At 37.9% G+C, this 72,089-nt stretch overlaps 2 protein-coding genes across 2 annotated transcripts; one reads left to right on the top strand and one right to left on the bottom strand.

The window, feature by feature from the left end:
- Window positions 1-32,447: 32,447 nt before the first annotated feature.
- On the top strand, window positions 32,448-34,641 carry LOC122403524 (caspase-8). Its single transcript, XM_043407079.1, has 6 exons — window positions 32,448-33,147; window positions 33,252-33,505; window positions 33,598-33,790; window positions 33,869-33,994; window positions 34,063-34,194; window positions 34,293-34,641. Exons 1-6 carry the CDS (start codon window positions 32,592-32,594, stop codon window positions 34,502-34,504), a joined length of 1,473 nt encoding a protein of 490 aa, XP_043263014.1. The 5' UTR covers window positions 32,448-32,591; the 3' UTR covers window positions 34,505-34,641.
- On the bottom strand, window positions 34,534-60,144 carry LOC122403526 (sodium channel protein Nach-like). Its single transcript, XM_043407082.1, has 10 exons — window positions 59,954-60,144; window positions 58,528-58,734; window positions 56,628-56,793; window positions 55,720-55,871; window positions 47,700-47,811; window positions 47,331-47,637; window positions 40,716-40,766; window positions 40,361-40,553; window positions 34,882-34,988; window positions 34,534-34,805 (listed from the first exon to the last, which is right to left on the bottom strand). Exons 1-10 carry the CDS (start codon window positions 60,142-60,144, stop codon window positions 34,672-34,674), a joined length of 1,620 nt encoding a protein of 539 aa, XP_043263017.1. The 3' UTR covers window positions 34,534-34,671.
- Window positions 60,145-72,089: the final 11,945 nt, after the last annotated feature.

Below are 72,089 nucleotides of genomic sequence, written 5' to 3'. Positions count from 1 at the left end.
CTTGTGTAATAGACAAATTCTCACAAGTCACCAAAAATACAGATCGAAACATCATACAATCCCTATTTCTTGAACTAACTAATGATTACCCAAACCACAAACAACTATTTACGGATGGGTCGAAGTCAAAAGAAGGGACAGGATGCGCAGTATGCACCCCAGAAGACAAACTCCTTTTCAAGTTACCGGATTCCTACTCAATCTTCTCGAGCGAGGCTTATGCTATCCTCCAAGCCCTGCTGTATGTTGAGAAATCAGCATACAATAAATTTATTATATTAACCGACTCCCTAAGTACTATATCCGCTTTACAAAATCTGGAAACCGACAATACAATAATACAAACATTATCGGAAAAAATGTTGCTCTTAATTAGCTCTGGGAAAAACCTCCTATTCTCCTGGATCCCATCACATGTAAGTAGGTATTAAAGGAAACGAAGCGGCAGATTCAGCGGCAAAAGAAGCGAGCACCTCCACATCTGAAACAAGTTCTATACCTGTTCCCTGTCAAGATCTCCAAAAAAATCTCACCAAAGCTGCAAAGGAACGATGGAACCAAGATTGGATAACCTCAAGACCTACTGCACTACACAAAATTCGCGACAATGTATATGATATTAGCCCGGCAGTTTACATGAACCGAAGAGATCAAGTGATTCTAGCCAGATTAAGAATAGGCCACACCAGAATAACCCATTCCTTCCTAATCACCAAATCAAGCCCAATGGTGTGTGAAGTATGCAACGAACAAATCTCCATCGAGCACATCCTAGTCCAATGCCCGAAATACTGTGCCAAAAGGATGCGATATAATATATCAAGCGTAACAAGCATGCTACAAAAGGCAGACTCATGCAGGAAAATCCTAGCCTTCCTGAAAGATATCGGAATCTATCACAAACTGTAAGCCTTGAAGATAATTATGAACCTACATAAGTACCTTACAGTTCCAAAGCAAACGTGGTCACTCATAACCTAAGAAGGTGCATGTGACCTTAAACATTCAATTAAAAGGTACGACTATCCGAAAATCGTTCACATTTTATCAATGAAAATGAAGCGGCCTTTCCATCAGAGTTAAATACAAAATTTTGTTATTTCTGTGAAAACAGAACTTTCATTATATGTAGGTGGTGCTTGAAATTGTTATGTTTTCACTGTTTTTACGAAAAGTACCATCCAGATTCATGTACTTCGTACATTGAAAATAACATATGTAGGATTAATATTGTAATTTAATCACTTAGTCAGAACTCGCGAATTAACAAAACATGGAACAAGGAACTTTATTAACACCAGAACAAACACCAAACAAATAATATTCACCAAATCGTTATAACCGTAATCACCGTTACGTACAATCGTTTCGTCGTCGAATCGACCGGCAAAAGACCTCGTTGCCTTCTCGACGCGTCCTTTTAACCCTTTCCCGTCCCGAACATCCGCCGGTTTCATATCCGGAGAAGTTTCCAGAACATTCCCGTCGTTTCGCAACAACGTTTCGTTACCATACTTCATACATTCATACATCCAATCATGCAATCGTTCAGGGTCGACACATTCACGCAATTCAATCCTTACCAGTTCCACATCCGGTAATCTTTCCCGAATGTTCTTAACATTACCAAACATTTCCAAACGTTTCATCACTATGGCCAACGCACTCATACATTTAATCATTCAATTAGAGTCGACACATTCAGATCACTCAGCCGTTCTTCACGATCGATGCGAAACGACGGAAAACACTCATCCCCTAAATTCGGCCGTCCTGAAGAGGCATATGGCCTCAGATGCCTTCTTCACTTCCTTCTCCGTCCTCTTCTCCATCTTCCTCCTCCGTATCGACAACACCTACGACCCAGGCTTTCATATGGTCCGCCGACGTCGAAGTCGTGCGCGGCCCCTCGTGTTCGCCGACCTTTGCAACCAGGTAGCGATCGTTTCGGAGCGCCCGCGTTATCTCGTATGGTCCCAAGAACTTCCCAGCCAGCTTCAATCCAAGCACGGCCTGCGTCCTCTGGATCGACACCAGGTCGCCCTCTCGGTAGACTTGAGCCTTTTTTCGCCTCTTGTTGTACTGCCTCCGATTTTCCTGCTGGACGTGCCGCAACCGCTCCCTCGCCCGCTGTCGCATCTCATCCCGCTCGCTCTGAAACATTTCCGCCCATTCGGCCTCGAGCAACTCCCTTACCTGCGGGTCGTCCTTCAACTGCATACGTGTTCCCACAAGCAGAGTAAAGGGAGACACCCCTGTGCTCCGGTGGGGGGTGGCGTTGAGGAACTGCTGAACTCTAGATAGGTGCTTGTACCATTCCGTGGGGTGCGGCGCAGCCAACTTTGTGAGCAACGGAATCAACGTGCGATTCACTCGCTCAACCTGCCCGTTTCCCCGCGGCACCCCCGTGACTATCAGAACGTGCTCGATTCTTTGGTCGGCGCAGTAATCTTCGAATACCTGGGCTGTAAACGCTGTGCCCCGATCCGAGATGATTCGTCACGAATTCCCGAAAATCTCCGCCTGTTTTCTCAACCGATACACAACCTCTACAGAATTCGTCGACTTCGTGGCGTACAACCATACATACTTAGAAAATGCATCCACCACAACCAGAATGTGACCGTATCGCTTCTTGGTGGACGCAAGAGGGCCAAGGTGGTCAACGTGATAGGTATCGAGGGGCCGATCCCCCTTCTCAATCGTGTGCAACAGCTCCTCCTGCCGCCCCCTCTTACGCTCAGCAAGAATGCAGTCCACGCAATTATCGACTTTTTTCCCCGCTTTTTCCCGCATCGCGGGCAACCAATAATCGCGACGCAATAATGCCTCCGTTTTGGCGACGGAAAAGTGTCCGTTTTCGTGCACTCTTCGCGTAATCTGCGTCTGCATGTCCTTGGGCACCACGATACGCCATTCGCCGTCTACCTCACGCAGAAGGAGCCCCCGCTTTGTCATGTACCCGTCGATTCCCCGCTCGCTAACAGTATCCATAATTTTCCGCAGGCCATCGTCGCGTTCCTGCGCTTTACAAATTCACGCTGTGATGCTGTCCCCACTCTCAATCGCGAGACAATTCGACGTCGGATTACGGCTTAGCGCGTCAACGTGTTTCATCGAGCTTCCCGGCCGGTGCTCAATCGCATATTCGAATTCCTCCAGCAAAAGTGCCCATCGCGCTACCCGAACGCAGAGGTCTTTCTTCCTCATGGTCAGCGCGAACGCCCGACAGTCCGTGATAATTTTGAATCGAATGCCCAACAAATAGACCCGAAACTTCTTTAGGGCCCTCACAATCGCCAGGACCTCGAGCTCGTAGCTCGGGTATCGTTGCTCTGCTGGTGTGGTTTTCCCACTTGCGTAGTATACCGGGTGAAACGCGCCGTCCTCGCTGTCGCGCTGTAGCAATATCGCCCCGTAGCCGTACATAGACGCGTCGGTGTGAAGCTCTGTTTCCTTTTCGGGCCGATATATTCGCAAAACCGGCTTTCGGCGCAGAGCTTCCTTGAGAGACTGAAACGCATTCTGCTCCTCCTCCCCAAATCGGAAAGGTGTATTGGCTTTTAACAGCTGTGTTAGCGGGCGTGCCATTGCCGCGTATTCCTGAATAAATTTCCGAAAATAACCAGATAGCCCAAGAAAACTCTGCACTTGCTTTATTGTTGTCGGAGTCGGGAATCGTGCCACCGCCTTCGTTTTGCTTTCGGACGGACATACCGTGCCCCCCTCCACTATATGCCCGAGGTACTCTACCCGCGTTTTAAGAAACTCGCATTTGGACCAATTAATGATCAGACCACATTCCGCTGCCCGCTTAAGTACGACCTTTAACCGTTCAGCAGCGCTTTCATAATTTTTCGCGGGCACAACTAGGTCGTCAATGTACGTTAAGACGATCTTATCTGCGATGAGGTCTCTAAAAGCGACGTTCACGAATCTCTGAAAAACGGCGGGAGAATTACATAAGCCGAAAGGCACTTTCAGAAATTCATATTGCCCATCAGGCACAACAAAGGAAGTATATTTCCTGCTCTCTGATTCGATCGACACGTGGAAAAAGGCGTTTCGTAAATCTAATGTACTGTAAACCATCGCATCGCGTAAACAATCCAGCTGATCTTCGATTAGTGAGAGGGGGTATCGGTCACGGACGATTTTCGCGTTCAAGAGGCGATAATCGACGCACAAACGCATACCACCGTCTTTCTTTTTAACGAGCACTACCGGACTCGCGTACTCCGAGAGAGAGGGTTGCACAATGCCATCGCGCATCCACTCGCTGATCTGACGATTAACCTCCTCCCTCTCGGAGGGAGATAGCCTCCTCGGACGCTGATACACCGGCTCCTCGCTCTTCACGACAATTTTCATCGTTACCCCGACATTGCGGCTTCCGACGGGTTTGTAATCGCGCACGGCCTCCTCTATTTCTTTCCGTGTCTTCGTATCTCGAACGTGCGATAGGTCGACCACGTCGCGCTCGTATTTCTGGTCCACGCATAGAATCTCGGGCACGATGCTTTGCACGCTCGCTTGTTTCATCAACCTCATTGTTCCGTCTCTTATTAACCACTCCGCGGTATTTATAAAATCCCGCCCTAGCAAAACACCATGCCCTAGCACCCGATCCTCTACGACGTGCAACGTGGTTCCGCGCATTTCCCCATCGATCTCAATCTCCGCGTTAAACTTTCCAAGCGTACAATATTCTCGCGGACCTATACCCCGTAGCCGGATTTCCCCTGCTATCAACCGCGGCGCCCCGATGTCAAGGTACACATTTTTCCGTATAGCTGCCCGTATCGAGGACAGCTTCCGCGACACACCCATTTACGCGTACATTTTTCCTAAACATCGATTCTGCAGCTTCTACGACAGCAAGGACGGTTTTCGCGGGTTGTTTTTTCGTCGGGCACTCGCGCGAAATGTGACCATAAAGATTACATTGAAAACACTTACGACCTCTGTCCTGCGTCGGGCACTTTGCTGTCGGATGCCCTCGCTCGCCGCAGCTGCCACACCTTCTCGCTATAGTCTCCGTCTTTGGGGCTCCATCGCAGCTTGACCTCGGTGCTGACTGAACTCCTGCCCCTGATGATGCGCCGGTCGCCCTCGACCTGAGTGTAATCCTGCCGAATGCCTCCAGCAAATCGGCGTTCGAGTTGAACCGTTGCAAACGCGCCTGATCCTTTAGAATGGGATCGGGTATTCCATCGATGACACAATCGATGAATTCCCCCTCGTCGATGGAAATATGATTCGCAAGGATTATCTTCTGGTGAAGGTAATCGGCGAACGTTTCCCCGCGTCGCCACATCCTCTCCTCGAACCGTCGTCTTGCTACCAGTCGATTAGGTCGTTGGTGAAACATCGCCTCCATGTGCCCCAGTAAAGTTTCAAACGGCATCGTCATAAATTCAGACTTTGAATGAAACCACTCAAGCACCTTCCCGCGGAGTCTGGTCACCATAAGCACACGGCACACATCGTCTTGTAATCCGTAAACACTGCGTAAAAGCCGAAGCTGCCTTGCCCACGTCTCAAATGTACCCTCTGAACCATTATAATGACCCAGTAGCTCCGCGATCGCCGTGATTCCCATACGGAGGGGTTCAACAGTCGTGCTCACCGTCTCCGTGCTCTTCGGCCACGGCACGTTGCTCGTCGGTGTTGCTCGAAAAATCTGCAGCTCCCGTCTTGCCAAATCTGCTTCTTGAATGGCCACTTCCTTCTCTCTTTCCACGAGCTCCAGTCGGAGCCTTAGCAGCTCTATCTCAACGGCCTGAGCCGGAGCGCGAGGAGTTCGAGGGCCTTCTAAGTCGCCCTTGTCCGTTACACTCTCGATGACGACCGCTGCCGCGCCGATGCCATGATCAAGTAATCTTGAAATTAATTCATTCTTTGTTCCACTCGTAGAGAGAGACTGTTCTCTGAGTATCTCCTTCAAACGTGCCGTGGTGAGATCTTGTAAATCCCTTTCTTCCACTTCGTAATATTCAGTCTTCAATTACTGCTCCTTAATTCGTACCGTTGCGAATTCTGATCGTTGTCTATCCCGGCTGAGCCCCCAATTGTAGGATTAAAATTGTAATTTAATCACTTAGTCAGAACTCGCGAATTAACAAAACATGGAACAAGGAACTTTATTAACACCAGAACAAACACCAAACAAATAATATTCACCAAATCGTTATAATCGTAATCACCGTCACGTACAATCGTTTCGTCGTCGAATCGACCGGCAAAAGACCTCGTTGCCTTCTCGACGCGTCCTTTTAACCCTTTCCCGTCCCGAACATCCGCCGGTTTCATATCCGGAGAAGTTTCCAGAACATTCCCGTCGTTTCGCAACAACGTTTCGTTACCATACTTCATACATTCATACATCCAATCATGCAATCGTTCAGGGTCGACACATTCACGCAATTCAATCCTTACCAGTTCCACATCCGGTAATCTTTCCCGAATGTTCTTAACATTTCCAACATTTCCAAACGTTTCATCACTATGGTCAACGCACTCATACATTTAATCATTCAATTAGAGTCGACACATTCAGATCACTCAGCCGTTCTTCACGATCGATGCGAAACGACGGAAAACACTCGTCCCCTACACATATGTTAAATGTAGTTGGTTACAATCAACTATAAAAAAAAAATATTCGAAGGTCAGACAAAAATATAATGTCACATTTAGTGTACGATTAAAATATGATTGAAAAAATAAAAAAAAAGGATTTGTTTTGGCAGGGTTTGAACCTGCAGAGCAGAAGAAGCTCGGAACTGCAAGCAAATACATTGTCATTCACGCTACGCTGGTTGTTGAATGTATTTCTATTTCTGAAGATAAGTATCTGTAATAACTTTAATAATATCTCAAAGTAAAATCTAACCCAAAATCGGGTACCATTCCAACTTTTCCTTGTTAGAACCGAGTTTTCAATTTGTCTTAGCGAAAATCGTAATCACATTTTGCACATTATTCTAAAACATTTGTGGTATTCGTTTTCAATGCGATTTAAGTAAGCATGTAATGTATAAGATTTCATTTAATTTTTTCTTTTCTAGAGAAGATAGAGAAAAAGTTTATATAATTTTTTTTATATGTAAGGCGTCGGGAAAAGGCGAGGCCCAAGCCGAGGCGCTGGCAAGGGACCGCGTCTGGCCTTCGTCCGTCAACACTCCCACCCCTACCGATGGGGGAGAAGGCTGACGACAAAGGCGAGGGTCTAGGCCCAGGACGGGCTCATTTGTTTTTCCGACGCTGAAAGAACGGGAATAACGCATGTATACGAATACCCTGCGTATTTCTTAATTCCTAATTCCATTCTACGCGTCTGTCTAACATATACAGGGTGTTCGGCTACCTATAGCAAAAATTTGAATGAGCGATAGTAGAGGCCAAAATATGACGAAAATCAAGAATACTAATTTGTTGATGGAGGCTTCGTTGCAAAGTTATTAACATTTAAAGTTCCGCCTGTAGAATGACAATCAGCTAAACAGCTGCGTTCGCGCGGACGGTTGCGGCAGGCGAGTGCTAGTGGTTCTCACGCAGCATGAAAAATTCTGCTTACCGACATTATCGACAGCCTTAGATTTTTGTCCACTTATGGGAATGCGAACACCTTACGTTGAATAAGATTCAACCTGTCTTATGAAAATCCAGAAGGGCATATCAAAACTCGCCCGACGAGATTTTCACAGAGAAAGGGTGAATGCCAGTTCCAATACACAATGTTGTGAACAAAAATCACCCACATGCGATTATACACGCCCCACGATTGTCCACAGTGTCCACAAGTATCCACAAATAATCCTTTCAGGCACTAACCACTATGCAATTAAATAAACACGTACCGCGATTATGTTATTCGTGAATGTCTACGTGTACGTGTATCACGATTCTTCCGAGTTACTTACGAATAAAACTGTTATTAATTTTTCAAATACACTTCAATTTAAAAATGTAAAAAGGAATCGCAGGATAAATGAAATTTTCGCATCGATTTACGTTCACGGCGAAGAATGTAACAATACTAGCAGCTGACTGTGCCATCGATCGACGAGGTTCAGAGAAACATATGCCGAACAGGCCCCGATTCTACGTCACTCGCCTCGCTTATCTCTCTCACACACAGCGGAGACAAAGGGCAGCATCGGCACGTGTTCGGCCAGCTAGTCAGTCGTAAAACAGTATCAGTCAAGCTAGTTCACGCGACACATTTCAGTTATGTATTAAGTAGCATGTAAGAAATACAGTGATATAAACAATCAGCGAATACTTATTAAATTCCTGTTTACATTTTTAAATTGAAGTGTATTTGAAAAATTAATAACAGTTTTATTCGTAAGTAACTCGGAAGAATCGTGATACACGTACACGTAGACATTCACGAATAACATAATCGCGGTACGTGTTTATTTAATTGCATAGTGGTTAGTGCCTGAAAGGATTATTTGTGGATACTTGTGGACACTGTGGACAATCGTGGGGCGTGTATAATCGCATGTGGGTGATTTTTGTTCACAACATTGTGTATTGGAACTGGCATTCACCCTTTCTCTGTGAAAATCTCGTCGGGCGAGTTTTGATATGCCCTTCTGGATTTTCATAAGACAGGTTGAATCTTATTCAACGTAAGGTGTTCGCATTCCCATAAGTGGACAAAAATCTAAGGCTGTCGATAATGTCGGTAAGCAGAATTTTTCATGCTGCGTGAGAACCACTAGCACTCGCCTGCCGCAACCGTCCGCGCGAACGCAGCTGTTTAGCGGATTGTCATTCTACAGGCGGAACTTTAAATGTTAATAACTTTGCAACGAAGCCTCCATCAACAAATTAGTATTCTTGATTTTCGTCTTATTTTGGCCTCTACTATCGCTCATTAAAATTTTTGCTATAGGTAGCCGAACACCCTGTTGTTGTATGACTAACTCATAAGCCAACATAGATACCGCACTAGAATCATCCTTACACAAACATCCCAGTCATAGGTTCCAAACTCCAGCCTTTCTAGCCTCCTGTACCCGCTTACTCATCCTGTACCCGGTTACTCATTCCGTACGCCACCATTGTCACCCTCAAATATATAAACGACGCACATTTTTGGACTCAGGTCAGATCTCTGTAGTTTGTACTAACGTGCGGAACTTGCCGTAACGATCGAATAAAACCACCAGTCTCTCTAGTAAAGTGTTGTTCTTAATCCCGCAACCCGGGATCCAACACTGTATAAAATTTAATTCGTCCTAAGATTTATATGAAACATTTAAAAGATTTTTTATACATTATGCCTATACATATATCGGAACAACTATGAAACAAGAGGTATAATCATTATTATCCATGGACTGATTATAGTCAAAGTCTAACAGGACTTTGAAATGAGAAGATAAAACTTAAATGTAAAGTTTCATTTTAATTCATTTAGCTATTAATACTCAATCGTATTAATAATATACATATGTGTGCTCATACATGGGAATAAAAAAAAATTTCTTTTTTTTCAATAATTAAAATATGATCAGGAGGTCTTAAAACGTGTATTTCCGTAAAATAAATTTTACAAAATTTTTTTTTCATTATGGGTACTTTGCTTATGTGCGCCTACATAGGTCGGAAAGTAAAAATGCCTGGGCAGTCGAGAATCTCGGCTCGAGAATCCAAATCGTATGCCGTTGACTGGAGGTCGGATTTCAGTTGTTAAGAGCGAGAAGGCAAATGTGAGCCTTTCTCTCTCGACTCCCACGAAGCGGTCCGAAATTACTTCGGGCAGCTTCGGAGAATCGAGAAAGAGGGCATGCGTCAGTTTGCCTTTGTCGTCTTTCCGAAACTCCATGAGCTCACGTAAGTAGTGCGCGTATCTAGCATGCGTGAGTGTGCACCCGACGCACAGTGGTTCAGATTAGAGAATCGTGTGCCTTTTTTGTATAACTTTTAAACCGTATGTGATATTAGCATGCAACTTGAACCAGATAAGGTTGAAATGAAAAGCTATGGATAGGTTAAAGAAAAATTGTATCACAATTGTTGTTTTTATTGTTATCAATCTTTATCAATCTATATACAGGGTGTTCGGCTACTAATAGTAAAAATTTTAATGAGCGATAGTAGAGGCCAAAATAAGACGAAAATCAAGAATACCAATTGCCCAACTGAGGCTTCGTTAAAAAGTTATTAACGTTTAAAGTTCCACTCGTACTGAATTTTTTTCTCGAAAATGCGCAAGATTTCGGGAATATGTCTATTCACCAAAAATTATTGTAATTGACCCCCGCAACCGAAAATAATTTTTCCAAAACGATTTGAAATTTTTTTTTTCCGTCAAAAAATTTCACACCTCGAATTTTTTTCTAGAAAGTGGGTAGGATTCCGGGGGTATGTCTATTCACCAAAAATGTTTGTAATTGACCCTCGCAACCGAACATAATTTTTTCAGAACGATTTGAAATTTTTTTTTCGTCGAAAAATTTAGGCACCTAATTAAATTTTCGGTAAGGCATTTTTTTCTCGAAAGTGCGTAGGATTTCGGGGGTACTTCAAATTTAACATGCAAATACGTAATTATTATCTTATCACTAAACCGTTGCAATGGTGTAAATACGCCTAAATATCGGTATGGGTGTCGTTATGAAGGTTTTTTGGGACGTTAATTACGAAAATGGTATCAATTTTGAAATCTAAGATGGCGACATGACATAAAATTAAAACTCTATAGAGGTGAATAAAAGGTTTTATGGAGAAACAATATCTATTTCTGAGGGAACTAAACGGTTTCATGTGCAAGCGAAGCCACGGGCAAAAGCTAGTTGGTACTATTATTGTTATTAATTTGTCACTTTTTATTTTAAATATTTATTAATTGTAAAGCTTCTACTTCCAATGGCCTAACTTTTTTTCGGTATGATTTCATCCTAATACTCGATATATATGGATCAGATGTTAGAAGTAGTCGATTTAATATATCTTCGTTTGTGCATACTCTTGAATTTTTCCGCGTGTTATTACATCTGATGCGTTTAAAATCTTTGTGACGCGTCTCCTGGGCCTCCTCCGAAAGTTGCCCTATTGGCAACAACGCATGCTGTATGATTTCTGCCCCATGTATTAATAATTTATGGACTTACGCTGGCATGTAATACCAGCCATAATTTTGTATATAATGTTCTGCCGTATCTTGTGCATATTTTTTAAATTTTATGGTGTCTATTTTATAGAGCGATGAAATGAGCTATAATAAAAAAAATGCATATATATATATAACATCGATCTCAAAGACTAGTAAAAATTTTATGCCATATTTTGTACATACTATTAAAAATTTCCAAATATGTTGAAAAGGAATTACCTGAAGAATAATGTGGAATCTTTTAATTAATTTTACATCAATTCCCGTGATTTCGGCACATATTTCAGTGTTGGAAAAAAACTTTCGGGCTGTATTGCCATCGTTCGATGAGCCCCAACTTTGCTTCACATAGTCACATACAACCCCATTTTTCTTTTGAATTGTTCTTGTATCTCTATTTTTCTTTCTTCTCATTGCTTTTTTAAATCTGCAGTATTTGCAGCCCACTTTTTAAAAGGCAGACTGTATGATATGTGTATTAGGCATTCGAAACAACGAATCCACGCATGCAGGGACGAAATTCCAAACGTGTAATTTTGACTATTGCAAGCATTGGATGTAATTCGGTTCAAATCGTTCATTTCAGTTGGTTTTGCTTGACAAATATAACATCTCACTGCAGAGGATGTATTTGTCATAGCATTGCAAACTTTATTGTCGACCATGGTGAGCATCATAATATATTCTATTTTAACGATGTCTATATTGTATGGTACCAAATTATCAATTTCTGTATTAACACTGTTAATTTCTTCTTTAATAACATCTTTATTTTCTTTTACATACCGGAATCGTATTGGTCGGCAGAACCACGGTGAAGAAGGTGTTGAATTTTGCCATATTGTTTCGGAGTTCAATTTGTTTTGTATTCTTAATGGTACTAAACTAGAAATAAAAATCGCTTCGTCGTCTATATCACGGCATTCACTTTGAATTTGTTTGTATCGTGGTAAACCTGCTGCACCATCGCATCCCCATTTGCATGTAAGTGTCAATTCTGTATTTTCTATTACTGTGTCTAAACTTTTTATTATTCTTGTAACTGTGTGATTTAATAAACTTTGTAAATCTACTTCGGCGTGTTTTTTTGATATTTTTATTTTATTTTTTGGTGGATAACAATTATTTTTTTCTGCAAGTAGTTTATGATATGATGGCCAGGGGTTAGTGCTATATTTTATACCTTCGTTTCGCATAGTGATATATTGAAATTTGGACAAGTTTGCCATTGTAAACATGCTCAACGCCTGTTGTGTTGTAAACTGTTTTTGTTTCGCAGTATATATTTTTCTGGTATTTTCATTACCTTCTAACCGACGAAGAGCCTCTGCTTTTTGATGCATACCATGTTTCCTAAGACTCATTCTTGCAGCATATAACAATTCATTTAGTGAAAAATTGTCGACTAGGGACCTAGCCCTTCTTACTTTTTCGCTTCTGCTACAGTCAGAGAATAGTTTTCTTCCCTTATAAATACATATGGTGGACATTGGTTTACTTGTGGTACTTCTTGAAGGCATTTTTTGCGAGAATGTGTCGGGGTACATAAAATTGTTTTCCAACCAATTATTATTCCTCTTAAGGAACCTGCTCTCTGTGTATCTAGCATCAACCCACTTTTTCTTTAATTTGAAAGTAAATTTTTTTAAATTACTTTGAAGTTCATTCAAATTTTGAGGTGCGATATGAATGTTTTCACGTATTTTATCATATAGAAATGAATAATCATTCATATTTTTGTTCGCACTTCGTAATACAAAGAATAAATCTTGATTTGTACGAAAACCTTCCATTTGTATTAAATGAATAATGCTTGAATAGCAAAGAAAGAAATGCTACATACAGAAAGTAATCCACGGTATGAATGTTGAAGCTTTTCCATACTTACCAAATAGAAGTGTAATGAGATGTTATGTATATCGATGCAAAACAAAACAAAACTTAAACTTTAACTATATAGAAAAAGATATAAATAAATACATAAATAACAAGAAACACAAATTATAAGAAACAAAACTTAAAACAAAACTGAACGCAGTAACTTTTGAATATGCAGAAAAAACTTCGAATGCTCGCTATGAATGCTCAGACGGTTCTGATACATTTGTTGGGTTGGTAACTAAGTGATTGCGGATTTTGTCAATTGTTTTGTCAATTGTATTGTTAGCACATTCTTTTGTTTTGTCAACGTGTTCAAAACACCTAACCTATATTGTTTTCCTGTTTTCTCTCCACGTACAATTTCATTAATTGATGCGATACAGCGTCCAACGTTAATAGCTTTAAGCATTAATAATTTGAGCAGTGGGACGAGGGGGGAATCAACTCTTTCATGATTATTTAGAGGAAGGTGTGCCGAGAATATTCCAATTTGTTAAAACGCGGGATTCTTTGGGACTTAAAAGATAATCTCTGTCAATTGTGTAGAAATAGAGTGGAAGAGGGTAAAATAATGATCAATTTATTAGCTTTTAAATATAATGTTTTTCCCAGCTCGGTCACCAAGACACTGTTTTTTCTTTTGTCCACGCACAATTCATCTTTTCGACATTCACATTCCTTCATCCTGCTTTTTACACTCGTGTTCTCTTTCTCTCATTCACTCTCTCCTTCTTACTCGCATACATTCATCTTGCTTCATTCACACCTGTCTCGGAAGGCCATGACCGTTTCCCGAATCTCGTTTATGTCATGGCTTCCGCACACCGCGATATCGATCCGTTTCGATCGTTCCCTTCCCACACTCGGCCGTCCTGACCAGTGCACCTGTCCTCAGATGCCACTGGTTGAATCTTTTCTAATCAGAGTCAATATCGCTTATCTCCGCACAGTCTTCTATCCATGGTTTCATGTGATCTGCCGCCGTTGAGGTTTCGAGAGGACCCCCATGATTGCCGACTCTTTTTACCAAATAACGATCATTCCGTAGCACTTTCGTTATCGTATACGGCCCCACATATTTCTGTGTAAGTTTCTGCCCTGGACCCCCCTGTGTCTTCTTTATAGCCACCAGCTCATCTTTCTTATACACTTGTACCTTTTTCCTCTTCCTGTCGTAGGTTTTCCTATTTTCTGCTTGCATCTTTATGATCTGTTCCCTCGCGTTACACCGCAACTCATTTCGGTTCTCTTGAAATTTGTCGATCCACTCCTTCTGTATTAGCTCGGTGAGATATAAATCTTCATTCGTCCTCATACGCGTTCCAAATAAAAGATCGAATGGGGTGGTGCCGATGCCGCGATTATATGTGGAATTCAGACATCTCTGCAATGCGTCGAGGTGACGATACCAGTTTTCCGGCTTTGGTGCGCTCATTTTCGTTAATACCGGGATAAGGGTTCGGTTGATCCTCTCCACCTGTCCGTTTCCTCTTGGAGTACCTGTCGTGATTAAGACATGCTCGATGTGATGTTCGCTACAGTAGTTTTGAAATGCATCTGATGTAAATGCGGTGCCTCGATTGGAGATGATACGACGCGGGTTTCCAAATATCATTGCTTGTTTCGTTAAACGCTGTATGACTTCCGTGGTATCAGTCGACTTCGTCGCATAAAGCCATACGAATTTTGTAAATGCATCAACTACTACTAGAATATGACGGTAACTTTTTTTCGTGGATGCCAAAGGTCCGAGATGATCTACATGAAATGTATCCAATGGTACCTCACCCTTATCGATCGCGTGCAATAATCCCTCTTGTTTGCCCTGTTTCCTTTCTGCCAGAATGCAACCGACACAATTTTTTATAATTTTCTCCACCTTCGCTCGCAAATTGGGAAACCAGTAATCTCTTTGCAGAAGCCACTCCGTTTTCTTTTTCGAGAAATGACCGTTTTCATGCGCTCGCCTCACGATCTGCGTCTGCATTGACTTCGGTACTACTAATCGCACATCTCCTTCACATTCTTTGAATAATAACCCATTACGTACAACATACTCATCCGCGCTCTCTCGCTCGCATGCGTCAAAGAGTTTATATAAGTCCGCATCCCTATGCTGTGCTTTTCTCAATCGCGCGGTTATACTCTCTTCACCTTCGTCAATGGCAAATATCGAAGGAAGAGGACTGCGGCTCAATGCATCTACATGCGCCATTTGCTTACCCGGTCGATATACTATGGTATAATTAAACTCTTCTAGTAGAAGAGCCTGTAGCGGCCATTGTATAGCCACTACGCCCTTGCCAGAGTATGAATGGGAATGGAATGTAAGGATAGTTTTAAGCTTTCTATTTTTCCATTTTCCCAGGGTCTCGTGCGAGCCTGGTCGTCCTGTTAAACACTTGGCGACCAGAGCCGTGCGAGGCGTCTGTTTTCCCTCAAGGTTTCGCCTGGGCCTCGGACCACCCTGATCCGGGCCCGGCGAGCCTCTTGACTTTTATGACTCGCTTTCGCTAAACTTTTCCTATACTGAGTATTTTCCAGTTTCGTTTTTCCGTCTTTCTGTCCTGTCTCTTTTTCTCTACCTTTGCTATTAGGGTAAGAAATTGTATATATTCAGGGGACGTGAGAAGAAAGACCCCCAGTCTATTTTAGACCCGAGTCTGGCTAAGACGTCGCGCGTTTGCGAAGCCAGTGTTATTAACTTTGACCTACGTGTGGCTACACCCCCGACACCCGCGGAAATAAACTCTTTAATAATTGTTGGGGTAGATTGAGGTTTGTCACTTGAACCTCCAGCCCCCTCAAGCCCATCTCGCTACCCGGACGCAAAGGTCCGCCTTGTTCATCGTTAGCATGAAAGCACGACAGTCCGTGATGATTTTGAACGGGATACCTAGTAGATATATTCTAAACTTTTTGAGAGCTTTTATTATAGCCAAAACCTCTAACTCGTAACTTGTATATTTTTCCTCTGCCGCAGTCGTCTTACCACTTGCATAAAATACAGGGTGAAATGCACCATCATCACTGCCCCGTTGCATTAATATAGCGCCGAAACCATACATCGATGCATCCGTATGCAATTCAGTTTCTGCATCCAGTTGATACAACTTTAAAATAATGGGCTTTTCTGCCAATGCACTCTTTAACCCATCAAACGCTCGTTTCTCTTCATTCCCAAAACAAAATTCAACATTCGCTCTCAACAAATTCGATAACGGTCGTGCGATTGTTGCGTAGTTTAAGATAAATTTTCGAAAATACCCCGCCAGACCGAGAAAACTTTGCAATTCCTTCACGCCTTTTGGCTCCGCGAATCGCATAACCGCTTCGACTTTCTGTTCCGACGGCCGTATGCTACCACTAACAATAACATGCCCTAAAAATTCGACTCGCTGCTGCAGGAAACGGCATTTCTTCCAGTTGATAAGGAGACCGAATTCGGAAGCTAATTTTAATACGCGTGACAATCGCTTTATTCCATCCTCTACAGTTATCGAGGGTATTATCAAATCATCAACATAAATTAAGACGATACCATCTTTTAATAACTCACGAAAAATTTCGTTAATAAATTTTTGAAATACACTGGGCGAATTACAAAGTCCGAACGGGGCTCTTAAGAATTCGTAGTGGCCGTCTGGAACAGTAAACGCGGTATATTTACGACTATCTTTTTCTATGGGTACATGAAAAAACCCGTTTTTCAGGTCGAGCGTTGAAAAAACTTTTGCACCTTGTAATCTATCGAACTGGTCCTCTATCAAAGGAAGCGGATAACGATCCATTATGATTTTTTTGTTTATCTTCCTAAAGTCAACACATACCCTCACGGTTCCGTCCTTTTTCCGCACCAATACTACAGGACTCGCATATTCCGACAATGACGGCTGTATAATTCCGTTACGCGACCATTCTTCTAATTGCTTTGCCAATTCTATTTTTTCTGGTTGAGACAAACGCCGTGCCCGTTGAAAACCGGGTTCGTCATCTTTGACTACAATGGACATTTTAACATTACATTCGCGCGTTTTGATTGGATTATAAGTTTCTATCATATTTTCCACAGCGGTCCTATGCACCGAATTGACTATGTGCGCTATATTCGTATCTATCTGATTGACCTCGGCATCGCATTCGATCTTAAAAATATCCGGAATGTTCGTCAGATTGGTTTCAATCACTCGCGCAGTATTATCAATGGAAATCTTTCCCTTTTCTACAATTAGCTTTACCGTGTTCAAGAAATTTGTACCAATGATCAATTTGTGTTGAGTAAGGTCATTCGGAATTACATGAACGCGAATGTCATACTCCTCATTGTCTATTTCGATTTTCACGCAAAGTTCTCCTAACGTTCTATTATTTCGCATGCCTACACCGTGAAAAACAATTTCCCTTCGTTTTAGCGAAGGAGTGCCTATTGCCATATACGCATCCGCCCGTATTAACGATATATCACTCCCTGTATCAATTAACGCGTTCAATTCATGACCATTCACCATTACCTTTTTATAATACTTGCCACTTACGGAAAGCGTGTCTTCCCGTTCAAATTCCGCCACATTGCAAGAGTTCCCGTTTTTTGGTTTTGAAGGACAAGCTGCTGACATATGCCCATATCCCCGACACTCAAAACATTTCACGCCCTTGTCCTTCGTAGGGCAGTCGTGAAATGAGTGGTTTCTGGATCCACAGCTAGGGCACCGTCTCACCTTCGTGCTGCTTGTTATGTCCATCCTGGCTGTTCCTTGGGTGCGATTCCTCCATTCGTACTGCCTCCGGTCATTGTACTCCGTTATCAATTTTGCAGGTAACTCCATGCGCACCTTGGCAAATGCAGCAAGCAGAGCTTTTCGTGTTCCAAAACGTTGTATGTACGCTTGATTCCGCAACACGATGTCGGGAATACTAGCAACAATCTCGTTCACCATTTCGTCTTCCAGTATTGGTACACGATTCGCTAGCATCACCTTATCATGATAGAACTCGGAAAAGCTCTCATCATGCTTCCACACCCGCCGTTCGAATTTTTTCCGACGGTCCGCCTTGTCCATTTCATAACCAAACATCGCCCTTAACTCTTCACATAATTCCCCGGTGGACATCTGCAGGAATTCCGGCTTGGAATGCAGCCAATCCAGCGCCTTTCCTCTAAGTCTGGATCCCATCAAGATCCTACCTTCGTTTTCCGACAGATTATATGTTGACTTTAAGAGGTGCACCTGTGTTTCCCATCGATTGAAGGTGCCCTCACTTCCGTCGAAGTAACCTAACAATTCCGCCACCGCTCCGACATTGGCTTTAGGCTACCCCGCATTTACCGTCGGCACCGGACTGACAGCCGCTTCACGGCACTGCATTTGCTGCATAAACACAATTTCACGACGGGCTAACTCGAGTTCGCGTTGCGTAAGCTCGTTTTCACGTCGTAAGAGCTCCATCTCGCGACTCATTTCTCGCTCGCGCGCACTAGGTGTCTGGTCGCTGGGAAGTGTGTACCAGGCTCTTTGTGCACGAATATCCGTCGCAAAGTTTTCCTGCCTATCACCCGCCGGGATTCCGCAATCTTCAGTCTCTTCGATCTCGTCACCGCGTGGCAGATCAAGGAGAAAAGGATCTGTCGTACCTTTCGCTTCCGTTAACCTCATCAATAACACCGCTTTCGTACCCTCCGTTGATAGGCCGAGCTTCCTCAACTCCTCTTTCAATTGCGCCACTTTCACATTTGCCACACTCATTATTCTCACTTTCGCGAACTTTTACCCACGTTACACACTCCGATTTTCCAAAAAAAAATAAGAGAGATGAACTATTATTTTCTCTTCGTTTGGACGAGCCCCCAAGTTTGTAGAAATAGAGTGGAAGAGGGTAAAATAATGATCAGTTTATTCGCTTTTAAATACAATGTTTATCGCAGCTCGGTCACCAAGACACTGTTTTTCTTTTTTCCACGCTCACTTCATCTTTTCTACATTCACATTCCTCCATCCTGCTCTTTACACTCGTGTTCTCTTTCTCTCATTCACTCTCTCCTTCTTACTCGCATACATTCCTCTTGCTTCATTCACACCTGTCTCGGAAGGCCATGACCGTTTCCCGAATCTCGTTCATGTCATGGCTTCCGAACACCGCGATATCGATCCGTTTCGATCGTTCCCTTCCCACAATTGCAAGAAATTTGAAAAATTTGTTATATTTCATTTAGCATTACTTTTCCAGTACATTCTATACGGTAATCATTAATGTAAGGAGCGGGTTTCTATCATGGAAGAATGCTCTTTACTTTAAAAAAAAGAAAACAGGAAAATATTGAATAGGAACATCAGAACTCCTGAAAGAAAAAATGCAATTTTTCTAATGAAAGACACTATCCACAAAAAATCCGACTTTAAGTCGTCATTGCTACTAAAAAACTATATCAAATTGTATAAATATCTTCATTTTCGAGACTGCTGGGCATTTAAGAAACAGTATACACTTATACGTATATTAAGCTGGCGTAGCCATTTGAAAAGGCCAAAGCAAAATTAATACGATATTTTTTTGCTATTTATTTGCTAATTATTTGCCAAAGAATTAATTTTTTTGCTCCAGCCGTTTTTGAGAAACAATGGCTACGCTACCGTAATATTAAGCTGGCGTAGCCACTTATTGCATCTCTGTACGTAAGACAGATATCAATACCATTCTTGCGGCATATTTTGTTGCTAATTTATTGCTCGTAATCCACTGAATATTAATTTTTTTGCCCCAGTCGTTTCTCGAAAAAGACTACGGCAAAAAAATTAATATTTGGGGGATTGATAGCAAATAATTAGCAAAAAAATATGCCGCAAGAATGGTATCGATAGGTGTGTTAGGTACAAAGGCGCGACACGTGGCTATGCTAGATTAACGCTGGTCCAGCGCGGTCGTCGTTTCTCGAATAAGACTGCAGCAAAAAAATTAATATTCGGGGGATTGATAGCAAATAATTAGCAAAAGAATATGCCGCAAGAATGGTATCGATAGCTTTCTTAGGCTCAAAGGCGCGACACGTGGCTATGCTAGATTAACGCTGGTCCAGCGCGGCCGTCGTTTCTCGAAAAAGACTGCGGCAAAAAAATTAATATTCGGGGGATTGATAGCAAATAATTAGCAAAAAAATATGCCGCAAGAATGGTATCGATAGCTTTCTTAGGCTCAAAGGCGCTACACGTGGCTATGCTAGATTAACGCTGGTCCAGCGCGGTCGTCGTTTCTCGAAAAAGACTGCGGCAAAAAAATTAATATTCGGGGGATTGATTGCAAATAATTAGCAAAAGAATATGCCGCAAAAATGGTATCGATAGCTGTGTCAGGTACAAAGGCGCGACACGTGGCTATGCTAGATTAACGCTGGTCCAGCGCGGTCGTCGTTTCTCGAAAAAGACTACGGCAAAAAAATTAATATTCGGGGGATTGATAGCAAATAATTAGCAAAACAATATGCCGCAAGAATGGTATCGATAGCTGTGTTAGGTACAAAGGCGCGACATGTGGCTATGCTAAATTAACGCTGGTCCAGCGCGGTCGTCGTTTCTCGAAAGAGACTGCAGCAAAAAAAATTAATATTCGGGGGATTGATAGCAAATAATTAGCAAAAAAATATGCCGCAAGAATGGTATCGATAGCTTTGTTACCTACTGTGATACAACATGTGGCTACGTTATGTTAATATTGAGCTACAGCAGCCACAGTATTTCGAAAACGGCTGGGGCAAAAAAATTAATAATCAGTGGATTAACAGCAATAAATTAGCAACAAAAGATGCCGCAAGAATGGTATTGATATCTGTCTTACGTACAGAGATACAATAAGTGGCTACGCCAGCTTAATATTACGGTAGCGTAGCCATTGTTTCTCAAAAACGGCTGGAGCAAAAAAATTAATTCTTTGGCAAATAATTAGCAAATAAATAGCAAAAAAATATCGTATTAATTTTGCTTTGGCCTTTTCAAATGGCTACGCCAGCTTAATATACGTTACACTTATCAAATATCGATATGTGATAGTCGATTTTTTAAGGAAATGGCACACGGTTTTTCAATCTGAACCACTGTGCGACGGTGCTTTTCTGGCATCACTGTTTCCGACCTATGTAAGGTATAAGGAAAGTACCATAATGAAAGAAAAATTTTTTTTTAGCGGAAATATGCGTTTTAAGACCCCTGATCCTATTGTGACTATTAAAAAAAGACATTTTTTTTATTCATATGCTATTAACATGATTGCGTCTAAACGGCTGAATGGATTTCAATGAAATTTTACATTTAAGTTTTATGTTCTCGTTTCAAGGTCTGATTAGATTTTGAGCGTGATCAACTCCCGGATAATGATGATTATACGTCTTATAGTTCTATAATTATTTCGATACATGTACATTATTTGTAACAAATTTTTAAAACGATTTATACATACAGGGTGTCCCGTAAATAGTGTAAGAACCGAAAATGGGGGGTAGCTGAGACGATTCTGAACAACAATTTCCTTTGCAAACATGTCGGATGGGGCTTCGTTTTTGAATTATTAACGAAAAACACTGACCAATCACGGCGCTCGCCTTCCGCGCGCTCAGGGCCGTCCGACCTCGGAGAGCCACCGCGCCGGGTAGGTAGCAAGATGCGCGTTGAAAATACATCGAGGAACGAGTACAAATAATTAAAAATACTACCACTGCAACTGTTACCTAATTCGTGAATTACTACGTAATTAGTACGTAAATTACTAAATGGAATTTACTTTTTATTAATTATTTGTATTCGCTGTTTCCAAGGAAGAAGGAATAAAATCTCGGAATTTTTAGAAAATTAACCCTTCGCACCCGAGTGACGCTTCTCGCCAGAGTGTTTTAAAATTAAAATAAGAATTATTATCAGAAAATTAAAATAAATGCGGTAAGAACCATTTGTAACCGTTTGTTATTAAAAACTGTACTGAAAAAGCAGACTGGATTTCTGCGTACCGAAACATTCCTCGAATGCAAAGGGTTAATAGAGAAATAATTGAAATTCGACTTACCCATTCATCTGCAAGTTGACCTACTGCGCTGACAATAGGGCCCGGCCAATGCACCGCTGTCGATCACAGCAAGGTCGAAGACCCGAACGAAAATCAGCTGATGGGCCAGCCCGGTCACTGTACCTGCTTCTCACCCCGAAAACACTTCACAGCACGGTCACTAACACTTTCACTTTTCACTTTCGCATACCGATGCGTTCCGTTGCACCCTTCTTCGATTGTTGCTCCTTCCTGGGTTGATAACGGTGCCTGGATGTTGCTCCCTCCTGAATTGTTACTCCTTCCTGAATGGTTGTTGCTCCCTGAATTGTTGCTCCTTCCTGGATTGTTGCTTCTTCGAACCTTGCTCCCTTCAGGATTGTTGTTCCTTTTCGCTGGGATAATGGGCGCGATACGTGCGGGCGGCTTTCTTCGCGTTCCCCTTGGAGTCCGCGAAAACGAAGAACGAACGATAATACTCTGCGTTTACGCGTTCCATCGCGTGCGTCCGCTTCTGTTCAGAAACGCGTAGGTTCTGTGAAAAATTTTGACTGACAAATTGCATTTCCCTCCCCGAAAAAGTTCCAGGTAAGGCAACCCATTGTCGCGCGATTCGGAGTTACCTGCGATCGGCGAAGGTGCAGACCATGTTTGTCGCAAATGCTTGCTGCTAAACCGTACGGTCGATTCTTCTAATAGAATTTTTAAGATTCACCGTGAATATTTTTTCATGGAAAATTTGTTGTAAAAAAGAAAGAAGAATATACCATGAAAAATTCCATGCATTTAAATTTTAAGAGTATAAAATAAAAAGGTATTGTTTATAAAAAATAATCCACAAAGAAGGAGGCAGTTACATAATAGATAATATGCGATAATAAAAAATATTGGAGCAACAAAAAACAAAAATATTTAACAAAAATATTTTTGTTGTACAATTAAATATGTTTTGTGTACAAAAATATTCACGGTGAATCATAAAAATTCGAATAGAAGAATCGACCGTACGGTTTAGCAGCAAGCATTTGCGACAAACATGGTCTGCACCTTCGCCGATCGCAGGTAATTCCGAATCGCGCGACAATAGGTTGCCTTACCTGGAACTTTTTCGGGGAGGGAAATGCAATTTGTCAGTCAAAATTTTTCACAGAACCTACGCGTTTCTGAACAGAAGCGGACGCACGCGATGGAACGCGTAAATGCAGAGTATTATCGTACGTTCTTCGTTTTCGCGGAGTCCAAGGGGAACGCGAAGAAAGCCGCCCGCACGTATCGTGCCCATTATCCCAGCGAAAAGGAACAACAATCCTGAAGGGAGCAAGGTTCGAAGAAGCAACAATCCAGGAAGGAACAACAATTCAGGGAGCAACAACAATTCAGGAAGGAGTAACAATTCAGGAGGGAGCAACATCCAGGCACCGTTATCAACCCAGGAAGAAGCAACAATCGAAGAAGGGTGCAACGGAACGCATCGGTATGCGAAAGTGAAAAGTGAAAGTGAAAATTGTTAGTGACCGTGCTGTGAAGTGTTTTCGGGGTGAGAAGCAGGTACAGTGACCGGGCTGGCCCATCAGCTGATTTTCCTTCGGGTCTTCGACCTTGCTGTGATCGACAGCGGTGCATTGGCCGGGCCCTATTGTCAGCGCAGTAGGTCAACTTGCAGATGAATGGGTAAGTCGAATTTCAATTATTTCTCTATTAACCCTTTGCATTCGAGGAATGTTTCGGTACGCAGAAATCCAGTCTGCTTTTTCAGTACAGTTTTTAATAACAAACGGTTACAAATGGTTCTTACCGCATTTATTTTAATTTTCTGATAATAATTCTTATTTTAATTTTAAAACACTCTGGCGAGAAGCGTCACTCGGGTGCGAAGGGTTAATTTTCTAAAAATTCCGAGATTTTATTCCTTCTTCCTTGGAAACAGCGAATACAAATAATTAATAAAAAGTAAATTCCATTTAGTAATTTACGTACTAATTATGTAGTAATTCACGAATTAGGTAACAGTTGCAGTGGTAGTATTTTTAATTATTTGTACTCGTTCCTCGATGTATTTTCAACGCGCATCTTGCTACCTACCCGGCGCGGTGGCTCTCCGAGGTCGGACGGCCCTGAGCGCGCGGAAGGCGAGCGCCGTGATTGGTCAGTGTTTTTCGTTAATAATTCAAAAACGAAGCCCCATCCGACATTTTTGCAAAGGAAATTGTTGCTTAGAATTGTCTCACCTACCCCCCATTTCCGTTTCTTACACTATTTACGGGACACCCTGTATACGTACGTGCCGGTGGCAGCGTGTGTGTAAGCGTTGAATCGCCGATCGTCTCTTGTTTCTGTAGAGATATCGAGGAGGCCAGAAATGAATATGTATAACGGGTGTGCTTAAAAACTCGATTTGTGTAGAGAAAAAATCTAACCCAGACCTAATTCATTATATTAGCTACTAGGTAGAATAGTTAGGGGTAATTATTTAGATTACGGACGGTACCTCCGATTTCAGTGATTTTTGAATATGTTACAGAAATCAACATTTTCCTATACATATAACCGTCGCTCGGCATTAGTTTTCGAGATATTTTCGAAAAACTGTCGGAACTAATACATTAAATTCTGCCTGATCGTGTGCATCCGTGTTACACTTCACGCGTTAGTATACGATCGTCGCTTTTCTACTGTTTTCCAGACAGCGGCTCGCTGACCAGTGATCACTCGAAACCTTGTGTACTTCTGGAAATAATACAAAATGAAATTATACGAATATTTAAATATATGTAATAATTATAATGATTTAATTGATTTTTTATTTGAAAAAAGTGATCCATAATAGTATGTATTGCATGAAGTGTGGAAGTGAGAACCCAATGACATTTGACCGTAATAATTCAGTATTTAGGTGCCACAATTATTGCTATTCTAAAAATCGAAATAAGAGAAAAGTGAAAATAAACTGCAATTCAAAAATTAGCGCATTACATAATACATGGTTTAGTGAAATACGTGCCCCTATTCAAGACATTTGTCGATTTATCGGCTACCATTTTATGATAAAACCACCGCAACAAGAATTTCTACAAAATGAACTAAACATATCATCGACGACAGCTGTAGACTGGGCCAGATTTTTGTTGTGAGTTGTGTACATTGTGGGTGGAAAAACATTCCGTTCCAATCGGTGGTGGAAATGAAGTCGTCGAGATTGATGAGGCCAAGATTGGGAAACGAAAATTTAATAAAGGACGACTTCTTACGGGCCAATGGATATTTGGAGGAATTGAATGTTCCAGTAAACGTGCCTTTATCGTGCCAGTTCCAGACAGATCATCAGACACCTTGCTAGATATCATCCGGAAGTGGATCAAACCTGGGACCACCATTATATCCGATTGCTGGAAATCTTATGATTGCCTTCAACAAGAAGAATATATTCATTTCAGAGTGAATCATAGAATAAACTTTGTAGATCCACAAACGAAAGCGCACACACAAAATATCGAACGCTTGTGGCGAGAAACAAGGGCAAATATTCCAAGATATGGTACACGCCATAAACATTATGTTGGGTATTTAGCTGCATTTTTGTTCCGGCGCCAACACGATTTTGATAATCGAATAATAAAATTGTTTGATATTATGGCTGAAATATTTCCAACTGTAAATAGTTACAATTAAATATAAATAACCAAATTTTACGATTTTTTATTTGAACCTGTGTGTACCGGCTGCCTCACGGCAGCCGGAAATGGAAAATACCCTAACCTAACCTAATCTAATATTGTTGATTTCTATAACATATTCAAAAATCATTGAAATCGGAAGTACCGTCCGTAATCTAAATAATTACCCCTAACTATTCTACCTAGTAGCTAATATAATGAATTAGGTCTGAGTTAGGTCTGGGTTAGATTTTTTTATACCGGCCGCCGTTAGAAATCGAGTTTTTAAGCACACCCGTTATACATATCCATTTCCGGCCTCGTCGATATCTCTACAGAAACAAGAGACGATCGGCGATTCAACGCTTACACACACGCTGCCACCGGCACGTACGTACAGATAGAATTCATTGTAGTAGCAGCGATCTTTTTCAAGAAATATCTCGGAAACTAAGGCCGAGCGGCGGTTATATGTATAGGAAAAAGTTGTTTAAAATGTTGATATTCAAAAATCACCGAAATCGGTGTTACCGTCCGTAATCTAAATAATTACCCTCTATCTTCTCTAGAAAAGAAAAAATTAAATGAAATTTTATACATAACATACTTACTTAAATTGCATTGAAAACGAATACCACAAATGTTTTAGAATAATGTGCAAAATGTGATTGCGATTTTCGCTAAGACAAATTGAAAACTTGGTTCTAACAAGGAAAAGTTGGAATGGTACCCGATTTTGGGTTAGGTTTTACTTTAAGATATTATTAAAGTTATTACAGATACTTATCTTTAGAAATAGTGTTACCAGGTAACAACATTAATTACAGCGGACCCATGTACGCCCGCCAAAAGGTCTAAAGAAACCCCCCTGACCCGTAGCAAGAATAAGTTTATGAAGCCATCGACCATCGGTTGTCTTCCACGCCGTTTTATAATCCGCAATTTGGTTCTCTATTTTAGGCTTAAACATTTTTCAGTTTTATTTCGTCTTGCAAGACTTAGTAAGGTCAAGGCGCTTCATAAAAATTATTACCTGCTACGGTCGAGGCACGCGGAATTTCCCGGACGTCATTCGATGGTGCCCTCGGTACCTAACGGTGACCGATGGCTTGGAGGCGGTCACCTGTAATATTTTCGACAAATACTTCTCCAATCAGGGAAAACGACCGCCTTCCCTGACAAAATTCAAAATACCACAGCAGCCAATCCGCGTGCCTCATCCCCGTCAGAACCCAAGGCCGATTTGTATTTAAGGGTAGCTTTTCTGACGGGGAGAGAATATAACAATAAAAAGTTTTTAAAACATTTTTTAAAACCAGCTAGCAAAGTAAAACAAGAAAAGTGAAGACCGCACTGTAGTAGACTAAGATAGATTATTAAATATTAAAATAATTAATTGTATCTCAATCATTACACCAACCACCAAATATTCAAGCGCTATTAAGTTACCGCTTGAAGCACAACACAAAATCGAAAAAGACAAGTGTGTGCGCTGAACAAATATAAATAATTTCAACAACCAGCGTGGCGTGAATGATAAGGTGTTTGTCTGCAAGTTCCGAGCTTCTTCTGCTGTGCAGGTTCGAACTCTGCCAAAACAAATCCTTTTTCTTTATTTTTTCAATCATATTTTAATCGTACACTAAATATGACATTATATTTTTGTCTGACCTTCGAATATTTTTTTTTTAAGTTAAATTTAACCAATTACATTTAACATATGTTATTTTCAATGTACGAAGTACATGAATCTGGATGGTACTTTTCGTAAAAACAGTGAAAACATAACAATTTCAAGCACCACCTACATCTAATGAAAGTTCTGTTTTCACAGAAATAACAAAATGTTGTATTTAACTCTTATGGAAAGGCCGCTTCATTTACATTGATAAAATGTGAACGATTTTCGGATAGTCGTACCTTGTAGCTCGTACTTTTTACCTTATACTTCAGGTAAAAAGGGATATAACTGGGAAAAACAGTTTTATGACATTACCTGCTAACTCATGTTACTGTTCTAAAATGAAACGCTATGTTTTGTACCTTTAAAAATATTCGACTATGTCCTTTTAAAATTTAAGATCCAACCCATACTTTGTATTAAACTGGCAAACGGGACCACCTTTCCTTTGTTTCTAGTTAGTTCTATTTAGTTCGTCATAACAAATTGATACGGTTATCTCAAAACAATCGAGGAAAATCATTATTAATTAATTTCTGCTATTATTAATTCTACTATTTTGTTTATGTTATAAAAGTAAGAACTCTTCTTATTGAAAAATGCCACAGCATGCACAATACTGGTATGTAAGAAAAGTTCGGTATCAGGATCTGGATAGCGGTCGGGCGTTTTAAATAAATCGACACGGCTTGTTTCTTAAAACTGTAGCGTATATCTGCTCACGGCAAAAGCCAATACAGTTCTGTACCCTGACAGAAAACCAGGGTCGTGAGGGCACCCTTGACAGTACGGTCCTTCTTTGTCTAAACATTCTGGCCGATCCTCCTTTAAGAGGGGGAGGCGCGCTAAGGAGAAGCACATGGCCTGCTTCAGGCATTCCTTGATTTCTACGTTTCTAACAGGTAAAAAGTGGAATCTCATTTTAATTTATTAATTTTCAATCTGAAAGTATTTTGATTTTCAAAAATCGTATTAATAATATACATATGTGTGCTCATACATGGGAATAAAAAAAATTTCTTTTTTTTCAATAATTAAAATATGATCAGGGGGTCTTAAAACGTGTATTTCCGTAAAATAAATTTTACAAAATTTTTTTTTCATTATGGGTACTTTGCTTATGTGCGCCTACATAGGTCGGAAAGTAAAAATGCCTGGGCAGTCGAGAATCTCGGCTCGAGAATCCAAATCGTATGCCGTTCACGGGAGGTCGGATTTCAGTTGTTTAGAGCGAGAAGGCAAATGTGAGCCTTTCTCTCTCGACTCCCACGAGGCGATCCGAAATTACTTCGGGCAGCTTCGGAGAATCGAGAAAGAGGGCATGCGTCAGTTTGCCTTTGTCGACTTTCCGAAACTCCACGAGCTCACGTACGCGTATCTGGCATGTTGCGTGTGCACCCGGCGGTGCTTTTCTGGCATCTCTGCACCCGACGGCAGTGTGGCCCAGTGTGGCCAGATCTGGCATAATTGAGTGCATCGACGTCGACATTAGTAACGATGAACTTCCTTAGCGTCTAACGAAGTGGTGGGGATAGCAGGCATATACTACCGCTCGAGCCACGCATGCGTGAGCTCGACACTTCGCGCAGCTTCGGGAAAACGATAAAGAACGCTAGCGTGAGCCTTTCCTTCTTGCTCTTGTAACAACTGAAATACGATCTCGCGATAATCGGCATACGATTCCAAGTCTCGACTGTCCCAGCATTTTTACTTTCCGACCTATGCAAGGTGAAAGGAAAGTACCATAACGAAGAAAAATTTCGAAAACTTTTTTTAGCGAAAATACACGTTTTAAGACCCACTGATCATATTGTGACTGTTAAAAAAAAGAAATTTTTTTTCTGTGCCTAAACGACTGAATGTATTTCAATGAAACTTTACATTTATGTTTTATATCCCCGTTTCAATGTCTGATTAAATTTTGAGCGTGATCAGCTCCCGGATAGTGATGATTATACGTGTTATAGTTTTATAATTACGATCTAAATAGGAGAATTAATTGCTACAGAAATAGATTAATCCTGACTTTTTCCGCTATGTTTTTCAATAACCGTATCAATTTGTTACACAGAATCAAATGTTATACAGGATGTACGGCCGCCCCTGGGAAAAATTTTAATGTGAGATTCTAAAGGCCAAAATAATACGAAAATCAAGAATATCAATTTTTTGATTGAGGCTCCGTTATAAAGTTATTAAAAAATTTCAAATCATTCTGATAAAATTATTTTTAGTTGCGGTGGTCAGTTACAATCATTTTTGGTAAATAAACATAACCCTGAAAACCTACGCACTTTCGAGAAAAAAATTTCTGACCGAAAATCTAACGCGAGACCAGAAATGCACCCCCGAAATTTCATGCGAATCTTTAAAATGTCGTCACTTCTAAACGGATTGGGGGATTTTAATGTTTCAAACGGCAAAGAACGCGTATTTTGGTGAAGAATATGTAGAAATTCTAAAAATATTGGAAAAGTTGTTCCTTAATCCCGTAAAGTGATAAAAATGGTCCAATTTTCAAACGGCCATAACTCCTACAATAGTGAATGGATTTGATTGAAATTGTTTTCTGAAGTAGAGCTCATAGGTATCTACAAAAAAGTATTAGACAACTTTTTCTGTTTAGTGCTAACCAAATTTATTAAAAATGAAAAACGAATTTGTAAGAAAAATCGACAGGGTGCTTAAATTCGGCGAAAAAAAAAATTTCAAATCGTTCTGAAAAAATTATTTTCGATTGTGGGAGTTAATTACAATTATTTTTAGTCATTAGACATACCCTCGAAATCCTACGCACTTTCGAAAACAAAATTTGAGTAGGTCGAAAAATTTTTCGAGAAAATTAAAATATTTCATATCATTCTGGAAAAAATTATTTTGTAGGAATACACAACTTTTTTTGTAGGAAATACACGTTTTACGACCCCCTCATCATATTGTGACTATTAAAAAAAAAAGAAATTCTTTTTTCGTCGAAAAATTTAGGCCTCTTTCTGAATTTTTTTCTCGAAAATGCGTAGGATTTCGGGGGTATTCTGTTCACCAAAAATGATTGTAATCGACCCCCGTAACTAATAATAATTTTTCTAGAACGATATAAAATATTTTAATTTTCTTGACAAATTTTTCGACCTACTCAAATTTTGTTTTCGAAAGTGGGTAGGATTTCGAGGGTATGTCTAATGACTAAAAATAATTGTAATTAACTCCCGCAATCGAAAATAATTTTTTCAGAACGATTTGACATTTTTTTTTCGCCGAATTTAAGCACTGTTGGTTTTTCTCTTCTAAAAAGAGAAAGTTTTCTTTACGTAACAAAAACCATCGACGCGTATGTTGCGTTTAGAGATACGAGTCAAGAGGGTGCAGCTGTGTCCCTTCCTTGACTTGTTTAGACAAAGTATAGGACCGATTGGGTCTGAGGGTACGGGACGAATTCTTCGTCACTGACCTTTCTCATTCTGTATGTTTCTTTCAATGCGTAAAGACGTGCCTTCCAAGTGTTTCAAATAAAGCTTAGTAAAAGTTATATCGTTTAAATTATTTTATTTATTCCACCACCTATTTCCAATAAGCACCCTGTCGATTTTTCTTACAAATTCGTTTTTCATTTTTAATAAATTTGGTTAGCACTAAACAGAAAAAGTTGTCTAATACTTTTTTGTAGATACCTATGAGCTCTACTTCAGAAAACAATTTCAATCAAATCCATTCACTATTGTAGGAGTTATGGCCGTTTGAAAATTGGACCATTTTTATCACTTTACGGGATTAAGGAACAACTTTTCCAATATTTTTAGAATTTCTACATATTCTTCACCAAAATACGCGTTCTTTGCCGTTTGAAACATTAAAATCCCCCAATCCGTTTAGAAGTGACGACATTTTAAAGATTCGCATGAAATTTCGGGGGTGCATTTCTGGTCTCGCGTTAGATTTTCGGTCAGAAATTTTTTTCTCGAAAGTGCGTAGGTTTTCAGGGTTATGTTTATTTACCAAAAATGATTGTAACTGACCACCGCAACTAAAAATAATTTTATCAGAATGATTTGAAATTTTTTAATAACTTTATAACGGAGCCTCAATCAAAAAATTGATATTCTTGATTTTCGTATTATTTTGGCCTTTAGAATCTCACATTAAAATTTTTCCCAGGGGCGGCCGTACATCCTGTATAACATTTGATTCTGTGTAACAAATTGATACGGTTATTGAAAAACATAGCGGAAAAAGTCAGGATTAATCTATTTCTGTAGCAATTAATTCTCCTATTTAGATCGTAATTATAAAACTATAACACGTATAATCATCACTATCCGGGAGCTGATCACGCTCAAAATTTAATCAGACATTGAAACGGGGATATAAAACATAAATGTAAAGTTTCATTGAAATACATTCAGTCGTTTAGGCACAGAAAAAAAATTTCTTTTTTTTAACAGTCACAATATGATCAGTGGGTCTTAAAACGTGTATTTTCGCTAAAAAAAGTTTTCGAAATTTTTCTTCGTTATGGTACTTTCCTTTCACCTTGCATAGGTCGGAAAGTAAAAATGCTGGGACAGTCGAGACTTGGAATCGTATGCCGATTATCGCGAGATCGTATTTCAGTTGTTACAAGAGCAAGAAGGAAAGGCTCACGCTAGCGTTCTTTATCGTTTTCCCGAAGCTGCGCGAAGTGTCGAGCTCACGCATGCGTGGCTCGAGCGGTAGTATATGCCTGCTATCCCCACCACTTCGTTAGACGCTAAGGAAGTTCATCGTTACTAATGTCGACGTCGATGCACTCAATTATGCCAGATCTGGCCACACTGCCCGACGGTGCTTTTCTGGCATCTCTGATCGCATGCCAATTATTGCGAGGTCGTATTTCAGTTATTATAAGAGCAAGAAGGAAATGCTCACACTCGGCTTCTTTCTCGATTTCCCGAAGTTGTGCGAAGTGCCGAGCTCACGAACACGTGGCTCGTGCGGTAGCATATGCCTGCTATCCCTTGAATCCAACTTCACAGTGAGTGCTTCAATGTCAAGAATTTAGTATAGTTTTAAGAGTATGTGTGTATTAATTATTTGTTGACATATAAATTCATATATCAAGACATTTTTTAGAACAAATAAAGTTTATGTTATGTACATCAATGTAGTAATAAGTACTCTTTTTGTTGCTTTCTGGTTTTAGGATTCATGAAAAATATATTTATAACAAATAAAGTTAACAATGAGTTTATATAGTGATGCAGCACCATGTATTACAGTACATATTGATGCAAATGGAAAGAGATTGAACAAAAATATTTTACAGAAAATAGAAGATGACCTTGATATTGATGAAAAAATGTCTATTTTATTCTTAATAATAGATAATTATACATGTGGTTTTCAACAAATTTATAATTTGTTACAAAGGTTTAAGGTGCATCGTTCGTATATACTTGCAGAATTCATAGATAGCCATCCAAATAATTGGGAAAATAAATTATTGGAAGCAATATGTATTATACAAAATCGGCAGATTATACGGAAATTAGGAATTTCGTATAATGATTTGGAATTATTTTATTTACCAAAGAATGGATCTTGTTCACGATATTTGAAACGAGTTGTAAAATGTTTGTACTTACTGTGTGAATCACTTACAGAAGACAGAATACAGTCATTATTGAGGTGTGTTAGAAATGATTTAATCGAATATGAAGAAAATCTTAAAGATACAGATTATCTTGAATTACATATGTTATATTGGATGCAACGTAAATATATTTCAGTTTGTTTGGGTTTGTTAATCTTAATTTTTTCACACTACTTTACTTTTTATAATTTACCCTGTGTTCTATTTTGACCTATCATATTATTATTTTATGTAATATTAATTTTTTAGATGGCGAAGTAAGCCTTGGAAACTTACTGAAACATTTGAAAAAGTTTGACGATTTAGAACTTATTTATGAAGATCTTAAAAACTATGAAGATTATCAGAACATGTTGGATACACAAAATGCAAATTTTAAAAGTACATCTCAATTACAAATATTCTCCATAAAAGAAGAAATACAAATTGAAGTAGACGATGTAAAAAAGATAAAAAAAGGACTTTGTATTATTATAAGTCAAATGTTTTTTTTAGGTCAAAAGGTATAGGGCTTTGTATTTAGTGCCTATTAATTATATGCATGTTATGAAATTGTTGAGTATTGTATACATATATGTATACACTTTTGTTTCAGTTTGAAACTCGATTTGGGACTTTGGCCGATTGTGTTATGTTATCAGAAACTTTTAATGGCTTTGGTTTTACTGTTAAAGTATTCAAAAACCTCAAAGAAGATGAAATACTTAAAAAGTTGAAAAATATTCCAGAAGAATTTGGTATTGATTATGACTGCATCTTTGTATGTATTTTAAGTCATGGGTGTAAAGGTAAAACATAGTAAATCATTAGTGTTTATCTTTACTACAACTATAAATGTTAAGATGTGAAATTTATTTATATTTCAGGTGGTATAATTAGTGCTGATGGGAAAGAAGTTTATATCGAGACAATAGAAAATCAAATTTGCTGTGAAAAATTAAAAGATGTTATTAAAATCGTTATTGTACAAGCTTGTCAGGGACAAGCAATAGGTGAGAAATATTTTAATTTTATATTATTATGTTGACAATTTTTATGTAATGTTACTACTTTGTTGCAGGTCAAGCAAATGATGCCTTAACTATAGACGGTCCTAGTAATTACAATGTTTCAAATATTTTAGCATATCAAAACTTTTGCATATTCGTAGCAACAATGCAAGGTTTTGTATCTGTACGTCATAAAGCGGAAGGTAATAATTAACAATAGTATAGATTATTGTATACGTCAAATGTTAGAATTTGAATTACAATATTGACTGTTTTTGCTATAAATTTATTTGCGTTTTAGGATCATGGTTTATACAAGAGTTTTGTAATGTTTTACAAAATGGAGGATATAAAATGACTTTTTTGTCCGCTGTCAGAAAGATAATTCAGTCTGTCACGCAAAAGCGGGGAAATTTAAATGGAACAAATTCTATTGCACAGTTACCTGAACTGCGGTCATGTAGACTGCTTACAGATTTTCAGTTACCGGAATATCGAACGAATAAGTGGTAAAATAGCAATATAATGTTTATATATGACAATAAGGTTATCCTGTACTTTATATTGGCAACATAAATGACCTAATTTAAGAAAAGCGTGTAGGCGTGCATGTAAGTACTTACACATGCATCCACGTTATATTTTTTTATTGTTCTAATTTATTGTTATTAGTAGTTTATTTAGTTTGTATTTTTTGTATTACTTCGGTTGATATATGCGTCTTTTATAACAGTAATAATAAAAAAATAAATAAATTCAAGAATAGACATAAGGCTAAAGCCAGCGAATAGTCCTAGAAGACCACCAAATGTTGCTAAAACAATTATTATTCATATTAATTTGTGTTTATTAGAAATTATTTACTTATTTTATGAAATATTTTGTCTTACCAAATATATGACGCCAATTGTAGCGTACGTCACGACGAAATTGAATGGATACTAGATCGCCAAAAAATATATGTATTACGCTCTGATTTCTCCATATTGTACCTTCGCTAAAAAAATATTTTTAGTATTTTATATTTATTAAACGATTGTTGCAATAATATTAAAAGTGCAGATTTATAATTATGCATACGGAAATTTTAAAAAATTATATAATTAATTATAAGATTATAGATACACAGTAAGTTCTAATGAGAATCTTTGTCAAAGTAAAATATTGTTAACAAAGATTTCAAATGCTATTATTGCACTGGGTTTACGAGTTTTTATATTATCTCTGCTTGTTTAAAAATTAATTTGGAAAAGTTAATTTTATTAAAATCACTACGTGAATCCATACATTTTTATTTTGAATTTCGTGTTGTTAATAATACCTTAACGTAATCTTATCCAATTAGAATCCATCAACCGTCCGTTGTATTCAAATGATCAAGCCCTAGCTTGTGTGTTAATTTTCTTATAAATAAATGTATTACACAATAAGTAATATATGTATGGATTTTGAAGTATAATAGTGGTAACTTTTGTAGAACATATTATCTCTGTTATTGTTTTAAACAAAGCATAATAAGTAAAAGGTTGCTAATGGGGATCAGGTGTCCACACAAAATTGGACGCCTTTTGGAGTAAGTTTTCAAATTATGTTCAACTTTGAATATGTTGTAGCCTTTAGCGATATTTAAACGTATCTTAAAGAATTTTGAAAATTGTTCAGTTGCAAACGTATAAAATTGAATGCTACCATCTTTTTAAAGAATTATAACCGTTAGACCACAGTCGAGGTATATACGAATAGACCTTTCACCTAATATGTCCATTTCTTTGGGGTTCTAACGCCTCATTACCATTTTCGTGTCATTCGCAACATTACCAACAGGTTACACAAATGAACATAGAGGAAGTGAGACAGAAAATGGAATTACACAAACAGTCCTGGCCACACATTATATTTTCGGTAAAGAATTTTTTTCTCGAAAGTACGTAGGAATTCGGAGGTATGTGTATTCACCAAAAATGATTGCAATTGACCCCTGCAATCGAAAATAATTTTTCCAGAGTGATTTGAAACTTTTCAATTTCGCCGAAAGGCACCTACCTCCAGTCGATTTTCCTTAAAAATTCGTGTTTGATTTTTAGTAATTTTGTTTGACGCCGTTAGAGAAGTTGTCTAATACTTTTTTGTAGGTACCCATGAGCTCTACTCCAGAAAAAAGTTTCATTGAAATTTATTTGTTAGAAAAATGGACGAGCTTATTTCTCAGGCACTGGATAGGTGTCCAGTTATCGCCTGCTGAGAATATTTGAGCTGTGAATGTTCTATTATTTGTTCTATATTTATGCGTCCGCGCCTGCACGCGGCAGCTTTCGTAAACGCACGGGCATCGTTACAAATATGGGATGTACACCCACTGTCGATACACCAATCGCCCCCATACGACCGTTCACACGTCTGAAAAATCTAGTTGCGTCCTCCCGCACCCGACACGTCGTACAAACTCACGTCCTCGGTGCGTCTAACAGTCTGATTCACGGGTCGATCTTTCCCTTTCGCGTCACAGTCCCTCGCAAAATGTCCGCACTTGTGGCACCTAAAACACTTCACTTTACCCTTTGGATTTTAAGGCTGAGGTTCCCTTTTCCAATTGTAATTGTTTTTCTTGTTTGCGGATTTCCCGGCCACCATTGCATTTTGATTAGGAATACTTCGGCCTCCCTTGTGCGATTCGTACTCCAATATTTTTATACGTAACGATTCAGGCGATGGGAGATCGTCTCACGACACAATCACGTACCGAAAGTTTTCGAAACTATCGGGCAAGCTTCGAAGGAGCATTACCGTTAACAAATCTGAAATTATCCTCATGCCCATGTCAGCTAACTTATCAACGATGTCTAGAAACTCTTGCGTGCTTCTACGCGCTTCATCACCGTCCCCCATTCTGTGTGAAATTAGACGATTTAATAAAGCTGCTTTCGATTGATGAGTGTCTTCCAACTTCAACCAGATTTCTTGTGCTGTCGTGCACGACTTCACTGTCTTGATTTCCGACGGGCTTATCGACAATATGATGTCCGATTGCGCTTTCAAATCCCCTTGAATCCAACCGGTCGCGGCGGCATCGGTTGCAGGCTTCGCAAAATCGCCGCTTACGTAACCCCAGGCGTCGTTTTTTATTAAAACCGCCCGCATTTAGATCCTCCAGGTATCATAATTGTCTTTATTGAGTTGCTCAAGACGCACTGCACTGCCCGTATTCATCTTGAACGTTCTCTCGAGGAAAAAATGGGAAATAAAAGGGGAAAAACACGAACCGCACTTTCCGAGCTACGCGTATCTAAGAAATTTATTTTCCGTGTACTTTCGCGTTTTCTGGGCTCATAACCTGTTGATGAGGTCAGGATACGAAGTAATAAACTTAAACACAATTAACGAACAAGATAGAAATTTATATAAATGCAAATATGGCGGTACAGAAGTGTTCCGTTTGACATGTAACGACGTAATGCGACGATAGAAGAGGAAGTGGTCGACTCTACTGCTACCGGCGTCGAAAACGTAGAGTATTTCAGATGGTCGAATCGAAGTCAATGGTTGAAGAGGCGATGGTCGAAGAGGTATTCTTGACGGAGGTTCCGTTAACAGAAGCGTTGTCGAGTCCAGAGTTGGACGAATGGATGGAAGCCATGGCGAGTGAGCTAAAGTCTATTTTACGTAACAAAACCCGGGAGATTATGGATAGGTCGAAGGGACGCATCGTCGTTGGGAGTTGTTTCGTGCTTCGAAACAAGTTCGGGATCAGCGGAGCCCTGGAAAAACGGCTGTTAGGATTGTTGCGAGAGGTTTTTCCCAGCAGTCGGGAAGAGATTTTCACGAGACGTACGCTCCCGTAGCGCGTCTGGGAACGTTTCGCTTGGCGATTGCTCTGACGACCCGCAGAGGAATGCACATCAGGCAGTACGACATGACCACTGCATACCTGAACGGTATATTAGAAGAGGAAATCTTCATGGAATCTGCTCCGGAGAAGGTCGAAGACACTCTTCGATACATTCTCAGGGGGGAGCCAACGTCGAACGATGCGAGGACCAACCTGAAGAGACTGATGAGCGGTGATAAGGTGTGTCGCCTGAGGAAAGCCTTATACGGACTTAAGCAGGCCGGACGCGCCTGGAACAAGCGGTTGGATAAGGAGTTCCGAAAACTTGGAGCTATCCCTTTAAAAGGAGATCCGTATCTTTATTTGAAGGGCGACAGAGACGATCTGCTGATGATCATTGTATACGTTGATGATATTCTTATCATGTCTCGGAATCTGACTAAAGTTACTAACTTTAGGATCGAGTTGGATAAAAGTTTTCAGACGAAGGAACTTGGTGACCTTAAACGGTGCCTAGGTATAGATTTCGAGAGAAACCACGGTATCAGGCTGATCCAGAAGACCTATATTCGCGATATCTTGCGACGTTTCGGGATGGAGAACGTGAATTCGGTTTCGATCCCCCTCGACGTGGGTACAAAGTTGACGAGAACGGAAGTCTGGGCCCCATCCGATGGACCGAAGCCGTCTTATCGTGAGTTAGTCGGAGCTTTGTTGTATCTTTCTGTAGCAACGCGGCCGGACGTGGCCCATGCAGCGAGTTTGCTGAGCTAGTTCAACGAGTGTTTTGAAAGGACTCACTGGATGGCAGCGAAGCTGGTTCTACGGTATCTACGAGGAACAGCAGATCTGGGCATCACCTACCGGCGCGACGAACGGCCGATAGAAGGATTCGTCGATGCGGATTGGGCTGGGTGCACCGATGACAGGAGATCATTTACCGGGTATTTATTATGAATGGCGGGTGCATAACGCGGGATTCGAAGAAGCAGCGGACCGTGGCTTTATCTTCAACCGAAGCTGAGTATATGGCACTCAGCGAGGCAACCAAGGAGGCTGTCTATTTTCGCCGTTTTCTACGCGAGCTCGGCGAGAGCGTGAACGTTATCAAATTGTCTAATGATAATTTTGGAGCCCAGAGACTTGCAGGTAATTCAGTTTTTCACACTCGGACCAAGCACATAGATATCCAGCATCATTTCGTTCGCGAGGCTGATGATTCAGGGCTGGTGGATATTCATCACCAGCATGTGATGAATATTCTATTCTGAGAACATGCCAGCCGACGCGACGTGCTGATCAAGACGCTCAGCAAATCGAAGCACGAGGGCTGTGTTAGTCACCTGGGATTGACTGGGATGTTACGGAAGAAATCCAGTAGTCCAGTACCTTCGAGGGGAAGTGTTAGAAAAATGGACGAGCATTCTTCTCAGGCACTGGATATAGGTGTCCAGTCATCGCCCGCTGAGAATATTCGAGCTGTAAATGTTCGAGCTCGTCGCGAATGTTTCGTTGCGTCGAGCGATCGTTGCATTACGTCGTTACATGTCAAACGAAACACTTCTGTACAGCTATATTTGCATGTATATAAATTTCTATCTTGTTCGTTAATTGTGTCTAAGTTTATTATTTCGTATCCTGACCTCATCAACAATATTCACTATTGTAGGTGTTATGGTCGTTTGAAAATTGCGTTCTTTAATCCGTTCCATAGTCAATTCACATGTATTTACGTACACACTACAGCTGTAGCTCACCAATACTAATTTAGTGAATAATTTCTCAACTGACCGCCATCCATAAGAAAAGGACGCTAAAATCACCTCCGAATTTTCAGGACGGTATGGCAGTCAAATTGGGTTACGAAACTCTATAAGGTGAAGGGTCTACTCGTATACCTCGTCTGTCATCTTACTGTTTACGATTCCAATCGATATTTGTGCAAGTGTTTATTCATGCGTGGAAAGTAAAATACAGTGTGAACTAGCTGCTCTGATGCTTTATGATCCGGAATCACTCCAAGTATTGCAAGGATTAAGGCAAACACGTATATAATGTTGTCGGATACGTCGGTAAGTACGTTACTACATGATAAATTTATCGTCTGCTGTCACTAGACAGCCCCATAGAGAGGCTTGGGATTCAGGCGGATGTTTAATCGTTAATAACTTTAAGGCAAAGCCACTATCGGAATATTTTATTCTTTTAATATAAAGTTTTATTTTGGTCTGCAGAATCACCCCCGAACAACCTATATGTATACGTATAGCAAAGTATTTTCTTTGCTTACTTTTTTTTTATTCATCTGATTCACTTATACATATAGAATGAGATATTGTGTAGAAAGAATATTTTTTCCTTACTTTTTCTCACAAAAAATAAAATAACTATTTAAATTTAATTTCTATACCAGAATTAAACGTAGAAATATAACTTAATAGGGAACCATGGTAGTTTTGTGATATTTTATAAATAATATACAAAATTATGAAAAGGAATACAAGGGTTAACGGATTATTATTGTTATATTATATAGAAATTACCTGGTGTTATTTGTATATTTATAGCCGTTGTCAGAAAAGTGTTTATCAAGGTTTCCCATCGAATTTTCCATGGAAAATCGATAAAAATCACAATCTGGTCTACAACCGCAAGGCGTCAACTTGGTGTTCACATCTATATATGGTAAATTTCTAGGCGACATGTCCGTTCCTGGCCAAGATGTTTCGAACCAGTCTGGAAATTAAATTTAATTATTTTGCAATCCATGATGCTCGTTTGGAACGTTAATTAGATTGATATAACGTTCCGCATTTATAATTGTGTAATATGTATGGTACGATATACATACATATATTCTTTGTTATACGTTTACGCTTCTCGCGTTTCTGCACTTACATTTGTACGTTTCCATACACTCAACGTCCCTTAGATTGCATATTCTAGTACCTGTGTCGGAATGTATTTTATTAAAAATTTTAGTACGGAGGATAATGAGAAAAGATTCACATATTGTAATAGATCAATCGTTTTATGACAGGACTACCAATCTGAATTAGAAAACGAAGAATCGCATTGTTTTAGCTCACACACCTACAGTGGCGGACATACAGGGTGTTCGGCCACCGCTGGGAAAAATTTTAATGGGAGATTCTGGAGGTTAAAATAAGACGAAAATCAAAAATACCAATTTGTTAATTGAGATTTCTTTAAAAAGTTATTAACGTTTAAAGTTCCACCTGTAGAACGGCAATCTGCGAACAGCTGCGTTCACGCGATAATGATTCTCACTCAGAAAACTGTAAGGCTGTCGTTGAGTCGGTAAGTAGAGGAACTTTAAACGCTAATAACTTTTTAAAGAAATCTCAATTAACAAATTGGTATTCTTGATTTTCGTCTTATTCTGGCCGCTAGAAACTCTCATTAAAATTTTTCCAGGGGTGGCCATACACTCTGTATACTTGCGAATATGCTAATAATTACACTTTCATTGTTGTTATTTTGTTATAAAAAGCTTTATTACTTAAATCGTTCTATTTTTATTATATGTTGAGGTAGATACTATTATTTTCTGTTGTATCTCTTACATAACTTTGTTATTATCGACGGTGAATAACACTTTGTCTTAACTCCTCGACAGTGGTGGCGAACACATACTTACGAATGCTATTACAATGTATGCATTTGTTTTGAATTTGTTGATCTCGGAGGCAGTTTTTGCTAGTTTGTCCGTGTGATTAGACGGAGCGTATACTAGATTTGAAACGTTAATCATGAGTTTGGGTGAAAATATAATGCCAGAACAACGACGCTACACAATACGCGTGTACAGCTAGTACAGCTAGTACGCTAGTACAGCTTCTTAATAAACAAGGACTAACGTATCGAAATATTTCTCAACAATTAGACATATCTCTTGGAGCTTGGTATAAAGCCATGCAACATATTAATCTTCGAAAAACTGCAGAAAATATTCCCTGTAAACCAAAATTTCGTAAATCCAACAGACGAACAGATCGTTTGATACATCGACTTTCTGAGGCCGACCGTTTTAAGACCGCTGTCGTTATTCATAATGAAATATCTCTACATCTGGTTAATTAAATCAGTGTTCGAACTGTGCAACGACTTTTATGTGAATTTAATCTAATGGGTAGAATGGCACGGCACAAACCATTGATATCTGAAAAGAATCGAAGAGGAATTTAATACAAAGTGTACCAAATCAACTGTTAAAAGAGGTGGTGGATCCGTATTTGTTTGTGGTTGTATGACCATTAATGGTACAGGTTCTATCTGTCGTATCGAAGAAACGATGGATCGTTTTGTTTATTTAAACATTGTTAAGAACATTTTATTGCCATTTGCTGACTATAAATTACCAGTAGATTGGATTTATCAGGCTGATAATGATCCAAAACATACGGGAAAAATTGTAAAACAATTTTTGGATGAGAAAAAATTAATGTTTTGAAATGGCCGGTACAAAGTACGGATTTAAATCCAATTGAAATGCTTTGGAACGATGTTGATAAGGGAATAAGACATAAAAAGCCAAAAAATGCTAATGAATTATATAAAGTAATAGAAGGTTCATGGAATTTGATTCCCATTGATCGATGCATTCGTTTAATGCAATCTATGCAAAGAGATTGTGCAGCAGTCATTAAAGCAAATGGCAAAACAACAAAATACTTGAATTAATATAAGTTAATGCAATATTTAATCTAATTTTACTATTAAAAACAATGTTATGACATCGATAATATATTGTTCGTAAGTATATGTCCGTAAGACGGAACGCAAGAAAGACTCTAATTATTGTTATCTCGTTTAAAATTTATGTTGGATTATTAATAAATAATCATTACAAAACTGAATCTAACAGTGAGAAACACTGTCCATTGTCTGCATACGAAGACCGTATTGGCACCATTGGGCCTAGGGGCCTGGGTCTGTTTTGTCGTCGAGGGCCAGGGAAATAAACATGATGCAGGCAATGGTTTCTTTCCTTTTTAAGTGGACGCCAGATTTTCTTTTAGGGGATCTGAGCGTCGCTTCACTTCTTGTTCAGTTTTAACAGAGTAAAGACGTCCTTTCAAACCGCAGAATAAAGTTTCATTTTTACTTACAAAGTGTACTGCTTTTTCACCCAATTCCAATAATTTAAGTTAATTAATAGTTATCATGTATTTTTTAAATTATATGTATGTCATTAAGAAACGTAGTACCAATTAATTTATACCTTTCCTATGTTTTATTTACTAACAACAGAATCTAACCTTAACAAGTGTTCGTAAGTATATGTTCGGCACTGTAGTTAGTATGTAAACATACAGTTGCGTAAAAATTAAGTGGGTAGGAAGGGAAAATGGGTATGAATTAAATTGAATCAAAGTAGTATAACTATTATGCACTTAAGTTTTATACATTATATATTTTTATGGAACATAGATTATTTAGCGAATAATTGAAATTAATATTTAAATTTGCGTTAAGATAAAGTATACTTAATGAAAACGTTGGTAGATTGTCGAGGGATAAAAATAAGTGGGCACTCATTCAAGATGTTATTACAACGCGAAAAATGTAAACAAGTGCGAGATATTCTTTTCACTCTCACGCAGTAGTCTCAAATGAACTATTTGGTTGATGCGTAAGCTTTGCATAAAAAAGATCTAAGTAAACAGCAGAATGTCAGTAAGAAAAGAATTTTCAAATCAAATTCATAATTTGATTATTGCGAACTGTCAAAATAAATTAAGTTACTGTAGGTATAGTAGCCAAACAGTACAGTTTTTCTAAAAGTGCGGTCGACAAAGTTTTCAAAAAATATTTACTACATAATGTTGTTGAAAATTTAAAAGGCAGCGGACGTAAACGTTGTACCACCGCGGGAGAAGATCGTCAAATTACACGTAAATGTCGATAAAATTCAAGAATTACAGCGCGAAATATTGGTGAAATGTTAAATTAAGTGAGTCATTTAAAATAGTATGACGAAGGTTCCAGGAGGCGGGTTTAAGATACTACAAATGTAAACGTAACCCACACATTAACACCATCAACGTGAAAAAACGTTTAGCTTTTACTAAAAAATATGCAGGGTGTTCGGCCACCCCTGACGAAAATTTTAATGGAAGATTCTAGAGGCCAAAAACAGACGAAAATAAAAAATACCAATTTGTTGATGAAGGCTTCGTTAAAAAGTTATTAACGTTTAAAGTTGCACCCGTACTGAATTTTTTTATAGAAAGTGGGTAGGATTTCAAGGGTAGGTCTATTCACCAAAAATTATTGTAATTGACCCCCGCAACCGAACATAATTTATCCAGAACGATTTGAAATTGTTTTTTCGCCGAAAAATTTAGGCACCCCTGTCGGTTTTTCTTAAAAATTTATTTTTCATTTTTAATTTTGTTTGACACTCTAAAGGAAAGTTGTCTAATACTTTTTTATATGCACCCAGTTTCAGAAAAAAATTTTAATGAGATACCTTTACTATTGTAGGAGCTATGGCCGTTTGAAAATTGAACCAGTTTTAGGGGGTTTTTCTCACTTTACAGTGTCAAGGAACAACTTTTTCAATATTGTTAGAATTCCTACGTATTCTTCACCAACATGCGCGTTGGTTTTGAAAAATTAAAATCCTCCAATCCGTACACGAGTTATTTTAAAGATTCACATGCAGAGAAACATTTCTGGCCTTACATTAGATTTTTGGTAAAGAATTTTTTTCTCGAAAGTGTGTGTATGTCTATTCACCAAAGTGCTTGTAATTGACCCCTATAACAAAATGTAATTTTTTTAGTATGTTTTGTAATTTTTTAATTTAATTTTTTAATAACTTTTTAATGAAGCTTCAGTCAAGAAATTGATATTCTTGATTTTAATCTTATTTTGACCTCTAGTATCTCGCATTAAAATTTTTCCCAAGGGTAGCCAAACACCCTGTATATGTATACATATACCAGTATCATTCTAGAGGAAAATAATGTAGAGTGATGATTAGAAATATAAACTGCAGCAATTAAATATAGAAGAAGAATCATGTATGGAGAAAAAGAAACGAAGTCTACAAAAAGCCATTTTGTATTAATACATCAACTGTTAAATTTGGTGGAGGATCGTTAATGTTGTGGGGGTGTCTTTCGTGGAATGGAGTCGGCAATTTGGTTCAGATTGACGGAACAACGAATGCGAACAAGTATATTGAAATAATAAATGAAAATTTAGTAGAGACAGTTACGAAAATGAGACTCGAAGAAGAATTTATTTTGCAATAGGGCAACGACCCGAGGCCCGCAGTTGAAAGTAAAACAAACAAATTTTTGAAGATTCGAATATTGAATTATTGGAATGGTCGACACAAAGTCCGGATTTGAATTTAATCGAAAACTTATGGAGCGTACTGAATACAAACGTGCGATTAGAAAAACGGCAGAACAAGAATAATTGTTTTAAATATTTACGATCGGCGTTTGAAAATATTGATAAAAATTCCATTGAAAATCTGCTAAATAGCATTCCACGATGTTTAAAAGCAATTATTGCAACAAAGGGTGATGATACTACATATTAATTTTATATTTTTGTATATTTTATTATCTATCCACTTATTTAACCAACATTTTCGTTAAGTATACCTTATTTCAACACAAATATAAATATTAATTTCAATTATACGTTAAATAATCTATGTACCATGATGATATATAATATATAAAACTTAAGTGCATAATAGTTATACTACTGTGGTTAAATTTAATTTATACTTATTTCCTTTACCTGCCCACATAATTCTGTCCGCAACTGTACATTAGGGTGGGTCTTATTTTTGATTATTGGAATTTTTATGTGCGACCCTCTGGGGTTGTTCAACTTGATAAAAAAATAATTTTTGCAAAAAGGGAAGTCAATAGGGCAATTGGAAAGGGTGCCTCAATTGACATAAAGTTTAGGAATTTCAGTAATTTTACTGCAATCTTATCTGTAAGTCTATTTTAAAATGTCGCTTGAAGAAGTTGTTATTTTTTAATAAAAATGTTATTTAATTATAACATTTATCTATAGAGTCGACTATAAAGAGCTCATCGAACTAATGATAATTTTTCTGGGCGGAATTCCACTTACGGGTATCAAATTTAAAATGCTTAGGGCATTTTGCCATTGCTTAAAAATATATATTTTTCGAAATGAATATTTCTTAAGTAATGAGGAGAAACTAGCAATTCAAAGTATTTGTATTTTTTTGGTTTTATACATTTTAGCTTGGATTTGTGCCACGATTAGACATAGAATTTTTAAATAATTTATATCAATATAAATACATAGATGAAGCAATAAGTAATGCAACACTTCAAAAATATTGCAATCACTTATGGTATTTGTCACCAGAGAATATAGCATTACCTTCTTTTCACTCGGATATTTCTGCAGAAATGAAGAAAAAATGGTTTGAGCCCTTGAGAACGAATGTCAGCAAAATTTAAAGAAATTACTTGTCCATATAAAAGACGTAAAACATTATACAAATGTTACTATTGATAATTTCATTTCTACCCAAATGTTTACATTTTTTTTCTTGGTTTTAAATAAATACATATTTTTACAGACGTAAATACACAGCGTTATGAGAAACAGATGATAATTATAATGAGGCGATACAAATTGTTCACAATTTACAAGTGATCAACGATGTAACGGAACGAGCTGTTAAACTAATGAAAGAATATACAAACTGTATTATAAAAGACAAAAAAGAAAAACAGGATATCCTGTAAATTGAAACAGGATATAAATAGCGTTACCCTAATATAGACAAAAAAACACTAAGTCAAAATTTTTAATAAATATGAATATTTGTAAAGTCATTTCTAGTGTCTTGTACCTCTTTCCTTTACATGCAAGCTAATTTTAAGTTTATAAACCGAGTATAAACTCAGTAATCAAAGTTTAAGATAAAATAAACGACTGTCACTGAGGATTAGTCATCCTAACAACTAAATTAAACATAAACAAAATGATTGAAAACTTGTATTTTTATGTTCTCTGAGATTGTATTATTTTCATACGAAATAATGCGACACTAAATATTCCATTTATTGTTTAAACAAATTCTTTTAATTTTTAATAAGTAACTTTTTTCTGACACAATACATTATAATTATACAGATTTTTGTCTAAATAGACCCGTACTAATCAAATAAGGTGATAAAATCGGTATTTTCTCATCTTTATTGAAATGTAATTTTTTTGCATAAACAAAGCCGTTGTGGCACGTTTTTCTGTTATTCAATAGACATGATTTTTTGTAGAAATTATTTTTTCCCAAAATGGAACAAATTGGAGGGGCCGCACGATCAAAATTCTAAAAAAAATTTTTGACCAAAAGTAACTAAGGTCCACCTTAGTTATACATGTACATAGATTTACTTTAATAATAGAAAAACTTTTATATCACAGTTTAAGGGAATTATTATTGCTTTAAATATATACTTATTAAAGACTGACCATTCTGTGGATAATAATACGGGATACATCCGCATTTTGTCTTTATTACAGTGGCTCGGCATTGCGTCATGCAGTTTTCAAAGGAATATTTCGCGGTGACGAAGTTTCTTTCTCTATTTCTGAACCCTTTAATTGCAGCTGATTCGTCGCTAAATATGTAAGGTCTTCTAGACAATGGTAACGATTTAACGTTGGACGTCGAGTAGGTTTTTTCCGGTTTTACGGTCAAAAAGGAATATTTATCGATGCCTATTAATTTAGCGGGTGCATCAAAATCTGGATAAGTGTACGGATCGTGTAACATGACCTGTCGTAAATTCCATAGCGTTATTAAATTTCCTTTCGAAGATTTACACAGGGAAGAATTACCTTTACTCCTACGGATCCCAGGATACTGGAATGGTAATCGTCCGGCTTCAAATTAATTATAACGCCGAGTCCACTTTTGTATCCGCAAGAAGCCGATCTAACTGGTTCCCGTCTTCGGAATAAACGAACAAATTAAAAAAGAGTAAAGAAATTCGTTATTGTTAAGAGTGGAACACTCGAAACTTTGAATCCGTCGACAAACTCGAAACATTTAAGTTTCGTTTAATTATATTCAAAAAATGGATTGACCGATCTTCTATGAAAACAAACAATGTTATGGTTTCAACCATACTACTGACACAAATGGTAATTTTTAAAAACACAAGAAGAACGTTTTTAGATTTCGAGGGTTTCGACACTTCGCAAAGTTTCGGATTTGAGTTTCGCCAAACTAAAAATTCGACCCACTTTTAGTTATTGTTAGACTGTGGATGTTTATGCAAATGGATATATTCCTAGGAAATAGATAAAAGAGTGAAACCTCAATAGAAGTTTGTTTCGTCACTAGAGATATTTAAAAATATATTTTTTATTTTGCATATGGCATATATTTTATATATCTTGTGGTCTGATAGAATATAAAATGTAATTTATTCGGGTCTAATACATCATAGAGCGAAATTACAGAGGTAGCGAAGAAGAGATGTTTTATTCGATTGAAATACATAAGCACGAGAATTCCCCGCAATCGTGTGGCGAGCTTCACTCAGGAGGTTCCCCTACGGTCGACCAGTACTGTGGCGGACCAGAGCCCTACATTACCGACAGACCCTCCTGTTGGTCGTAGGAGAAAACAAATGCTACAACTGCATGTAGAAGCCATCGTAGAGCCACGTTTTGTACAATTTCTCTTCGGTGTACGCCGAAACTCTGTATTCGAAATAAATTGTTGATTATACTGGTTAGAGTTAAAGAATTCGTGTTCCTTGGTTGATCCTAGTAACCATAGTACTGTGGCGGCTAACGTCGCAGGCGTAGCAAGTGCCATCTAGTTAAGTCCCTAGTTTTAGTTAGTTTCTAGTTAGTTTTAGTTAGTTTAAGTAAAACCTAAGTTACTAGTTGGTAGTATTAGATTTAAGTTGGAGCACCCCCTTTCTTTCGGCCCAAGGGTTTTTAGGGCCCAGTTCTTTTCGACGCCACGACAAAGGTAGAAATGGCATTGTACGTAAATAAAGGCTTCAGTTAACACCACAACAGAATTGAACTTCATATATCTGAAGACTCTCCCAGCACGAACCTATCCACCACAGTACTCTAACGTAAAGCGCCATCATGCGGCCATATGCGTGCCACATATCTTTTATAAAAACATATGTCGAAATATACTGAATATGTTATATATATTTATTGCACTTCTTTTTATAAAATTAATGCTTATATGGGCTTCCGAATATTTATTTCAGTTTACTAACTCAACCTTTGTGTACGATAGAATATTGTTGTTGGTGACCAATGCAGCTGTGTATACAGGGTGTTCGGCCACTCCTGGGAAAAATTTTAATGGGGGTTCTAGAGGTTAAAATAGGACGAAAATCAAGAATATCAATTTGTTGATGGAGGGTTCGTTAAAAAGTTATTAACGTTTAAAGTTCCGCCCGTACTGAATTTTTTTCTCAAAAGTAAGTAGCATTTCGGGGGTATATCTATTGACCAAAAATGGTTGTAATTGACGTCCTGGAAAATAATTTTTCCAGGACGATTTGAAATTTCTTTTTTCGCCGAAAAATTTAGGCACCTACCTGTCGATTTTTCTTAAAAATTTATTTTTCATTTTTAATATATTTGGTTGGTGCTATACAGAAAAGTTGTTTAAGACATTTTTGTAGGTACCCATATGCTCTATTTCAGAAAAAGTTTCATTGAAATATATTCATTACTGTAGGAGTTATGGCCGTTTGAAAATAGGACCATTTTTATGGGTATGAATATTTCTACATATTCTTCACTAAAATACGCATTATTTGCATTTCGAAACATTAAAATCGTTCAATTCGTTCAGGAGTTATGATGTTTTAAAGATACACGTGAAATTTTCGAGTGACATTTCTGGCCTTAAGATGGTTAGGATTTCGAGGGTATGTCTATTGACCAAAAATGATTGTAATTGACCCCAGCAACCGAAAATAATTTTTTCAGAATGATTTAAAATTTTGTAATTTAATTTGGTTAATAACTAGTTACTAGTAAGACGTTAGCGCACGCAGCTGCACACAGGTTGCCTATTTACAGGCGCAACTTTAAACGTTAATAACTTTTTAACGAAGCCTCAGTCAAGAAATTGATATTCTTGGTTTTTGTCTTATTTTGGCCTCTAGAATCTCCCATTAAAATTTTTTCCAGGGTTGGTTGAGCACCCTGTATGATAAAAGCTGGAAAACATTTAAAGGTGTTTTATCCAAATATGGTGTATCTAACGTGCGTGATTCATGGTTTACGTAGAGTTGCACAAGAAGTACGTCAGTACTTTACACTTGTAAATAATTTTGTATCTTCTATTAAAAAAGTATTTGTCGAAGCATCACTTCGTGTCGAAAGTTATCGGAGAAATTTAGGAAATCTTCCATTACCACCTGAACCAATTTTAACAAGGTGTGGGACGTGGATTCAGGTAGCAATATTTTATGCTACGCATTTGGAAGAAATGAATCAAAATGAATCGCTAATTCAGAATTTAATATTTATCAAAATACATTTTCAAACTTTGCCTGACAATATAACAAAATTAGAAACTATTGGAATGCCTTTAAGTGAATCGATGGAATTAGTGGCGAATATTGTAGATCGAAATTTTAGGAGCCTTCCTGAAATTTGCGGAGAGAAAATTATAACAAAATGGAATGCAGTTTTAGCAAGAAATCCCGGTTACGAAACAATAGTAAAAATTAGTGAAATTTTACAAGGTCAGATTGTTAAAGAACCTAAAACAATTAAAGCATGCTACTTCAGCAAATTCAAATATGCTCCAATTACATCTTGTGATGTTGAGCGTTCATTCTCAGCCTATAAATTAACTTTAAGCGATAAACATCATCAACTAACCCTTGACAATATTGAAAAAATACTCGTAGCATATTGTAATTTAAATTACAACTGACTATTATTATGTCTAAATAATAGAATTATTTGAACATATTTTGAGTATATTTTGTATATTCCTATTTTGACATATTTTATTGACATAAACATCCGCAGTCTAGTTATAAATCGAACACAAATAAATGTGCTGGGTGATTATACATATAGGAGAAAATCACGCAATTGGCCATTTTTTAATGGAGTTTTGATCATTTCTGCAGGTATTAACACTAAACCTACCATCACTTCATGTATAACCATTTCTTTTCTCTACGAGGCAACGTACTTATCATTTTTGCAACATATGTACAAAAAGTTGTATTCGTAAGATACCTTTCTCTTTTATGTCGAATATTTGTTCTTAAAACATGCATTTTAAAAATCTCTACAAAAATATTGAATAATTTTCCTTTGAATGTGCATTTTAACTTCACACAGAAAATTGACAAAGGGTCTAGCCGAATAAGCATGGTAAAAGTGCCCCCAAACCAAACTGAACGGGGTTAATACCACTCGGTAGGTGGTTCGAAGAAAACCCTTTTCACAAAGTTTCAACCCGGTATCTCTACTACAGGGGTAATTACGGGGTGAAAATCATTTTTTGGTTTATCCTTAATATCTCCAGTTCTGCTCAATTAAGCATTATGAAAAAAATCATGGTTATTCTATCGACTGATGTACATATTCGAGAATTTTTTCAGAATTTTTGGATGCAAATTCGATTTTTAAAAAATTCGAAAATATTTTAACCGTCGATTTTTTGTAGAAGTTATCAAGTGACCACATTTGTTTTCATACTGTATAAAGCTCTCAAAAGAATTAGTAATCTCTAATTTTTTCAGATTTTTCGAATGGGTGGAACGTAGTAAAAAAATTAAAAAATGATTAAAAAATGGCGAAAAAGCTTTATATTGTCTTAATTACTTACGTGACCATGTTCATATTTTTGCAGCTATAACGTAATATTGTGACTATTGATGCGTAATTTTTTCAGACTTTTTGGAAAAGTGGGTTATTGTTAAAAAATTATGAATTCATATTTCCTAATTTTTCATACGGAAAAAGGCCACACATGCTTTTAAAATAGATGTAATTAAAATATATTTGTTTATATACTTTGTTAACTGGTCGCTATATGTAGTTTCAAATATGTACGTGTGGTACTGGACTCCTGTTGATTAGAACCGCTATGGCGCGGCGCCGCGCAGCGCGACGCGCTGATCATTTTGGTAAAGCATGCGCGACATTGCCACCATTTTGTCTGAATCTGAATAATGTTATGTACTGATAAATAGGAAGATGAGGATGAGACTAATTCAAATAATATTATAAATATAACACTTTATTATATTAAAAAGCACATAGACGCACACAGCGTGGTTACAACGCATATTTATATATGTATATGTTAGAAGTTTTGCCTTTGACGGTTTTGGGGTAAGTCCTGTGCCGTTCCTCATAGATTTATATAATTATAATATATTATATACATTATTATATGTGAAAGTGTGTTAGTGGCAGTGTATTAAATTAACTTTATAGTATATTATATACATTATTATATGTGAAAGTGTGTTAGTGACAGTGTATTATATTAACGTTTAAATATATACAAAAACAGCAACATGAATACGAAGCATATACGATGTATTAAATGCAATGCTGCATTGTTTAAATTATGCAGCCGAAAGAAGAAAAGTAATACAACAACCGAAGCTAATCAGTGGTCACAAATATTAGGAAAAGTAGTTGTTGTTGGTGACGTACTGTGCAATAAATGTCGAATGATCATATATCGAAGAACAAGAAATGTGTCCCCCGAAGAACAAGATACAGCAGTTCCTAGTACTTCTCACTATCAACCGTCTTCTGAAGTTCCGTCATTTCAAGAATCTCCTCAACATCCATCTTTACATGAAGAAACGAATACCTCGAATAATACTTCATCCCCATCTGATCTATCAGTTTCATCAAGAGAAGATCCGACATATGTTACTCATGCAGGCAATACAACAGGAGAAACTGAATGCATTGAAATGCCATTCCCGAGGGTTATTGCAACACATAAATATTGCTTCATATGTGGCGCTGCGACAAACGTCATCAATGTACCACATGAAACGAGGAAACAGGTGTTTATCTCAAGGCGAATATATATACCAAAAGGTAATCGGTGTTGTTCTACCCATTTAATAAAAAAGCGTTTGTATCGAGAAGATATGATGAATTTACGAATCCATTCGAATTCCGCACTAATTGACGTTGATGAAATAAAAAATTATTTCGATTATCTTTCGGCAAATTGTGATTCAACCCTTCAGAATAAAATAGGTGATTTTACGTTGTCGGATGAACGCCTTCAGGTTTTAACCGGATTAACTTGGGAAAATCTCATACAATTAAAAGACATGATCGGGACAGAAAAAGATGCCGCTGTGCAAACCGTTCACAATTTGCACAACAAGTGGATATATTGTTGAGATATTAGGACCATTCTACGCCACGCAAAATGACGCCGAGATCATGAAGATTGCCATGGAAGATAGGAATGGTCTACAATCATTAATGAAGAAAGGAGATATATGCATTGTCGATCGAGGTTTCCGGGACGTGAAGACACGGCTAGAAGAGGAAGGCTTCAGAGTACTAATGCCAGCTCTGAAAGGGAAGTGGCATCAACTAACCACTGCAGAAGCTAATTATTCAAGATTAGTCACAAAAGTGCGTTGGGTCGTTGAAGCTATCCATGGCATAATAGGGCAGAAATATCGCCTGCTGCATCACCAACTGGATAATAAATTACTTCCAGCAGTCAAATCATACTGCCGCATTGCCTGTTTCCTGCAAAATATGTTTGGCAAAAGATTACATTCCGATGTAGGGTGCACTGAAGAAATATTAAGAAGATTTTCAGAAAGGAAGGACGAAGAAAATTCACTAGGTATGGAAGTACAATCGCGAAACTTAAACAGACGAAAAGCTGCATTCAAGAAAATAACAATAAACGATTTACTCGACTTCCCAGAAATGACCGAACAAGATTTGAAAATATTTTTGACAGGATCGTATCAATTTTCCCAAGCAATATCCTATCTTGCCGAAATAATGAATGAGTAAAACGAAATAAATCTTTGTTATCTAAAACAAAACGAAAATATAGTTCAGTTCAAAGTGCAATCACGACATATTAATAAAAAACTGTACAAGTGCTACATAGACTACACATCAAATTCAACGGGCTACTCGGGAATTAGACGATATTTCTGTGAATGTGCAAGTGGTAACAGGACAATTGGATGCTGCTCCCATATAGCTGCGATAATTTATTATCTATCGCATGCCAGATATGCTTCAAAAATAATAAAACCTGCAGAAATACTGAGTAAATTATTTGAAAGTGAAAAAGTAAATCCTGTAATAAATGATGACAGCGATGAAGATTGAAGAACAAACCAAGTTATTAATGCTGCCAATAAAAATAATAGCAGGTAAACCTTGTTTAGATTATTTATTTTAATTAAAGCAAAAATATTTATGGAATATTTAAAAAACTTCATGTACATAATATATATTATATATAATATAATATTAATTTTATATGTTATACACATGCGGATGCTGTACCAAAATCGCGCCGCGCGGCACCGCTCCCCGCCATAGCGGTTCTAATCAACAGGAGTCCAGTACCACGCGTACATATTTGAAACTACATATAGCGACCAGTTAACAAAGTATGTAAACAAATATATTTTAATTATATCTGTTTTAAAAGCATGTGCAGCCTTTTTCCGTATGAAAAATTAGGAAATATGAATTCATAATTTTTTAACAATAACGCACTTTTCCAAAAAATCTGAAAAAATTACGCATTAATAGTCATAATATTACGCTATAGCTGTAAAAATATGAACATGGTCACGTAAGTAATTAAGACAATATAAAGACTTTTCGTCATTTTTTAATCGTTTTTTATTTTTTTGACTACGTTCCACCCCTTCGAAAAATCTGAAAAAATTAGAGATTACTAATTCTTTTGTGAGCTTTATACTGTATAAAAACAAATGTGGTCACATGATAACTTCTACAAAAAATCGACGGTTAAAATATTTTCGAATTTTTTAAAAATCGAATTTGCATCCAAAAATTCTGAAAAAATTCTCGAATATGTACATCAGTCGGTAGAATAACCTTGATTTTTTTCATAATGCTTAATTTAGCAGAACGGGAGATATTAAGGATAAACCAAAAAATGATTTTCACCCCGTAATTACCCCTGTAGTAGAGATACCGGGTTGAAACTTTGTGAAAAGGGTTTTCTTCGAACCACCTACCGAGTGGTATTAACCCCGTTCAGTTTGGTTTGGGGGCACTTTTACCATGCTTATTCGGCTTTGAAATTTTTTAATTTTCATCAAATAGAAAATAGAACGCCCTTGAAAGCAATTATTTACGAAAAAATGCTGGCTGGTAATTACGCAAACATTCTGTGAATAAATTTATACATTTAGACTACATATTTTTCTCAGAAAACAAACAATAAGAATAGAAATGAGTATTGAAAAATTCATTGTAAGTATACTATAAGAAAAGTCGTAAAGTTTAATTGTGCTAAAATAACACTGTATGTTAGAAATTCTAAACGAGATTTTAAAAACGGTCACTTGACCGGTCGTGGTAGTGAACGTAAACGTAAATATTGCTGATCTCTGCTTACATTGTATTGCTTTGCTTTTCATTATGTTAACAGCGACGTATAAAAATTGAAAATTTTCAATTGATTTTATTATAGATATGACTCTTTTAGTATAGCACAAGCTAAATAGTGAAATTTTGATCGAAAAAAAGTCTTGGAGTACAAAGGGTGCAAAAGCTATGGGTTGGTCGATTAATTTTGAAAAAGCCTGTGTAAATTGATACATAACAAACGTATAGACATAAATTGTACTGATTATTTTCGGTGATTTGCTTGACTGTGATGTAATTATAACTGCAGCATATTCCTTCGCGGGTGTAACTCATCCCGAACAGAACGCTGCAATTCTGGGCAATAGATTTCACTGTACAGGCCGCCAGAAAATTTTCGCAAGGCTCCGTCACCTAAAATCCAGTTTTATTCCCTCGATTTCTTGTGCTGTGTAAAATCATTTATCGTTACAAAAAGAAATTGTTCCATTAATAGGGTCACCTGAACTACATTTGTGTATAATATCAAAATTTTTTTTTAATTACCGTGAACCTTCCTTGTTAGTTTATAGATACATACTGGGTGTTCAGCCACCCCTGGAAAAAATTTTAATGGTAGATTCTAGAGGGTTAAATAAGACGAAAATCAAGAATACCTATTTGTTGATTGACGCTTTGTTAAAAAGTGATTAGCATTTAAAGTTCCGCCAATGGAGCGGCAATTTGCGAACAGCTGCGTACGCGTGATAGTTGTTCTCACTCACAAAACTGTAAGGCTGTCGATACGTCAGTAAGCAGAGTTTCTCATGTTGAGTGAGAACCGCAATCGCATGCACGCAACTGTTCGCAGATTACCGTTCTACAGATGCAACTTTAAACGTTAATAACTTTTTAACGAAGCCTCAATCAACAAATTGGTATTCATGATTTTCGTCTTATTTTGGCTTCTGGGATCTCCTATTAAAATTTTTCCCAGGGGTGGCCGAACACCCTGTATGAGAATCAATAACTAAGATCTTATGGATTTTCAACGATAAAAAAAATTTGATTTTAGGTCGTGCAGTGGCCGATGACGGCTGGTTGCCAAAATCACGTATACGCACGCGATTGCGGTCACCGGTGTCCGTCACAACGCTGAACGTGACACGGTAGTTATAATTTCGTACGTACGGAATTAATCGCCGTTGGAATCGACAAATCGTTCCTGTCGAGGATACTTTGCAATCGCGAGAGATTGTTTTGAATGTTTCCTTGGTAGTTCCCAGGATACAATAACTCGTTCAACAATCTCAGCTCTTGAAAAATAAATTCTTTCGATATGTCTGGCGGGAGCTTTCTGCGACAATTTTAATGCGATTTGTTAAACAAACGATATAAAAAAAGAAACGGAAAAATTATAAGAACAATCACGAGTAGGTAATTATTTCAAAAATATATTTAAATGGTATCGTAGGTGGAATACAAAAAAAAATTGGTAATTATTTAGAAGTTTGCCCATCTCACCGATTTTCGTGACCTTGAAATATGTTGTCAAGGTCATCATTCTGAACAACTTTTCCCTATACATGTTACCGCCGCTCGGCCTTAGTTTTTGAGATACATATTTGCAAAAATCTTTAGTTAAACTTAGATTACGAGTACACTTCATTTCGGCATAGGCTAGCTGTTGACAAACTCACGAGTATCGGTATTGTTAAAGTCGTTATAGTGCTAAGAAATTCACTCAGAATGAAATTATATGAATTTTTAACTTTGTGTAATGATTCCGATAAGTTGTTAGAGTTTTTTAGAGTTAGTTAGAGTTGTTAGAGCGCGAGATCCTGGATTCGGTCGAGGGCAGTACTCGACTGGTGGTTTTAGGTATGGTTAGGAAAGAGGAAGGAGTTCCGGACGAACCAGGGGCTCTATGTATACCCTGGGAGCCGCTAGAAGGAGTGGACGAACCAGGGGCTTTATACCCTGGGAGCCACGTAGGTTTTTAGGATGTTTTAGGATCTTGTTCTGTCGTAATGGTACACCTCGAGCGGTGAAGGTGTACCGGGTTCGTGAGATACCCCTAATCTTACTGTTAATAGGGTTCAGGGTTGTATTAAGTGAATAATGCAAGTGAGGATAACTACTTGAATATATTCTAGTCGATGCTCAAGTACAATGGTCAATTAACAGAACTAGTCCTAGTGCTAGGCTGCCTTGACAGCGAAAGTTCTATGTCGGTTTGCGCGTTTGCGGGAGCTACTTCTCGATTAGTCTAATGAACACTCACTAATAAAACTTCTAAGGTAGGTGCGTTGCTTGATGGGGATTATAGCCCGATCTTGCCTCGAGTGTCAAAGTAACGATGTGTTGAGAGTTTTAGAAAAATTGAGCTCGTCGAGTAAGAAAACGCGGCCCTTATATACTCGCAATTGCTCTGTACAATGGTGGCGTATTACCATATGAGGTAATGAAAATTGGGCCGGGTGCTCACATACGGCATGAGTCAACCCCGTCCGGAGGGGTTGCGCGCTAGATCATCGGGCCAACGCCCAAGCTACCAAACGTTTCGATCCCATACATGAATGATATGTAACACTACAATGAATTGTATATTATATTTGAGAAGGATCCTCCCCCCCCCCCTCCCTCCCACAAAATATAACCTCAAACCACTTCAATCACTCTTTCAATCACCATTCAGTCTCCATTTTTCCCGGAATACAGGGTATACTGGTGACATAAGTATAACTACAGTTTTTTACGAAAATTTCGGAAACTAAGGCCGAGCGCCGGTAACATGTATAGGGGAAAGTTGTTCAGAATGATGACCTTGGCAACATATTTCAAGGTCACGAAAATCGGTGAGGAGGGCAAACTTCTAAATAATTACCAAAAAATTTGTCTTGTATGGTATTCCTCTTCCGATATCATTTAAATTACACCATAAATATTTGTTATGCCATTAAAAATAAAGGAGATATTTAGGTGGCCTTTTTTAGCTGAGGCAACCGGTATAAAATGAGCAATTATCAAGGTTCAACAGTGATTAATATTCTGCTCACGCGATACGAGACGTGATATAAGAAAAACTTACAATTTTTCAGCCAATTTCCGCGTCAATCTGACGGACATACGATTAATATTGCACAGAGTCACTGCCGGAAACGGATAGTTCCATATTCCGTGGTGGGTCGATTCGATGACCGTGGAAACTTGGTGCTCGGTATAAAAATCAAATGTGAATTTTATTATTACAAGTGCGATGCACAGAAATGTAATTACTATTACTGCCCACGCGATCCTATGGAAATTAATAAAAAATCGCGCGATTCAATCAGATTACAGGTTCGATTTAAATTGTTTTTCTACTGAAGTCACGCGATCGAAATAGTGAATAAATATACGGCGCGTCTACGGAATTCGTAAAAATACAACTGTCAAGAAAATAATTTTGTTTTTTTCTTCGACATACAGTGGTAGAAATACAGGGTGTTCGGCCACTCCTGGGAAAAATTTTAATGGGGGATTCTAGAGGCTAAAATAGGATGAAAATCAAGAATAACAATTTATTGATGGAGGCTTCGTTACAAAGTGATTAACGTTTAAAGTTTCGCCCGTACTGAATTTTTTTCTTGAAAGTGGATAGGATTTTGGGGGTATGTGTATTCACCAAAAATGATTGTAATTGATCTCCGCAACCAAAAATAATTTTTCCAGGACGATTTGAAATTTTTTTTTCGCCGAAAAATTTAAGCACCTATCCCCTGTCGATTTTCCTTAAAAATTTGTTTTTGATTTTTAATAATTTTGTTTGACGCCATATAGAGAAGTTGTCTAATACTTTTATCTATGAGCTCTACTCCAGAAAAAAGTTTCATTGAAACATATTCACTACTGTAGGAGTTATGGCCGTTTAAAAATTGAACCATTTTTATGGGGTTTTTCTAACTTTACGTGGTCAAGGAACAACTTTTTCAATATTGTTAGAATTTCTACATATTCTTCACTAAAATACGCGTTATTTGCATTTCGAAACGTTAAAATCTTTCAATCCGTTCAGAAGTTATGATATTTCTGGCCTGAAATTATATGTTCGGTAATGAATTTTTTTTCTCAAAAATGGTTACGATTTCGAGGGTATGTCTATTGACCAAAAATGATTACAATTAACCCCCGCAATCGAAAATAATTTTGTCAGAATGATTTAAAATTTTGTAATTTAATTTTGTTAATAACTAGTTACGCATGTAAGACGCTAGTGTACGCATCTGTACGCAGGTTGCCTATCTACAGGCGTAACTTTGACCGTTAATAATTTTTTAACGAAGCCTCCATCAACAAATTGGTATTCTTGATTTTCGTCCTATTTTGTCCTCTAAATTCTCCCATTGAAATTTTTTCCCATGGGTGGCCGAACACCCTGTATAAGTATTAAAATTACAGCACCGTGCAGCAAAACGCCTTTTAAGATGTGTATATTTTTCCGTGTGCGTGAACATTTATAAAATTGGCGCGTTTACCTGACTGGGGTAGAACGGTGAGTCTCGGCAATATATTTGTAACCGTGTAGTCCAGTTTCGAGGCAAAAATTCATAGTCTTTTTCTTTAAAGTGGTGAAACATTTTCGCACTATTTTCCCCAATATTTCTTTACATAATATTTTCTTTTTGCGTTCCGTGTTCCTCCTCAGCGACAAGAGATTCGAATCCATGAATGCAATTCTCTTAAGTCGAATCTATTGCTTGATGCAACGTAGTTAGAATTATTATATCTTACTACCGTGGATGTTTCATCGTGCAAAGAATACAAAATAATGTTTGTTAAAAAGATCGTGGTTATCGCGACAACGACGTCAGAATGTGTGAAACTATTTAACGATAATAAAAACCGTCTTCACAGGATAACGACTGGATTGCGACTGTCGATCAAAATGGTAGCTATGCGTTATTCAAGAATGCGTCGCTCGATGTCTCATTAAAAATTCATATGACCTTTCACCGATTATTTTCTGACGCTTTTAAACATGGAATATTTCTCGATAATTAAAAATAATTACGTGCAAAGAAAGATCAATGACTCGGTTATTAACTATAATATATATAATACAATATCGAAGGATGATAACTTGCGTTAATCTGACCATTGCCTCGCGGAAGAAAATTTACGTTGCTTATTATTTATTCAGCTTGTTTGTCGCGATGTTCGCAACGCGATTCTTTTCGTCGATAAAGTTTAATGTCACGTTTCTAGAAACGTTGTAGAATGTACGATAAAATAGAAAACTAAAAATTGAAACATGTAAAAAATTCGTTCGAAATAAATCAAACACACGAAACACGATAATGTATAATAATATACAGTTGCGGACAGAATTATGTGGGCAGGTAAAGGAAATAAGTATAAATTAAATTTAACCACAGTAGTATAACTATTATGCACTTAAGTTTTATATATTATATATCATCATGGTACATAGATTATTTAACGTATAATTGAAATTAATATTTATATTTGTGTTGAAATAAGGTATACTTAACGAAAATGTTGGTTAAATAAGTGGATAGATAATAAAATATACAAAAATATAAAATTAATATGTAGTATCATCACCCTTTGTTGCAATAATTGCTTTTAAACATCGTGGAATGCTATTTAGCAGATTTTCAATGGAATTTTTATCAATATTTTCAAACGCCGATCGTAAATATTTAAAGTAATTATTCTTGTTCTGCCGTTTTTCTAATCGCACGTTTGTATTCAGTACGCTCCATAAGTTTTCGATTAAATTCAAATCCGGACTTTGTGTCGACCATTCCAATAATTCAATATTCGAATCTTCAAAAATTTGTTTGTTTTACTTTCAACTGCGGGCCTCGGGTCGTTGCCCTATTGCAAAATAAATTCTTCTTCGAGTCTCATTTTCGTAACTGTCTCTACTAAATTTTCATTTATTATTTCAATATACTTGTTCGCATTCGTTGTTCCGTCAATCTGAACCAAATTGCCGACTCCATTCCACGAAAGACACCCCCACAACATTAACGATCCTCCACCAAATTTAACAGTTGATGTATTAATACAAAATGGCTTTTTGTAGACTTCGTTTCTTTTTCTCCATACATGATTCTTCTTCTATATTTAATTGCTGCAGTTTATATTTCTAATCATCACTCTACATTATTTTCCTCTAGAATGATACTGGTATATGTATACATATACAGGGTGTTTGGCTACCCTTGGGAAAAATTTTAATGCGAGATACTAGAGGTCAAAATAAGATTAAAATCAAGAATATCAATTTCTTGACTGAAGCTTCATTAAAAATTTATTAAAAAATTAAATCAAAAAATTTCAAATCATTCTGAAAAAATTATTTTTGGTTGCGGAGCTCAATTACAATTATTTTTGGTGAATACACATATGTACATAAAGATATATAATATATAAAACTTGAGTGTATAATAGTTATAGTATATCTATTTTCCCTACCTGTTCACTTAGTTTTGTTCGCAACTGTACATTTAAATTTAAGTCAAAAACTATTTAAGCGGAATTAACACGACGTTACATCTGTCTAATCCTTTCGGAGATGAACCTTAATTAACTTTCGCGTATTAAGACGTTTATTCTTAATTTTAGTGAATATTTGATTAAAAATGTAATATTATCGATACTTCTTATAATACTAATATTAAAAATTAATCTCGATTCTGGGTCGATAAATCTTGTACAAGCAGAACGGTGGCTGTTGTTTACATCGCGGTTCCTCGATCTTTATCAGGAGATTTCTCGCCCCGGTAACTCAGGAATTCATTTTCTTGGTATTTTTTTCTTTATATTCAAAGCACTCGTTGGCGGTAGGTTCGCGCGAAATGAAAGGCGCTCTCTATGTACTCGTTTGCCGCCCAGGGACACTCGATTCGCCAGGGTGAAGGATATTGGAAGTGAAATGCTCCGGCCACGAGTATACACTCGAGGCCAGGAGTACAAGTCCGCGAGTAGTCGGCCGAGTGACTCGATTCTTCGGATATTAAACTCTGAAGATGCCGCACTTTGCCGCGGCATCTGACTCAGCGAGTGTCATTAATAACTTGGAGGAGATAGATAAAGTGTTAAACACCGTGAACCGTGTGCTCGAGCACACGTCATTACCCTGACTACCGTGGCTCGATTAAGGGTGCCTAATGTACCGACCTTGTCGAGGTCGGCTCGCTTTCAAAGAGGAACCTTTTACCTTATTCGTCCGATACCTCCGTGCCGGCTGCGCCCGATAAAACGATCTTCGAATCAACATTTTAATGTTTAATTACTCCCGTTGCAATTTTGGAGCTTCTATCGTACCGTATTGTGCGTCCGCGAAAACTTGGATAGAGAAAGGAATGCGGGTCTGATTGGTGCTCCGATCCTCCCACTCTAGTTTAGAATCCCATCATACGTATTCTCGCTATTGGCCGAAATAACGAAACTGGGGATAGGTGTCGTCCCGCTAGCGAACTTCTTCTTACGAATGCACAGTAGTATTGTGTAGAAATTGTGGCGTCATCTCCCGTATTCGCCACCAGAGGGATCGCTCTCGTACAAGCGCTCGACCGACCTCCAGTTCCTATGTATAAGCTCCTCGACCGATTACACAATATTCCGACGTCTAAGGCAGGGCCCGCTAGAAAGCCTTACTGATGGGGCCACTAGCCAGACCCGGGATGAATTGCTCCCCTCTCCTTTCCTTTTGTACCTTCCTACCATGCTTCTCGTTTCCTACACAAGCAAAAGCAGCGCCATAAAATTATACTTGGTAATGCTATCTTCTGGTATATAGTGACATACTTTAGGTTGATACTTGAGAGGTTAGGCAGTAGTAGGCAGCAGCAAAATCGACTAAGGAACCAATCATGCTCTGCAGAACTGGTGGTCGCTCGCGACGTTGCCAAATATGGTGACGCGAATCCTTTTGTGTCTTTTTCTATTCATAAGCGCAACCGTTCTTTCGTCAGTAGCTCAGTAAAGGCGATTCTTTACCGAATATATTTATGATCCGATTTATTCCACCATTTATTATTTTCAAAGCTATTAACATTACGCAACATTGCTTGTCTTATTTTAATAAAAAAGAATCCATATTCTTTGAAAAACTGTTTTTTAAGCCTCATAATTACATTCATAATATACAAATAATAAATAATTTTTTATTCTACCAATTTTAATACAAAATAACAACTCTGATCTTTTAATAAAGTCACAATCAGTTTCCTTAAAGTATCGTTAGTAAAATAAAAGTTTAAAAGTGCAACAGCATTCATATTAAAACTGACGATTAATAATCGTAACATGATCTATTCTATTTAAGAGGTCACACTACATTGATGGGTCCAAAACGAGCAGTATTTTTACGAATTTTTCACAGAAAATGTGTGGATTCGGTCGAAATTACCTATTTACCATGTATAAATCATTTCTTGAAGGTTTGGAAACAATTTTTTTTAATTGTCTATGCCGTTGCTTTGTTTGACTAGGAAATCGAGAAAGGTCGTGGGAGGGGATAGAAAAGGAAAGAAGAGGGGAGCGTTTTTATCCCTGGCCTGCTAGCGTACTTCTATTCTGTGATCCTGATACTTTTTACTATAGAGAGATGACTGGTTGGCTAGGCATCGACAAACTGAACGGGGGCAAGGGTAAGGAGAGAAGGCTTCGCACCAATTTAAGGTCGATTTACACTATCCGTATATGGTACGAACGTATACGGAACGGTTCGGTTCAGGCAAATGCATCTTGTGTTAGGTTACGTCCATTTATATTATCCATTCAGGCACGAAACGTTCATCTCCAAACAGCATCTCCAGTTCGGGCAGACATTATTGCAGGTATTGGAATGCGAGCGTTTATATCTAGCGTTATGACACGTTTAGACACGTTACGTTGCGGACAGGCGAAGATCAGTCCATGCACCCGTTTGGTTGTCCAGGCGGCAGGGAAGGTGAACCCCTATATGGCGCGTCCGCAGGTGGCGGATAGGGACAGCCGCTGGTATGGGTTGCGGGGATGGGGTCATCAACCTGCATCCTCTCATGGCATCCTGGAGGTCGGAGCAAAAGCTCCCGCGGCCAAACACCGGTATGAATGTGTGTGTGAGTGGACTAGGACATGGGATATTTGCCGCGGGTCTTACCTAAGACCGCAGATTGGCCAGTTGGCTGCGGATGAGTCCTGCGGCTAACGTGGCCACGTGACCGGCGGCTTTTAGACCCATGTCACGGGGCCGCGGGCGTTGATGACCAGCCGCCTGCGGTTGAGTGGGAATGCGGTGGTAGGAGTGCCTCTCACCGGGAGGGGCCTCAAAAGGAGCGGAGGGGGATTTTGTGATGGCTCATTAGAGTTCCCGGTCCTCCGCCAGGCGCCTGAGAATAGTCACCGTGGGGTTTTAGCCGGTAAGAGTCCGGCACTACCCGCCGGCCCTCCTTTCGGGTGGGCCCACGGATGTCCATGAGGATTTCCCCACGTACAAAAAAAAAGGCAAAGGTCAGTATTCCCATGGCCGGAACCGAAATATTATGTACCGAACGGATAATATAAACGCAAGATGCGTTTGCTTGAACCGAACCGTTCCGTATCCGTTCGTGCCGTATACGGATAGTATAAATCGACCGTAAGGTGGCACGAAGACCTTCTGTCCTTGCCCCTGTCCCCGTTCAGTTTGGCGGTGCCTAGCCAACAAATCATCTCTCTATAGTAAAAAGTATCAGGATCACAGAATAGGAGTCCACTAGCAGGCCCGGGATGAAAACGCTCCTCTCTTCTTTCCTTTTCTATCCCCACACGACCTTATTCCCACTAGAGAGGTCCGCTCTGACGTTACGCTGCATAGTAGTAGGGTTTCCATAACCACGAGAAATACATTTTTGTTCTATTCATGGTTAGTAATTTGAGCGTACGATTACGTCAATGTCCCACTGTCTTGTTATATCCTACTCTGTCGCTATACATTTCGTTCGTGTCCTTTGTCACGCGATGGAATTCTAATTGTGAGCGACTCAGCCAATAATGTAAGCCAATAATGACAATGCATGTGAGAACAGGTCTCATTATTACGCTACGGTCAATCGGCGTTCCTGGCCAACAAGTCATCTGTCTATGATACATAAGTAACGGAGAGGTCAGTCGAGCGCTTGCGAGAGCACGACCCCTCTGGTGGCGAGTATGGAAGATAACGTCACATTTGTAATGGAGAAGATAACTCAAAAACCGTTCAATCGCGTGTAATGAAATTTTGTACACACATTATCAATAACATTCTTTATCAGTTAATGTATCAATTTTTTTTTTAAATTATTGCTTGGGATATGATCAAAAAATGTCGTTGAAAGAACCATTTTCTATAAGCTGCTATAGTTATATTGGCTTATTAGTTAATCTATTTTGTGGTGAGAACGGACTAACAGATTACAGATTACTTTATTGCATCGACAACGGCTCACACTTTACTTCTAGAACATTCCTCACAGCGCGGTTCATATTTATATACATACATACATACAAACATACCTACATACATACATGCATACATAGGTACACGCAAACATACATGGTAGATACATTTGTCATAGGATAATAGATGTCGCGCGTCTGTTTATTTCGTACATATTAACGTAGAGTTCAGTTATTCTTAACAGTAACAAAATTCAAATATTATTTTTAGTTTAAAAACGCCTGAACTTCGAGGAGATATTTGTAAAATAAAAATATGATGTATATTTGAAATATTGTAAAATTATACATCTATCCTTTCCTCAAATAAAAATAAAGCGTTTCTTTGAAAATTAATACGTGAAACTATCTTTTCAGCGGTTAATGTATCAACGTTATGTTCGGCCATCTTTTCTACGGTAGCATCAGGTACTTCCAATAAGATTCATCGCTAGGTAGTCACTTCGTCGTTGCAATAGCGACGATGGCAGTTTTCATGCCTTAGAAAAAAATAGCAACATGTGTAGCGAAGGTCGGGGCATAGCACGAGTCAGTGCTCGAATGGGATTGGCTAAGAGTAGCCAAAAAATCAACAGCGTCGCCGCTACACGGCCAACCTCTCACGTATCGAAGTAATTTGGATATAACTGTCTAACCTGATATCCTTATACTGAGATTCAGTAGGACATAAGTAGACTAAATACCTCTATGTTTTTTCATAATGTGTAATATTGCAAATTTTGATCTAACCTACATGGAAAATAAATAAACAAGTCCGATAAACTTTATAATTTGATTCAGTGTTGAACGAGATAGCTGGAAGAAAGAAAAGGAAAGGAGAGCGTTTCGCCCTTGGCCCCTAGTAGTGGAATGGTCGATTTACACTGTAGCCCTCTAGTGGTAAGCACGAGAACTGTCGCTCACAGAGTTAAACACGATCCTCTCACTTTTCTAATTACAGTAGAACCTCGTTTATCCGAACTTCATTTATCTGAACGAAATACTGTTGAACTTCAGATATATAGACTATTGGAAAAAGGAAGCACCAACGCCATTCTTCGTACATAATTAGTATAAAGTGGCAGGTCATCACCCACCGTATCAGTTAGTCGAATAGTTATCTTTGTACAGGCAACATCTAAATACGGAGCAGTATTCATTATACATTGTATACATAATCACCAATTCGCACCTCCAAAAATAAAGTAATAACCAACACAGACTCATGACTGAACCTTTATTATACAGGGTGTTCGGCTACCTATGGCAAAAATTTTAATGAGCGATAGTAGAGGCCACAATAAGACGAAAATCAAGTATACTAATTTGTTGATGGAGGCTTCGTTGCAAAGTTATTAACATTTAAAGTTCCGCTTGTAGAATGACAAGGAATCGCAGGATAAATGAAATTTTCGCATCGATTTACGTTCACGTTGAAGAATGTAACAATACTAGCAGCTAACTGTGCCATCGATCGACGAGGTTCAGAGAAACAAATGCCGAACAGGACCCCGATTCTACGTCACTCGCCTCGCTTATCTCTCTCACACACAGCGGAGACAAAGGGCAGCATCGGCACGTGTTCGGCCAGCTAGTCACTCGTAAAAAAATATCAGTCAAGCTAGTTCACGCGACACATTTTAGACATATTTGATTCAGTTATGTATTAAGTAGCATGTAAGAAATACAGTGATATAAACAATCAGCGAATACTTATTAAATTCCTGTTTACATTTTTAAATTGAAGTGTATTTGAAAAATTAATAACAGTTTTATTCGTAAGTAACTCGGAAGAATCGTGATACACATCACGTAGACATTCACGAATAACATAATCGCGGTACGTGTTTATTTAATTGCATAGTGGTTAGTGCCTGAAAGGATTATTTGTGGATACTTGTGGATACTGTGGACAATCGTGGGGCATTTATAATCGCGTGTGGGTGATTTTTGTTCACAACATTCTGTATTGGAACTGGCATTCACCCTTTCTCTGTGAAAATCTTGTCGGTCGAGTTTTGATATGTCCTTCTGGATTTTCATAAGACAGGTTAAATCTTATTCAACGTAAGGTGTTCGCATTCCCATAAGTGGACAAAATCTAAGGCTGTCGATAATGTCGGTAAGCAGAATTTTTCATGCTGCGTGAGAACCACTAGCACTGACCTGCCGCAACCGTCCGCGCGAACGCAGCTGTTTAGCGGGTTGTCATTCTACAGGCGGAACTTTAAATGTTAATAACTTTACAACGAAGCCTCCATCAACAAATTAGTATTCTTGATTTTCGTCTTATTTTGGCCTCTACTATCGCTCATTAAAATTTTTGCCATAGGTAGCCGAACACCGAACAGCGGTCGAGTGTACTCTCAGTTATACGAATGTGTATTCTTATACATATGTACATATGTAAGAGAAGCTAACATTTGGTGCAAGCTGAAATGTAATTTAATACAATTAATAAATTTGTAGATCATTTCTATATATTATTCTTAATTTATTTGAAAACATTTATAAGCATGTACATAGAATATAACATAAAATAATAATTTTTAAGAACAGAAAAATAATAATAACCCTTATAATAATTAATTCTTAACCCTTTGCACTCGGCGATTTTTCTTCGACCACCTATTACTAACTCAAGGCACACTTTCTTACGAAATATATAGTAAATATCCAAGTAAACGCATTTCTTTTTATATAATCACTTTAAAACAATAATATCGTTGTGTTTCCTTGGAGTGTACATTCAAATTCTTTGCTGGATGACCCTTCAGAGGAGACAGCCGAGTGCAAAGGGTTAATAATAATACTAAAAATTATGAAAATCGTTTACATTAAGAAAAATAATAAATCTACTAAGGGAAATAATTAACAACAATAAATATAATTAATTTTTACGTATTCACAATTTTTGAACATGCAAGTTCTTTTAAGCTCAAGATGCAATTCAATTCGTAAAATTCGAACCTCAGTCATTCGACCGTCAGCCTCGATTATCCGAATGGCTAAAAACACGGTAGAAGGGATAAGCACTGAACCTCTATTATAGGATCACCTCGGTTATCTGAACTGCCTTGTCCTTCGACGTGTTTGGATAAACGAGGTTCTACTGTATTGATATCTAAAGTTTGTGTTGTAACGATAAATATAAATCGGTGTAAAGTGAACATTAAATCGCAATATACTCGATCAAAGGTTTGAAACGTTTTTACGTTCGTCTAGAAAATTTCTACCTCATCCAGCGGAAGGATAGAATTTGTAAGTTTCTGATCGCGAGAAATACCGTGATATCTTTATCTCTGTAAAGAAATCGGAAATTTAGTAACCCGTGCGTTATATAGTCTTAGTAATATGATATACGCGTGTCCCGTATATTGATATAATCCAATATTAGGGCGATTTCGCGGCACCCCTAGTTGAACGACACGGAGAACTTTCGTTCCGTGGAGGGCAAATGTTTTAAATCGACGAGCAAAGAACGGAGGGAAGAAAGCTGGTATTTGCCACCACTCTGCCACCGACCATTTTTCGCCGCTTAAACGCTTTGACGGCTGAAATGGGAAAACTTAACGAAATGCCATTTTAAAAGTAACGCGACGTTCTTATACCGACCTCGAGATAAACGAAAATATTAATTCAATAGGAAAATTTGAATGCGAGTAAGGAACTAGAGTCATTGTGCTTTGTATATTGTTTGCATCAGAAATTCTTAATCATTTTTCCTACGAATTAATTTTAGCAAATTTATTTAAATCAACGTTTTTCAAACAGTGCTCCGCTAAATAAGATTTTATATTAGATGGAAAAGGATTGCTCTTTAGTGTCTTTAGGTGTACGCAATCTTCGTTTTCGAAAGAAATTAACTCTTCCATTGTACGTCTTCGTATGTTAAAAAATACTGGGGTACTTGTGCCAACGTTTGAAACGGTTTTGAAAACAGTATAATTGAAAAAATGGTAATCATTATTAGGGTCAGTTGCCCTAATATGGAATATTTTTTTTTATATACATGTTTCACTTGCTTGCAAAACTTTTATAAAAACTTAACTATTATGAATTTATAGGGAATTTTATGTTCTTTTGACTGGTAACAGTCAAAAAAATATAATAACGGTTTAGGAAATGTTTACCTTTTTTACTGAGGTCCTCATTTTCCATATTAGGCTCATAGTGCTCATAATGTGGAATACTATATTATAAATATAAATATAAATAAAAATATTTGCAAAAATAATCGAGCTAGCACAAAGCTGATGCACTTACCTTATTAGGTCAATGATCACCTTGCAAAAACTCAAACTGTGAATTCGGGCATATGCTAGTTACAACAAATGACAATCGTAATCAATTGCATTCATCACCAATAGAGGCTAAAATCACGATTCTTTAATATTGCGGTGTTCCAAATTAGGAACGTATTCCATGTAAGAGCAACTGGCCCTATTTTGAAGATACTCCTGCTACACAACGAAACGCAACGATAAAAAATTAAAATTTGTCTTTACGGTTTGTAGAGAAAAAGAAAATCATTAACGTAATGTATTTTGTAACGTTTATCGTCGGAATACCGGTACTAATTTCATCAGTGACAATTAAGCGATAAGCAACAGGCGCGTAGATTGACCATGACAAGTGTAAAATAAACTCAATAGGGAATACATATATCGTAGGTGTGTTCGAGCGTCTGAGCGTCGTGGTTTCTCGATGTGTACGTGCAGTACGGTAATTTTAATTATGAGATAGTTCACCCCCGATGTCGGTTCCGTGCAGAGAAAATTACTGCGCGTGGAAGGGGTGAATTCGGTGGATGGGGTAACAATGTATTATGCGTTCCCCCGACGACCCCTCGCGTTAACCACAAACCCCTTCTATTCGGCCCCAACAATTCGTTAACTGCTATCGAATTGACTTTAGCCACCGTAAGTTGAAAGTGCAACCCCGTTACTTCTTGCTGCTTCCATCCTTCTCGATGGAAAGTTCACGAGGTCTCCTCGTCGAAATGCGAGTAATCACGTTTTGTTTACGCGCGCACGAACAACGACAATGGCGACCGACCCGCTTCGACGAAACACACGGTTCGAGGCGTTCGTTTTAAAATGAACGATCAAAATGAACAAACACGTCGCAACAATTATTTTCTCGCAATTTTACGGGCTCATATTAGTAGAAATTTAATTGTAAATTAAATATTAATACATAATAACTACAGGGCGGTGCATAACTATAGCACCACCCTTTTGTAATGTTTCGGACTTTTGAGTTGTAATGCAAGAAACTTAACTATATAAGCTTAAAGAGCGTGATAAATGGAGGGTTTAGAAGCCAATCAGTCTAAGTCCATTAACCTTAAAATTAAAATAAAAAAGGATTTTGCAAACTAGCTATAGAAAAATAGCAATGCCATTAATAACGGAAAGCATAATTTTTATTATAAGATGACATACAAATGAACTTTACTGGAAGAGAAACAAAAGACAGATATTAATGTTTTTTTTTTAGAAAAAGCAAATTAAATGACAGAAATGTAACTTATGTGAAGTGTCCACTGAAAAATGTAATAATGAATGAGAATTTAAATAAGTCAGTCTATGTATTCGTTCGAATTATCACTTTTACTATCATTTCCTGTATCAACATTTATTTGATTCGATTCTGAGATTGATGCTAGTGTTTTTTCATTAATTGTAAGTAAATTTCGCTTGACTATGTTATTTTGAATGAGTCCACGAATATAAATATATTTTGTTTGCTATTATGAGCTAATTTATAAAAAGAATCAAACAAAATTTGTTTTTCATCAAGAGAAACTGTCGTAAAACATTGCCGAGCACATTTACAATCTATGTTTTTAAATTTTTTTGCAGGAACGTTGTTGTTTGTATAAGCTTCTCCAGCATATCTTTTAGCAATATTTACAACTCTTCATCATGTTTTTTTATTCCTTCTTCGCTTTCTTCCATTCGCTTGAACTTCAGCACTATTAGTGTTCTCATTTTCGTCTTCGTTAACCTATAACTCGACCTCACTATTTACACAGGATTCCGGCATATCTTAAAAATATACAGGGTGTTCGGCCACCTCTGGGAAACATTATAATGGGAGATTTTAGAGACAAAAATAGGACGAAAATCAAGAATACCAATTTGTTGATGTTTTAATTAACATTTAAAGTTCCGCATTTACTGAATGTTTTTC

Source organism: Colletes gigas, unplaced genomic scaffold (assembly GCF_013123115.1).
Source record: "Colletes gigas isolate AHSC1104 unplaced genomic scaffold, ASM1312311v1 Colletes_gigas_Sc00059, whole genome shotgun sequence".
NCBI classification, from domain to species: domain Eukaryota; kingdom Metazoa; phylum Arthropoda; class Insecta; order Hymenoptera; family Colletidae; genus Colletes; species Colletes gigas.
Note: the sequence above shows the minus strand (reverse complement) of the source record. Positions and strands in the feature narration are given on the sequence as shown.

Coding starts and splice junctions, on each gene's coding strand:
- LOC122403524 (XM_043407079.1), top strand. CDS start 32,592: ATGAGTTTATATAGTGATGCAGCACCATGTATTACAGTACATATTGAT. Junction 33,506..33,597: donor TGTTTTTTTTAGGTCAAAAG/GTATAGGGCTTT, acceptor CTTTTGTTTCAG/TTTGAAACTCGATTTGGGAC. Junction 34,195..34,292: donor TGTACGTCATAAAGCGGAAG/GTAATAATTAAC, acceptor TTTGCGTTTTAG/GATCATGGTTTATACAAGAG.
- LOC122403526 (XM_043407082.1), bottom strand. CDS start 60,144: ATGGATTCGAATCTCTTGTCGCTGAGGAGGAACACGGAACGCAAAAAG. Junction 55,872..56,627: donor TTCCAACGGCGATTAATTCC/GTACGTACGAAA, acceptor ACTGGATTTTAG/GTGACGGAGCCTTGCGAAAA. Junction 40,554..40,715: donor GTGTATGGAAACGTACAAAT/GTAAGTGCAGAA, acceptor TTTAATTTCCAG/ACTGGTTCGAAACATCTTGG.